The sequence below is a fragment of the Helianthus annuus genome, chromosome 17, assembly GCF_002127325.2.
Source record: "Helianthus annuus cultivar XRQ/B chromosome 17, HanXRQr2.0-SUNRISE, whole genome shotgun sequence".
NCBI lineage: Eukaryota > Viridiplantae > Streptophyta > Magnoliopsida > Asterales > Asteraceae > Helianthus > Helianthus annuus.
The window spans coordinates 16,918,709-16,990,797 of NC_035449.2; the positions used below are offsets into that span (position 1 = coordinate 16,918,709).

The 72,089-nt window shown below is 35.0% G+C and overlaps 3 protein-coding genes across 3 annotated transcripts; 1 reads left to right on the forward strand and 2 right to left on the reverse strand.

The window, feature by feature from the left end:
- The first annotated feature begins 12,737 nt into the window (after positions 1–12,737).
- On the forward strand, positions 12,738–14,495 carry LOC110926405 (chlorophyll a-b binding protein, chloroplastic). Its single transcript, XM_022170166.2, has 5 exons — positions 12,738–12,897; positions 12,978–13,154; positions 13,256–13,293; positions 13,737–14,251; positions 14,334–14,495. The coding sequence occupies exons 1-5, from the start codon at positions 12,848–12,850 to the stop codon at positions 14,346–14,348; spliced, it is 795 nt and encodes a 264-aa protein (XP_022025858.1). The 5' UTR covers positions 12,738–12,847; the 3' UTR covers positions 14,349–14,495.
- A 9,265-nt stretch (positions 14,496–23,760) lies between these two features.
- Positions 23,761–25,552, reverse strand: LOC110920841 (probable methyltransferase At1g27930). Its single transcript, XM_022165043.2, has 2 exons — positions 24,961–25,552; positions 23,761–24,230 (listed from the first exon to the last, which is right to left on the reverse strand). Exons 1-2 carry the CDS (start codon positions 25,463–25,465, stop codon positions 23,905–23,907), a joined length of 831 nt encoding a protein of 276 aa, XP_022020735.1. The 5' UTR covers positions 25,466–25,552; the 3' UTR covers positions 23,761–23,904.
- Positions 25,553–31,835: 6,283 nt separating this feature from the next.
- On the reverse strand, positions 31,836–35,461 carry LOC110921933 (squamosa promoter-binding-like protein 12). Its single transcript, XM_022166259.2, has 5 exons — positions 35,292–35,461; positions 33,633–34,161; positions 33,158–33,294; positions 32,846–33,061; positions 31,836–32,363 (listed from the first exon to the last, which is right to left on the reverse strand). The coding sequence occupies exons 1-5, from the start codon at positions 35,311–35,313 to the stop codon at positions 32,071–32,073; spliced, it is 1,197 nt and encodes a 398-aa protein (XP_022021951.1). The 5' UTR covers positions 35,314–35,461; the 3' UTR covers positions 31,836–32,070.
- Positions 35,462–72,089: the final 36,628 nt, after the last annotated feature.

A 72,089-nucleotide genomic window follows, 5' to 3' on the forward strand; every position in this document is an offset into this window, starting at 1 on the left:
ACCAGGAAAGAGGAGGAGGGTCAACAATCCAAGGGTTTACACCCCCCCATCACTCACAGCAGGAGCAACCACATGCACACCGGTCGGAATCTCGGTCGGAAGGGATGAGCAGCAACCACTGCAACACCGCCGGTACATGATCGAGCAACCGCCTCTCAAGTCAACCAGAAATGCTCGGGTTACGACATATGCCGACAGCTTGGTGACCCCCTCATTATTATCATCTGTAGAGTGAGAGAGAGCAAGATTCCTTGAAGACTCGGGAAGAAATACTTCACGAACACCTCCATTTTCGGCAACAGCTCCAGCCGACAAACTGGAAAGAAGTAGCAGAGCATCAGCAGCGTCAAAGACCTTTAGAATTTCAGAGATTCTCCGGCATCGAAACCGTCGCCTGGGCTTCATTTTCCCCAAATTTGGAAAATGTCTACACACTCAATGTGAATATATAAGCCGAAAAGACTAACGTCAGCTTTGAAAAGGGGGACTTGTGATGATTAAGTGTCAAATCACTCCCCTTAGAAAACGGCGCTGCCACTGCAGTCGTCAAATCACATTAAATGATCTCTGACAGGCCCGCACATATTCCCAAGGCTACAGTTCAGTTAGAAGACGAAGAGGCAATACAAAATACATTTTTACAATAACGTAAACAACAGTCAGCTCATGAATAAAAAAGGCCCTCACTCAAGTGAACAGTTCAGAGTAAAGAAAAAATACAAATATCTTTTTCACAAAAGATTTCCATTTTTTCCAAGGTCAAGATTTTTGAAATCGAAAATCATGAGCAAGAGTATCTTCCCCAAAAAGATTCTCCACTTCCGCGCCAAAAACTCCACAGCAAAAAGCACCTATCTCTCATAGTCCAGTGCTCTACTTAATTGCATAAGAGCAACGCTAGACTGGGGGGACTTGAAGGGGTAAGGTCTCAAAAACCTTGCTTCGAGTACTTGGGACCATACCACAATCTCATCCTTCTAACCCTCTTTAGACCTTGCGCGGCCGCGCACTGGTCCTACAAAGAGAACTTAGAAGGAAAACAATAAGCAACACCTGCGCGCCAAAAGGAAACTAACAAATCCTTGCGCCGACCTCCATAGCATAAAGGATGAAAATCCTAATTAATATCCAGACTTGGATAAAATAAACTTCTCTGATACCATACACTAAGGAGCCACACAGGATTACAACTGTATTCTTCTAGAAGGCTCCATCGTGCACCACCAGTTGGTTATAACCGAATGGCCATGTGGCATCATCCCAGGCTCTCCTGAAGTCACGATGATGGCACGGAATTGAAGAGAAATCTTCACTTGCCCACTCTCCACATGGCAAAACCCCTACCGTTGATCAAAATCGCGATCCGTGTGCATACTCAAATCGTCAGCGATTAACGGAGGGAAAATAACAGCGTACGGAATAAGCACTTTCCGTCAACTTTTCACCAACAGGTTTCCCCGCCCAAACTTCGGCGATAAATAGAAGGATAATTCAGGTACAATCTCAAGTTACATTCACTTCACTTTCACTTCTTCTTCTTCTTCTTCTTCTTCATAAAACCCTGTACTTATTCTCACGCTGGAGGGTGGTAACGGAGAGAACCCACATTCTCCCCGTGGCGAGTCTAACGGTGGTTGTTTTGCAGTTATTGTGAGAAGAAGAAGATCACTCACCCACGAATCGGACGAGAAGATTTAACCCTTTTTATGCAAATTCAAACCCCCTGGTTCAGTTGATTCCGGTCAATTAAGCTAGTGTTTCTTCAAAATGGTATTCATAAAATGGTTTTGAAAATATTTTCAAAACGTGTCGGTTAATTGTATTTACCAGTGAAAACTGACGTATTTTCAAAAGACTAAGCGCAGGTTAGTAAGAATGGAATAGGCTAGAGCTGCTCGGTAATTGCTTATTGGAATTTGCGACTCCAAGCAAAAAGCCTAGTAGTCTTTATGTAATCATTTGTTATTTCGATCCGCCTGTGGATCTTTTAGTACACGTTTGGTTTGTATATTATTTTGAACTTTCGAACTTTCGAACTTTCGAACATTTGTACTTTGTAATAATTATTTTATACTCCCAAGACTTCTGTTGTGTTAAATGTGAATATTTATATCTATCGTCACGCATAAACCCCAAGTCCGGGCCCACCGGGAAATCAGGGTGTGACAACCGTAAAAAGTGTGACAACTAGGAACGCATGCTTTTGGAAAAGGTTGTGAACTCACCTTAGTTTGCTCGGTAAGACTTAAATGCTTTATTAGTTGATGTGGTCAACCACGACCTATTTTAATATCCATAGGGTTATTAGTGTGTTTATGCAAAGCTCATAAGTTCTACAAGCATCTAGCACACATAACATGTAAACAAGTTGACATGTAGTTGTCCAATTAATGTGGTTTCGTGTATGTGTTTATAACATACCATACGGAATGTTTAGGTAACATTCATGTAAGTATTAAGCAAGTATAGGTAACCTAAGATAGCAAGATCAACACTTAAAAGTTTATGAACCATTCACTGCAGTTTTAGTTTACACCCTGAAACTGAGCTGTTTTTGAAGACTTATTTATGATAATTAATAAGCTGAAAAAATTATGAATAAATTTACGTGATGTGTCTTTTGGTCCAATAAGGCTTGTGTGGAATTTTCAAAGCTTAACTCATTACAAAATTCATGAAAAATCATTTACTAAACATTGGTCAGATTCGTCACATTTTGACTGCTGCTTACGGAAAAATTTATTTAAAACTCATCATCAACTCTTTTAACAAAATTCCAGTGGGAGAATTTCGCTAACACCTAGGACCATCAACAGTAAAATTTTCAGATGATAACACAATTCCTACATCAAGTTATGCAATTCGTAACGGGCTGAAATTTCTGCCTGAAAATACAGGCTGGACCTCTGTTACGGAATAATTCATTTAAAATATCAAATCATATCAAAAAATTATGATTCCCACGCGGTTAGAATTGTATTTCAAAGAGGTTCATTATAGACTCAAGAAACTCATGTTTTTGTTAACCCGATTACAGCTAACTTCCTGGACAGAAACTGTTTTCACATATCCTTTTTATAAACGAGTTTTCAGGTTTCTTTGTCATGTTTTTTTTTCGATTGTATGAACATAATCAATCATTCACAGTAGGTTATAGGTTAGTTATATCAGATTCATCGTACCAATTCATCAAAATCATCAAGCATCTCAAACCCTAATCAAGATATATGTGTCTATACATGCATAAAACTATTTCTAAGCATATCACTTGATTTTTATAAACCCTAGCACCATAAATTATCATCATAACCATTCAGAATCAAGAAAATACACAAAACACAGGTTGATTAGCATGAGTATGATCATAAGTAGACGTGTTACCGGGTGTAAGATGTGAGATAACTTGCTTGAACTTTGACCGAAAGGCTTGGGGATCTTGATGGTTGTTGTTCGTCAACCAAGGAGAAGCAAAGAGGAGGCAAAAACTTGTGATTTAGGGTTATGGAATAATCACACATACATGCACGTATAAAAAAGTAAAACATAAAGGGTTGGGGGCGGTTTTCATCTGGGTCGCCGAAAGGGGCTTGGGCCGCAAGTCTTGGGCCGCCTTTTAATGGGTCGCAAAGGAGGGCATGGGCGGCGGTTTGGATTTAGGCCGTGACTGGCTTGGGCCGCAAAAGGGGAAGTGGGTCGCAGGTTGGGTTAGGGTATTCGGGCTTCGTATAATTGTATAAAATTCGTAGAATAATCTTTATTTCACGTCAAGTCTTATATATAGACACACACCCGATTAAGTGCGTATGGGTAAAGTCGTACAATAGAGAAATAAAACGTATTAACGTGTTGACGTAATTATATAATTTGTTAAGGCGAGCAGTGTTTATCTCGAAAAGTTCGGGTTGTCACAGATCGATTGATGTAAAACATACCTCGAAATGGTGCTCCAAACAACGACCGAATACACTTCAATACACAACCTTCTAAGAACAATCTCAAAAGCATATCATCATATACCTAGACGCAAACTTAAAGCAATCTGGGCAACAAAATAGTCATCCTCATACAACGATTACACATTAACGCAACAAGACCCAACAAACTACATCTGAACAAAGCATCATAGAACCAACCGAACAATCTAAACAGTCTTCGTAAACTAAAGAGTAATCGTCTACGTCAAAGCAACATCAAAAACACATAGTCTAACAACATTTGAACACATGCAACTATGTGATCGCATGTTAATACACACTAAACCCAAGAAAACATCACCAAAATCAACAACGAAGACGAACCGTCACAAGCAGACGGTAAGCATCATAGAATCAGGCGAACGATCTAAATAGTCTCTGCAAACTAAACAGTAATCATCATCGATAAATCAACATCAATAAAACAAAATCTAACAACTTTTGAACGGATGCAACTATGTCATCCCATGTTAAAACACATAAAACCCAACAAAATATCAACAAACTCAACATCGGAGACGAACCGTTAGAAGCAACCAATAAACCCAAAACATCAGCCGCTTGTATAAAAACCTAAAATATGTCTACCTTACAGACAAAGTTAACACTAACCATATCGTCACGTAAAACCTCCGGTAACATCAGTAATAGAAAACCCAACAAACCAAAAGTCAGAAATATGGAAACCCAAATATCAATTTTTTGTACTCTCGTTTAACCAAAATTAAACGAACCGAACCATTCATATTTTCATATATTTCTAGGTTTTATTTTATACATTTAGTTTATATATTTCATATCTTATATCTCCATTTTATGTATTTATACATTTCAATTCATGTATTGATACATCCATTTCATGTATTTTTAAGCAAAAGGTTTCACCCAAGTTTGGTTTGACTATTAACCGAAATTAAACGAATCAAACAAAAACCATCAATTTAACCGAATAAACTAAACTGATTAACAAAAAACCAATGGTTAATAAAATATACTAACCGATGACATCGGTTGACGATAATAACCGAATCAACCGAACAATGCACACCCTAACAGTGTCTGTGTATCTCACTATATCACGCGGACACCTTTATAGTACTCTAATATATATATATATATATATATATATATATATATATGGTAAGGTTCCAGCGTGAACAACCTCCCAAGAGTGAACTGCGTGAACAAATCTTGACCGCTGATTAATATGATCTTGATTATTTAAAGGGGTGGCATGATTGTAATTAATAGGTTAGATTTTATTGTTTTATTAAAATTAAAAGGGTAGAAGTGTAATTATATTATTTTTTTGCTTATTTAAAACTAGGAAAGAAAATTATTTCCAATAATAAGAGAGTAAATCCCGTAAATATACCATGTATTATACACATGTGTAATATCGTGTTGGAATGTATAGAATAGTAGAACACAGCAGTACACATGTGTACTACGGAGCTAAGAAAACAACGTTGCGGGTCACATGTGTACTATACCATGTATTATACACATGTGTACTATCGTGTTGGAATGTATAGAACACAACAGTACACATGTGTACTACGGAGCTAAAAGTTATACACAATAAAAAAGATGACTGAAAACTCTAGTTCAACTATAATTCGAATCTTGCTACTATGACAAAAAACAATGACAATATTAAAATAAGCTAAGATTATCCTAACATATTTAAAATAAGTAATTGTTTTGTAGATGTCGAAAATGTTGGTAACTGGTGATGATTTAAATATGTTAGGATTTTGAAATTAATAAGGCAATAATTTAAATTCAATATTTATATAAAGTTACAATCTTACCCTTGTTAAATGTATATGGAATCAATGATTCAGATCAGTTCACGCGGTTCACTCTTGGAAATTTGTTCACGTTTGAACCTAATCCTATATATATATATATATATATATATATATATATATATATATATATATATGGTAGGGATCATGAGTGAACAATGATTATTTGTGAACAAAATGAACTTATCCTGACCATTGATTTTGTAGATCTAGATTTTTTCTTTAATGGCAAGATTGTAATTATCTTTTGTAACTTACAAGTGTTTTAATAGACACAAGGGTATAATTGTATATTTCTATCTTCATTTAATTAATTAATTAATTTTTTCTCTCTCCTGATTTCTCTTTCCAATTAAAAGAATATTTAATTATATTCTCTATATTTTTTTCTTTAACGTATTACCTAACTTAATATTTCAGAATTTTAAAAAAATACAAACATTATCAAATATTGTTCCAGCTAGAACACAATTAAAAATATTTAATTATATTCTCTATACATATATGTATTAGATCAATGTTTGATGAAAATATGTATAGTGGAAACAATATGTAGTAATACACAAGTGTGTAAGTCTGATATATATCGACGTGTATACACTATGTACTTGAATAATACACAAGTGTATAAATCTGGTTTATACTAACCTGTGAAAACAAGATGTAATAATACACAAGTGTATAAGTCTTGTATATACTGACCTGTATACACATATGTTAAAAATCATTATTTAATTAGGTTTAATAATTGATTTTAAAAGGAACATGACAGTTTATTTAAAAAAAAACATTAGCCCTTCAATCTCTTATAATTAAAATAATAGAGAAATAATTAAAAATGAGAGAAAGAGAGAGTTAAGAGAGGAGAAAATCAAGTGATTTTAATTAAAAGTACTTGGCTAATGTCAATCTTACCCTTTTAATCTAAAAAATGATCAAGGGCCAAGATTAGTTCACACAGTTCACTCTCAACAAGTTGTTCACTCATGATCCTAATCCTATATATATATATATAGGGGAAGGTTCAAATGAAAACCACTAGTTATTGTGAAAACTCGAAAACTAATTAAAAAAAGCCAAAAAAACATACAAAAATTTTTTTTTTTTTTTTGCAATCAAAATTTCGCAGGTTTTTTAATATAAAAAAAAATTTCAAAAAAAAAAAAAAAATTTTTTTGTGTAGTGCACATGTGTAATACTGCACATATGTATGTGTACTACACATGTGTATTATTACACATGTGCACTACACAAATTTTTTTTTTTTTTTTTTTTTTGAAAAAAAGTTTTTTTTTATATATAAAAACTAGCGATTTTTATAAAAAAAATTGAAAAAAAAAATTTGTGTGTTTTTTAGGCTTTTTTTAGTTAGTTTTCGAGTTTTCACAATAAAAGTGGTTTTCATTTGAACCATCCCCTATATATTATATATATATATATATATATATATATATATATATATATATATATATATATATATATATATATATCAAACGATTAGGATCTTACCCAACAAATATTATACCCCTATAATTTTTTAGAATAGATACCACTATAATTTCCTGCTATTTTAAACATATCTCCTTTCATACTCATCGTCTTGATTTTTGACGAGAGGCTGCTTAACACTACCAAATGATCAATGATCTACCTGATCGTGGAAAACACAATTCTTTCTTGCCCAACTCATTGATCAATACACATCATGAGAGGCATTTGTCTCACTGCTATAACTGAACCTTGATGAAAAACATATCTTTAGGACCGAAGGGATATTTCTTTATGCTTGCTTTCTAAATAATACACCCATGCCTTTCTTATCCTGTAGCTATGTCTGTCACGTAGGTGATGTTATCAAGTTTTGTGTTTGTTTTATTGTGTTATTTATTAGGTGTGCCATGTTGTTAGCGATTTTATAAAGTTACATACAAGAAAAAAAACCTTTATATAGTTAATGGAAAGGCGACCATTGTAACTAGTTTGCTTAAGCGTTTGGCTTAATTAACGATTGTTGAGAATTTATCATACATAATAACGAAAGCATGTCACATTTTATCGCAAATAAAAAAAGAGGCGAAGGGTGGATTGCAATAGCCAAACACAATGAATGATGGGAATCAGAATTGGGAATTTGACAATCTTTCCATCATGAATTGATCGTGAACTTCTTGTAAACAACCGAAAGGAATTCGAAAGCATCAATAATCTCAGGTGATTTCATTCCCACAAAGGGGTTTTTCCTAAATTTTTATTGGGTTTCATCTGATGGATATAATTAGGTGGTTCCGCTGATGGCATAATGATACTCCAATGGTCTGTCAGTAATCTAAATTTGCCGTTAAAAAAAATCTAAGTTATCTAATACAAAAATTTCTAGTAACGAGTATGTCTTCATTACATTGATTACACCCTTTATTACATCTATAACTAGTAATGTATTATCGTGAAAGAAAGCATTGAAGCTCTTGTTAATCATCATTAACCAATACTTATGTTTAAAATTAGGAGGGTAGCTTGTTTGCACCAATAATACTTGTGTTTAAAATTAGGAGAGTAGCTTGTTTGCATTTGTATAAAATAATATAGATAACATATACCTATTGCATTATTTAATAAGTGCCTATAATCATGCTTGTCATGTGTTGTATTCTTTTAAGGTATGATGTTGTAAAGAAAGTGAGAAGTGATACTTAAGGGAATAATATTAATAGGCATGCAAATAGTTAATTCTTCATTTGTTTCCGGTTAGGTTTTTGTATTATCTACATGAACCTTTTGTACATTATTTTGTAAAAAAAATATATATATAAGATTTAGAATTTCTTAAGATTAAAAAAAAAACAATTTAATCTGATAAAGCATTATGATAGTATCCAACATGTTTGGTCTCAAATAGCAAAAAGAAGGTCCTCGTAAAGATTAGGTAGTTTAGCAAGCAATATACATCCATCAGTGTAAAACATAAAATTCAGTTTATATAATTTGATACAAAACAATCATGATTATGATGATTCCAAAGCCAAAGAAACCCGAAATTTTGATCTCCATAACCCTTTGCGGTTTATTTTGTTTTTGATTAAAAATCATGTCATCATGACTCCTCCATAAGCATCACATTGTAGTTTAAACCACCGTAGAACTGCCTTTTTCCATCTTGGTGATCACCCGAACATAAGAGTGTAACTTGACCAAATATCTCATTCCAAAAAGAATAAAGATGGGATTTTGCACCATTGTTACACAAAATCCTAATTAACCATATGTGAAAATTCACATGAAACGAAAAGGTGGTCCAGCAAGGGCGGATATAGCTAATAAATAGGGGTAGCCCCCGCTACCCCTTAGTGCTCCGGCGATAAGGTCAGTTTTGGAAAAATTTGACATTTTTTCAATTTGTTACCCATTTTTTTAAAACGTTGCCTCTATAAGAATTTTATAAATCCGCCACTATGGTCCAGACCAGCACCCATTGCTAAGGTTGCCCCACAATGATTGATCTATCAGATTTACATATAAAATCACTTCGTTATTTTTTAATAACTTTTATTCATTCGGCCATGAATGCAGCCTTTAGGTACCCGACAATTTCTATTGGAGATGTTTTATGATGTAGACCATTAACTAAGATAAATGTACCAATGTAATAAATATGTGTTTATTAGTATTAAAATTTACACTTACCATTAAACGACTAATAATTTGCTTTATACACCTTCTATGAATTGAAAACTCTTTATTCACACAATCATGTAACATGTTTGCTATTACTTAGCGAACAAATTGTTTAAAACTATATTTGCTTTGGACATATATTCGCTACATGCAAGCATTCGTGTATACTAAATACATGAAATGCGAATACCTACACAAATGTGTGTAAACTTGTACGACGCAGAGCGGTAGTTAATAAAAACAAGAATAATTCTTGAAGAAAGATAGATGTATTTCTGAATAAATGAAATTGTTACAGCAGGCTTCTTTTTATAAGATTTTTCTAAATTTTCGAAATAACAATCAGACAGAAATAAAGAAATTAATAGCGTAAATATGGGTGTAAATCGCACTGATTAGAAAATTGATAAAATTGGGGGGATAAATTTTGTTGACGAAATCAGAGCCTTAAATCATGGAATTCAGAACTGATTGTTGGGCCAAACCTCCTATGGTTGTTTGCCACAAGATCCGGCTTGTCGAGACGTTTCTGTCCGCTGGTCGTGGGTCCCATAACTGCAGCCGTAGCCCAAGTTATTTCGCTTAAAGTTTGGGTTTTTTCTGCCTTGTTTTCCTATCAAGCCGGTCCATGTAAGAATCAGCTAATTCTTAGGCCCGCTCCTCGTGATTGTAGTGGTATACTGGTATATTAAAAATGACACATGATCTGCTGATCGTTTTCTGAAGTCTTATTTTATAGGTATAAAATCAATGAGTATATTATTATAACTAATTTTGCATATTTCTTCTCTCAATTAACAACAAAAAGGTTACTTATGAAGAAGGTTTACCAGTTAAAAGTGCTTGCTGTGTGTTACCAACCCGATAGTTGAGGAAAAAGTGTTTCATGGTACTCTCGGAAAGCAAAGGATGTAATGATTAGATCACACTTTTTATGTCCAAAAAAGCTACAAGAGATTCTATGTTTGCTTATTCACCACGCTATATATATATATATGAATCAAAAAATGCATTACTCCCTATCAATAGTAGTTTACTTCAAAACTCAAGAAATATATAAAAAAAAATATATGTGTTCAAATAGATAAAGTTTACAAATAATATTTTAATAAAAATACTTTCAAAAACTTGTAACAAATTTACTTTAGTGGTTGATGGTAGAATGAGAAATTAAATAAAAGTGAACATTTTTTTTAGACAACGGAGATAAAATAATTGAATATATGTTTAGACGCAAATGGTAGTAAAATGTACTTTGTGTAGTGCAATAAAATCCAGTTATAGATTTATATTTATTTCTGTAAAAATCAAAATAACTAATAGTTGAGAAGCATGTGACAAGTAATTAATTACTTTTAATGTCACAACATTTTTAAGACCAATTTTTATAACCTAAACATGATTTTTCAACGCTATAATATTGTATTTGCACATGTTAATTTTATCCAAGGATGTAGCTTGCGATGCTTTTCACTTTAGAATTATAAAAGCCATAGATTTGTAACCTCTATGATTGTAAATTATGGTGGTACCATGATAGCAAGGCACATGCCCTGATCATATTAATTCTTGAAATAGAATCGAAATGAACTTTAGTAGGGTATCTCCGTATTTGGAAATTTCCTTGCATAACCAAGCAATTTTGACTCCTTACCCATATGGCTTGAACCATTTATTGGCTGGCATCCGTAGGTTATATTATATAATATAATATAACCTACGGATGCCAGCCAATAAATGGTTCAAGCCATAAATTAAATACCGGTTGGATAAGGACTCAAAATTGCTTGGTTGAGTTAGATACTTAGATGAGTAAAATTATTCTACAAACACTTCTAAAATGAGAATTATACAAAGAAACAGTGGATCGCAAAATATAACAATTTCGATCAAAATATAACACAATACCGAAAAATATACCACAATGTCGAAGAAAAAGGACATAATGACGCAAATATAGAAAATACACAATGATGTAAACAAAAAGTCTAAAATCTACAAGTTAAACATTTAAAAACAAAAACCCAAAATCTCACGTCATAGACTTCGAGGAGACGGTTCCAATGCCTCTTGAATGAGGTCAATCAGAGTCCGTTTGATACCCTTCTTACGACTTCTTATTTTTCAGAGACTTTGTATTTGATCCTAACCCGGGTTGGATTAGTCAAAACTTCTTATTTTAATTTATTTAAAAATTGATTGATATCATTGTAAATTTTCATCGATAAATAATACAATTTTGTTTGAATACAATGATTTCACGATTATGAGGTTTTATCTGTGCCGGGCTTCTGTCCACTAAAGGCCCAAAAGGCTTGTAATGGTTACTTTACACCGCAAATTTGCAATATAAATTGCGCCAAAAGCGGCTCGTTATCTTAGGAAAACCTCTATGGTTTTGGGCCCATACGAATTGTTATGGATCCGAGACCACAAGCCCACAACTCCAGACGACGCATTGCTCCAGATAATGGGCCTTTGATTCTTTATATGGGCTACAAGCCTACAACGGATAGTTCCTTTATTGCTGCCTTGCGAGCCTACACGAACTTTCACTTACATAAATTTATATAATATATATTTATTTGCTAACTATATATCATATGTAAAATTATGATAAAAATAACTAGATAATATTATGTATACAATTTTCTTTTTCAAATAAATTAATGAGCCGAGCTTGAGTTTGGAAAACTACTCATGAACGAAGCTCGAGTTTTAGATATAGAGCTCTAAAGGAGCTAAGCTCGAGCTCGAGCCTCTTAAGCTGAAATGAACAGCGCTCGAGCCTAAACAAGCCTGTGCCCAGCTTGGTTCGTTTACTCCCTAGTTCTGGGCTCATGCGTATTGTTATGAATCCGAGGCCACAACTCTAGTCCTCTAGAGTCGATTACTCGAAGGCGTGGGTCGCATGGCTCCAGATAATGGGCCGTTGATGATTCCTTTTTTTTTTATTTTGGCTACAACAGGGTTCACTAGTTCTTATATTGCCACAATGGGCTTAGGATATTGAGCTTTAGGATACCTTTCATCTGGACATGTTTTCTCAAACTAGTTATTTGTTTTTTCTTTTATGATGAAACAAGTAACTTTAAATAATAATAATAATAAATAAATAATATAAAACACCTTGTAGGGTAAAAGTCAATATTGCCCTCAAGAATCCACAGCCACAAGTAGTTCACAAGTGTAAGATTATTTGATGCCACGTCAGCCCAATAATATTCTGCAAAGGCCCACATGACAACCCAAACAACCAATCACAACATAATTTCTTCTACTCACTCCTATCCTTTTAGATAAGCCCATTATGCCTTTAACACCATCCAACTTCTTCCTCACAATCCTACTCATTCTTCATCACCAATTCTTCTTGTAGACAAAAACACAATGGCTTGTGCTTCTTCTGCCATTGCAGCTGTTGCTTTCTCTTCTCCAAGGTAATATCTTTTATTATTAGAATAGAATGTGGGTTGTACTAACTATTTATACTAACTTTTTGTTGATTTTATTTGTATAGTTCACAGAAGAGTGTTGGATCAACAAAGGCTTCTTTTCTTGGTGGGAAGAAGTTGAGAGTTAGCAAGGTGGGTGCACCGTCCGGTTCACGATCATTCGGAACCGTGTGCGTTGCGGCTGACCCCGATAGACCCATTTGGTTCCCTGGCAGCACTCCACCAGAATGGCTCGATGGCAGGTCCGGTTCAATTATAACTTACGTTATAAAAAAAAACACCAACCCTTTATTATGTTTTGGTCATCTTAACATTTAGTTTTTTATAACTTGCTTACTTGCAGCCTTCCCGGAGACTTTGGTTTTGATCCTCTTGGCCTAGGTAAGCATAGTGTTTCAATTCATAAATTTTACCAACACAAATAGTATTAGAGATAACGTATTAGTTAGAGTGTATGTAATAATATTTACCATAGTTACGAAATATGAGCCTAGATCAAATACAAATACATCTTATCATATGGTTAAACGTAGGAAGCCAAATGTTGATACGCAAATATCAAAGTGTGACATATCAGCACTTTGTTATTTGCATATCGACACCTTACATCTCACTAGTTTTAGGTTAATAGTATTGTGTACCGGAACTTTCTATACAAGATATTATTTAATTACTTTCCTTTCTTACTACCCCAATTCTACTTTTGTCTTTTATACACAGTTGATCAATAATACACAATAACTTGCGGTGTTTTCATTATTATATAAGTAGATCGCACCATGTTAGTGTTTTTTTTATAACAAGATGGAATTTGTGAACGATAGGATCGGATCCCGAGACTTTGAGATGGAACGTACAAGCGGAACTTGTACATTGCAGATGGGCAATGTTAGGAGCAGCCGGGATTTTCATCCCGGAATTCCTAACAAAAATCGGAATCTTAAACACTCCATCATGGTACACTGCTGGTGAACAAGAATACTTCACCGACAAAACCACACTCTTCATCATTGAGCTTATTTTCATCGGTTGGGCCGAAGGAAGAAGATGGGCCGACATCATCAAACCTGGGTGTGTTAACACTGACCCCATCTTCCCTAACAACAAGCTGACCGGGACAGATGTCGGGTACCCAGGTGGGCTATGGTTCGACCCACTCGGGTGGGGAACCGGCTCGCCTGCAAAACTCAAAGAATTGAGGACAAAGGAGATCAAGAATGGAAGACTGGCTATGTTGGCTGTGATGGGTGCATGGTTCCAAGCCATCTACACTGGAACCGGACCCATTGACAACTTGTTTGCTCACCTTGCTGACCCGGGTCACGCCACCATCTTCGCTGTAAGTGAAATTCATAAATCTTTTAATAGATTATATGTTCGTGATAATCATGTGTAATTAAATATTTAAATGGTAATTTCAGGCATTCAAGGGCTAAGCATGCATATGGAGGAATTTAAAGAGTTTTTGGCAAGTGGTGTTTGTGTGTCATTAGAAATTGTATCTTCATCTTAATTTACTGTAGAGAAGTTTTAATGCAATGTACAAATACCTCTTAATTTCAACTCTTAATGTTGCATATATAGTCAAGCAAAACATAAAGCACATCACCGCAAACAAATGACAAGAATCGACAAGTGATTAAATCCAATACTAATAAAAAAGTATACATAATGTCACATGACATTCTTATACTATGACAAGAGTCTATTTAATGCCACATAGTATTTTCTATTTAATTTACTATTATTATTAATTAATTAATTAATTAATTAATTAATTAATACAAAACAATAAAAAATTCCTTAACCACTTAATACTAATAAATATTTTATTGTTTAGTTAGATATTGATTATTTACTTTTGAGTTATCTAAAATATATAGTTAGTTATTAGAAAAAATCTACTTATAATAAACAATTTCAAATAATGTCAATGTGACAATACCTTCTTATTTTTTAAAGTCATTTTTTACTAGATGTTTAAAACATCTTATTAAATAAATTATTAATTTATATTATAATAATAAAAAAGGTAAAAAATAGGTTAATCTGATATTTGAAAACCGGTTTACTTTCATACTTTGAAAACACTTTTAATATTATTAGACCCGTGTAATAAACGAGTTTAATGACATAATATCTTCATAATGGAGTTATATTTTTAGACTATCGAAATCATTGATAATTAACAAAGGTCAATGTTCCGGTGACATTATCAAGAAATATTGATTGAAAGAATGGTTTATGTAATGGAACTCGACTACATGTCCTATCTCTGGATGATCAGGTTATTGAGACACTCATATTATCCGGAAGTAATGCTAGCACTTGAACGTTTATCCATAGATTTCGTTTAATACCGCCAAATAGAAGGATTCCATTTATGTTGAAAAGAGACAATTTCCTCTCGCCTTATGTTTTGCCATGACGATAAATTGTCACACCCCTCCAAAACCTCACCCCGCCTTGGAGGCGTGACATGCCCAGGATCATAGCCACCAATCATATTGAACAACGTATTTAAGTAAATAAAACCAACCACAATACAATTGGTGTCAAAACATAGTTTGAGTTTACAGTGGAAGCAAAACATAAGTTTAATATAAGTTTTCCCACAACGACCACGCCTCCCAGTGCAAGCTCCTTAAGCTAGGGACCTAACGACCTGCAAGGCATGTAACAACGAGTCAACAACAAAGTTGAGTGAATTCACAGTTGGTTTACTGGCTTACTAGCCCGTATCGTGGTCTCCCAGACATGTGTGCGAAGGTTAGTATCCGTATCGCGTCGCATCGCGGCCCTGCAGGCATGTGTGCGAAAATTAGTGGAGTGGCATCCTACCTCTGGAGGATGGTCGTGCCTTGTAGAAAGTTTGTGAACTCACCTTTGCTTTTGCTTTGCTTGGTTTGCTTATCTTCTTTGATTGTGAGGGTATGGGATAGAGTTTAGCCTACTGATAAGCCTAATAATCTAACGCACACGAATTTAGGTAAGTAACCAATACAGCATTTACGACAATTCACGAGATTAAACCCTCACAACGATTAACAAAGTGCAATACTTAACAATTCAGTGGATTCACAAAGAATAACAGAGCATAGTCCGAAATTGGATAATACTCAAATATTCAAGTCGAAATCACGACGAATAACAAAGTATAAACTCAATTTGAGCAGCACTTAATCATACGTTGGATAGTTTCAATCGATCGGACGTTGAATCGTAATAGCGATTGAATTAATACCCTGAATCGTAGCAGCGTTTCGGGATTGGTGTGTGTTTTGGAGTAATCAGACAATAACTCAACGTACAGAGAGAATTTGTACGTCGTTCCAACTCCCAAATTCAAGTCCCAAAGCCCTCTATTTATACTGAAAAATTGACTCCCTCGCGTGTCGCGATAGGGAGATGTGCATCTGTCGCGTGGCGCGACGGGTAACAATTCTAGCCTAGGGTGGACACGTTCAGGGGTAGCTTGGCTGAGTTGATTGTACGACTGAATTCCAATTCTACAGCCAATTGTGAAGATAATCATTCACTAGGGTTTATCCCCACTGAGTTTTAGGGGTCCTGATCCTGATTCCGATTGTTATGAAAATTTTAGGGTTTATGCAGAATTACTTGGGTTTCTTAATTAGGGTTTCCTTAATAGATAATTAACATCCTAAGTATTGATTTTAGTGAGAGTTGTTACATTCTCCCCACCTTATTTAAATCTCGTCCTCGAGATTTATTGGAATAAGTTAGGATACTTTCGCTTTATTTCTGATTCGAGTTCCTAAGAATATTCCGGTCCTTTCTTCGAAACCTATTTGACTTTGACCAATACTAATCTTTTATGCTCGAGAACTTAACCTTTCTGTCTTCTATATAAAGTGGTTTCTCAACTAATCTTTAAATTTTTCATTCACTTATATGTCTTGAAGAGGTACTACCAGCTATTCGTCAGATAGATATTTCTTAAAGTTGGATACATGAAATACTTAGGGAGGACTTAACCTTAGCTGTAACACTTAAAATGAATATTACAGAATGCAGTAAAGTATTGAGTCTTGCACTTGGAGCGAAGCATCGTTGCGAATCATTGAGCACTGTACAGGTTATAGTCTGGTTTTATCAAAAAGCTTTTTCCCCTTTTTAAAACCAAGTTTACTATAACCAATGGCTCTGATACCACTCTGTCACACCTCTCCAAAACCCCACCCCGCCTTGGAGGCGTGACATGCCCAGGATCATAGCCACCAATCATATTGAACAACGTATTTAAGTAAATAAAACCAACCACAATACAATTGGTATCAAAACATAGTTTGAGTTTACAGTGGAAGCAAAACATAAGTTTAATATAAGTTTTCCCACAACGACCACGCCTCCCAGTGCAAGCTCCTTAAGCTAGGGACCTAACGACCTGCAAGGCATGTAACAACGAGTCAACAACAAAGTTGAGTGAATTCACAGTTGGTTTACTGGCTTACTAGCCCGTATCGTGGTCTCCCAGACATGTGTGCGAAGGTTAGTATCCGTATCGCGTCGCATCGCGGCCCTGCAGGCATGTGTGCGAAGATTAGTGGAGTGGCATCCTACCTCTGGATGATGGTCGTGCCTTGTAGAAAGTTTGTGAACTCACCTTTGCTTTTGCTTTGCTTGGTTTGCTTATCTTCTTTGATTGTGAGGGTATGGGATAGAGTTTAGCCTACTGATAAGCCTAATAATCTAACGCACACGAATTTAGGTAAGTAACCAATACAGCATTTACGACAATTCACGAGATTAAACCCTCACAACGATTAACAAAGTGCAATACTTAACAATTCAGTGGATTCACAACGAATAACAGAGCATAGTCCGAAATTGGATAATACTCAAATATTCAAGTCGAAATCACGACGAATAACAAAGTATAAACTCAATTTGAGCAGCACTTAATCATACGTTGGATAGTTTCAATCGATCGGACGTTGAATCGTAATAGCGATTGAATTAATACCCTGAATCGTAGCAGCGTTTCGGGATTGGTGTGTGTTTTGGAGTAATCAGACAATAACTCAACGTACAGAGAGAATTTGTACGTCGTTCCAACTCCCAAATTCAAGTCCCAAAGCCCTCTATTTATACTGAAAAATTGACTCCCTCGCGTGTCGCGACAGGGAGATGTGCATCTGTCGCGTGGCGCGACGCGTAACAATTCTAGCCTAGGGTGGACACGTTCAGGGGTAGCTTGGCTGAGTTGATTGTACGACTGAATTCCAATTCTACAGCCAATTGTGAAGATAATCATTCACTAGGGTTTATCCCCCCTGAGTTTTAGGGGTCCTGATCCTGATTCCGATTGTTATGAAAATTTTAGGGTTTATGCAGAATTACTTGGGTTTCTTAATTAGTGTTTCCTTAATAGATAATTAACGTCCTAAGTATTGATTTTAGTGAGATTTGTTACATAAATAAAAGTATAGGACAATTTTTATGTAAAGTTGGTTTGTTTCTAAAAGAATTGGTTTTTACACATGACCAACTGTTGCATCATCTATGGTAAAAAAATTCACTTATGTAAATTTATAAAGAGAATGTAAAATTAAATAATTCACAAATTTCTATCTTTAAACCCGCGTAATACACGGGTCTAATAATCTAGTGAATAATAAATATCAATCTTTTTATAGAAAAAAAATCATTAGAATATGTGTTAAATAAATTCTTGTTATAGTCATATCAAATATTATGTCTCATAAAGCGTTTATATATTTATAAAAATATTGTTTTAAAAAAAATCATATTATTACAGATATGAAATCATATTAAACAAGCATCAGAAATAGGAACGTTCAGATTGAGGATGCGTCGTGTAACCTTTGCAACTATGGCGACGAAACGGTTGATCATTTATTTACCTCTTGCCCGGTGACGGTTAGGCTTTGGCTCTTTATTAGCACTTGGTGTAAGGTCCCTAATTTTTTGGTTTTGGCATTCAAAGACCTACTGGAGTGGCATAATTTTTCGGGGCTCTCGGGTCGTGCCAAAGAGGCGCTTTCAGGTTTCATAATCATTGGATGCTAGAGTATCTGGAAAGCTAGGAATGAAGCTAGGTTCTCGAACAAAACGGTTAAAGTCGACAACATCATCAGCCAAGTTAAGGCAGTGGGTTTTCTCTAATAGATCGAGACATAAGGATGTAACGTGGGAGGATTTGTGTAAATTTGTAAATATGTAGTTTCGTTTGTTGTTTGGTCAGCCCGGTTGCTGTGTTTGTTTTGTTAATGGAAGTTACTGTTAAAAAAATATATTGAACAAGCATGAATGAAATAAACTAGAGAGTTTAACTCAAAGAACATTATGTTAAAGTAAATGATATGCATAGTAATAATGTGGGTTTTTTTAGGTTATTGGACACTTGTCACTCTATAAATCCTTCTTACACTTCTTACAATTATGATCCTTTGTATTTGATCCTAATCCGTAATAATGTTATGAACCCGAGATTTATGGATGTAGTTTTTAAAAGACTTGGTTGTGCTATTCCAAAAGTGGTAGCGGTGCTTGTCGCCTGTTTACCTTCTATTTTGATGTAATTTCCATCTCGGGAGTTAATGATATACGAGTTACGACCAAAAAAATATGAAAATATGAATAGAGAAGGCTTTAGTTTATGATTGAATTTCTTAGACTAAAGGGTACGGAGAGGATGGGCTTGGAGGGGATGAGCCGCCACGTAGGCGCCACGTAGGAGTGGCTTGGAGGGAATGGACCTAGGGGGTGGGGGATGAACCCCTTTATGTATATATATGTGTGTATGTATAGGTATATGTGAGAGGCAAGAGGAGAAAGTGGTCCGGCTACCCCGGCTGTGGGTGGCCGGTTGTGCCGAGCCGAGCCCCAGGGGGCGGTGTGGGGGTCCGGCGCCGGGCCTAGCCGGGCATCAGCCGGCCCCCATACCTTCCAGTCTTTAGTGAACAATCTAAAGAACGATCATTTGCTTCCGTACTAGTATTGAGGTATGTTCTGTTCTGTTTCATCTTTATGATACCAACATTTATGTTAACATTTATCAACAACCTCAATGATCGAACCACCTATTCTCAAGTTCCTGATTGTTGGCAGGAATTATTGTCACATTTAGGGTAACAGGTATATAGTAGGTAGTGATTTAATTCATAGGAGTTATTATGAGGAGAGAGGCTTTTCCATACCATCACAAGACTCATGTTTATTAAACCTCGAGAGTTAGTGCCTTAGCGGTTACCCATTTATGTAGTGGGGAAGTTACTACATTATAAAGAAGAGCTAATTGGTTGACCAAGCCAACATGGGCTTGACCGGTGCGGGTCTGAACCCACGAAACCGGGTTCGAAAGTGGATGAACACTGCAAGTCCCCTGGTCTAGTATGATATGATGTTTACGTTATTCTAGTCTCGCATTTCATTATCATCAATGAATAATGTTGCACAACGTGTTAACATCTTAAATATTAATGTGGTCCCTCATTGAGGTCGGATGACATTTGGTTTTCATGACCTTTGATCGGTGTATCTTTTCGGCTCATAAAATTCTTGTACTATAAGACTAAGGGGCTGTTTGACAACTTTTGAATGGTTAAGTGTTGAATTAAGTGGTCTGAACCATTGAGAGACAGTATAATGTTTAACCGTTTAGAGACAAATGTCTGACCACTTCAGATTATAGGTCTTAACCATTCAGACTTATTATAATGCTTAACCATTCAGAGGCAAATGTCTGGACCATTCAGACATCTGCTCACGAAACAAACAGTCTGAACCATTAAGTGTTGAACCTGTAAGAGGTCTGAACCATTAAGAACGAAACAAACAGCCCCTCGGGCTATAGGGTATGGGTTAGTGAAGGGTGGGACGTGGTGCCCGTGGAACCCCCCCCCCCCCCCCCGCCAATCCCACGCATGGCCTTTGTGAATATCACCACGGTCCAACTTTCAAATTTTAAGGGTTTTGAGCGTTGTCAAATGATCCGATTTAGAAATAATAATTATAATTTCCGATTTTGCATCTATTTAAACAAACAAACGCACTATTTTTTTCACAAAATCACTCTCATTCTCTCAACTCTCTACAACTCTCAATTCTCTAAAATCCTAAATTATATATCCGAACATATGGCGTCTTCATCATCCTCTTCCGACGAAATCAACGCATTCTTTTAACACTGTAATGGAAACCGGACACATTATTTTAGAGGAAGAAGAAATTACGTCGGAACGTAGAACACGGAAGACGTGCTTAAATAGGGATCGGGAAGGTAATTGTACTTTTTTATGTCTAGTGTAATTAATATTTTTTTAGTGTAATTACTATTTTTTTAGTGTAATTAATATTTTTTGTGTAACGGATATTTATTATGTCTAGTGTAATTAATATTTTTTTTGTGTAACTGATATTTATATTTATATTTATATTTGTATTTAATATAGGTGCTCATTATATGTTGGCGCCTGATTACTTTTTCGAAAACCCGGTATACGCTGATGAACTGTTTAGGTGTCGGTTTCGAATGAGCCTTCATCTTTTTCTACGTATAGCCAATGATTAGGCAAATCTTGTCATGTTTTTCACATTAAGATGGGAAGCTATAGGTAAAAGGGGATTTACTACTTTACAAAAGTGTACATCGATAATTCGTCAATTGGCTTACGGCACAAGTAGCGATGCATGGGATGAATATTTGTAGATGTCTCATAAAACGTCACGAGAGAGTTTGTACAAGTTTTGCAAAGGTGTGGCCAAGCCATACAATAAGAGGTATTTGCGAAAACCAACAAAAAATGACATGCTAAAGTTGTATGACGCGCACCAAAGTAAGCATGCTTTTCTCGAAATGCATGTTAGTATCGATTGTATGCATTGGCCCTGGCATAATTGCCCTAATGCATGGCGAGATCAGTTTACGCAACGTGAGCATGGCCACCCCACATCAGCGGCGAAGCTTGAAAATTTCCACCGGGGGATCGAAAGTCACCGGACCTAAAAATTCTATATAAGTAATTTTTTTTATAAAACCAGGGGGTCGAAAACGTATATACCTAAAAAATTCTATACGAAACGTACATTCATAACACTACTGAGCGAAAAGTTCGGGGGGTCGGGCGCCCTTCCCGGCCCCTTGAAAACTACGCCCCTGCCCCACATTAATACTAGAAGTCATGGCTTCACATGATCTATGAATTTGGCATACTTTCTTTGTTGTTCCAAGTTCAAATATACCCGTTGGAATATACCCAAGCTACGTATCAATCATTAAAGCTATACCGTATCCGAAAGATGATAAAAGAAATAAATTTGCCAAATGTCAAGAATTTGCGAGAAAGGATGTTGAACAATTATTTGAGAGTCTAAAACAAAAATGGCACATTGTGGCAAACTCGATACAAGCATTTGCATCCAAAAAAATTGAGATACTATATGTATGCTTGCTTCTTGTTACATAACATGATTATTATTATAGACGAAAGTAACACCATATGCGAATATGATGAGAACATTGATGAGAATGTTGTGTCAATTGATAAAGGACAACAAGAGTCTAATATGTGGATATTATGTAATGAGGCTACGCATAACAACCTTCGTACGAATTTGATTGAACATATTTGATAATTCAGTTAGATCAACAATGATGATTAGTTTTCTTTGTATGTTTTAAATTAAATAGTTTAAATATTTTTAATATGTCTTATTAGAATTTCCTTATTTTAATATTATGTAGCTTAATTATTCCGGTTATTAAATAAAATAATTTAGTTTTATTTGTTGTTTATCAAAATAAATTAACTTAAATCAATTTTAAATAAAAAATAGGAATTGGATGGAAAGGACCATCAGCACATCATATAGGGTGGTGACTGGTGGTGGTTGATAGAGTGATGTGGTAATAACGTGGAGGGTAGTGATGATGATTAGAATTATCATCAAATCTTATAACCTAACGGTCTATTGTACACGTTGATGTTCCTGAGCAATGTAGTTATTACCTAGGACATCATCCTGGCTATTATTTGGGACAACATCCTTAAAGTCGGAATCAACTTGTGTTGGATTTACACATGGTCAATCAAACAATTGACTTTGAATAGTAAGGTTTATACGTGTTCAACTTTTAATCACAAAAATTAGATCAAACATCAAAGGAACGCAATTAACGTTATTGATGTCCCTACTTTCTTAGTCATTAACATCTATCAACATTTCATAGGTCCAACTTCTACCCATATGTAGGTTACATTGCCAATAATTAAAAAAACAAAGTGATGAGATGATAAAATACGAGAATAGTGGATTAAAATTCATCTACTTGTCATGTAAATACAGTTCCAAAAAAAAGTGCATACTGCAAAAGTCAAGGTTGCCAATTTATAACGCATTCTTTCCTTAAGGATTTGATTATTTTTGAGTGTTAATAAAGCTACATCCTAAGATTTTATTTTCACACGTTCTATACGGGTCGTATAGGGTTATACGACCTGTTTAGAATAATCTGACATGATAAATATTGGGTCGTATAGATGGAAAAGTTATTAGGTCGTATAACAATCTATATGGATTCGTATAAAATTATGAGGTTTGGGTCATATAACATTCTATCCAGATGTTATAACATTATATTAGTCGTATAATGTTATACGTCTTGTATACATGGAGACAAAAAAAAACATTCCTGACATTCTTTTTGTGTAACATTCAGTTATACAACCCGTATAACTCTATACGAGTCGTATAGATGTACGACGTGAAAATAAGATTTTACAGGTGTAGGGACAGCGATAGCCTTATTTTTTTCTTTGTGTATATTTACCATATCAGACAGTAAAATAACTCAAAATGATCTATATAACTGTATAACCATAGTCCATAACTCCTGATTATCATCATATAACATACAAAATCTATCACCGACACTTGAATAACTTACAAAACAAAACAGCTCAGACACAAAAATATCAAACTAAACCCAACAGCGGTTTCGATCATCTAACAAAACCTATCTCCGGTAACATTCCCGGCCGGCGGTATCTCAAAATGCCACAACCTTCCAGTCCCATCTTTCAAATACTTCCGGCACAAAAACTCTTCCGCATACGCCTTCTCCACCTTCCGATCAACATCGTGCAAAAACACATGCGTCACACCGGATTTCTTCCTATTTCTCGCCATCACAGCTGCCGAATAAATCGCTCCCATCCTACCTGGCGCCTCCGCATAATACCCTTTGGGCGCATCAATCATTATCATATCCCACTCCTTATCGTACACCACATCCGGCAACCCAGTAAGTGCTAACTTGCACCGTTCGTTACCTTTATTAGACAACAAAGTAATTATAGCAAGTCAAATATTAGAGGGTAAATTCTAAATATGGGTATTATAAATACTCTTGTAACCTCATTTCTATACAACATTTAATGTAAATATAGCAAGTTAAATAGAGTAAAATGCTAAAATAGCTAATTTTCTCACTTCAGTCTAAAAATGAAATTTTCTGTATTTAGGTCTCTAAAGTTTCATTTTTATTGTCATTTCCATTCAACTTGCAAACTGGGTTAGAGTTTTTCTGTTAACTTTTCACTTTTTTTTTGGCGTTAAATATATTAAATTTTCAAAAAAAAATCAAAATATATTATGGGATAAATGACGTTTATACGCTTGATTTAAATGAGGAAAACGACAAAATAAGAAAAACTTAACAGAAAATTCTAACAAAGTTTATCAATTGAATGAAAATGACAATAAAAATAAAACCTTTGGACCCAGACAAAACATTCATTTTTGGACTGAAAAGCGGCAAAAGTCGCCTAAAAGCATTTTACTCAAGTTAAATATTAGAGAGTAAATTATGTAAATATGGGTAATTTGAATACTCTTGTAACCTCATTTCTATACAACATTTAATTTTTTTTTGAAAAGCATATACAACATTAATTTTTTTTTTTGAAAAGCATATACAACATTAATTTTTTTTTTTGAAAAGCATATACAACATTTAATTAATTAAATACCTTTAACATATACAGTTAATTAATTAACTACCTTTAACATACGATTTAGCCGGCGCACATTCCGGCTCCCGCCGGTAACTTTTCATCAACTCATCGGCTTCTTGAAGCTGGGTCCGGTACTTAACGTGAGCCGCTTTTAAATCCGGTGCATCTTTCAAAACCGTTTGGACCCATTTAGGATCTTCTTCAAGGAACAAAGTTAGCCCACCGGGGTTGAACGAGGCCCACATAAGGGAATCATGGCCCAGACCAAACACAAGGAAATTGCAAGGGGAAATGGATTTGAGAACATTGAAGGAGATCGAGATCTCGGCGAGAGATTGTTGGGGGACGGTTCTGGAGGTGGCGTAGTGGAGGATTGCACGGAGTTGGATGGGGATGATGGTGGTGGCTTGGTGGGTGTTGGGGGTTCCGGTGCAGATGAGATTGGTGGCGTCGTTGGTGAAGATGGTGAAGATGACGACGGCGCCGCCGATGAGGGCGAGGAGAGAGAAAGCGATGGAGATTTTCCGGTCGGGGAAGGGTCGTAGGTTCATTGTGGTTTGGAAGCTGGAAGAAGAGAGGAAGATGAAATATGGTTATCTGGTTTTGGTTTTTGAATGGTGTTTGATGAAGATGAGGATGATGTGGAATATGTGTATTGGGTGGACGGTGTGGGAAGTTTATTGACTAAAATACCCATGACAAAAATATCTTGAAATTGAAAATTCTAATATAAAGGAATTTACTATCTTTAGATGTGATACGTTTAGATTTTATCGTAAAAGTTATGATTTTATTAAAAGATATTATATTAGATGTGTGAATGGTTCCGTGTAGATCCGTATTGGGCAACCTTTTTAGTTTTCGAAAAATATTTAATTTTGGTTTTTACAATAGGTTTGGTTCGGTTTTGTATTCTTAGATATTGTGCCATTTGGGTTCCCGTTTTGGGGAAACGTCATAGAAATATAACCAAGTTTGCCTACTGTTTCAATTAAGTCATCCAAACTTATATTGTCTCTTTAAAATAACTAAACTTTAATTTCGTATTCTAATAGTATGTAATTATCAGGTTAACAGGTTACTATTTTTTTTCTTTTATTTTCTTTTCTTTTTGTAATATTCAAAATTGTCATATAACAATAAAATATAAGAATTAAGAGTATGATTAGTTTTAATTTCAAATCTTCCCCTCTCAATTGCCGTACAACTTTCTTTCCCATCTTTATCGGAAGAGTTATTCCGTTCAAATAAATCGGCATTTCCTTCTACTAACAGGGGAAGAACTTGGTAACGTGAAATCCAATCATCAGCCTTTAAAACACGTTATTGTCCTCTGTTTCGCTCAAACTTCGCTGTCGCACACGCGTTCGGCGCCGCCGCTATTTTCTGATTAATACAGTCCGTCATCACCACGCCCCACCTTTGCCGTTGTTACCATTACGTCCATTCGCCGCACTCAGTTCCGAGACTGTTGCGCTTAGCTTCGTCATCGCCAATATCGGTTTGGATCCACGAACAGGCATTGAACGAATCCTGATGATTGAATAACCTGTTATACAATATATTTTAGAATAAAAGTGATTTTATTTAAACTGAAAATTACATTTCATCATTTATATTTTCCATATCATATCAAAAAAAATTAAAAAAAAATAATGAAACCTGACACATCATCATTGGTAACCTGTTAACTTGTTAATTACATAGTATCAGAGCACTAAATAAAACTTTAGTAACTTTAGAGAGACATAAAAAGTTTCAGTGACTTAATTGAAACAATCATCAAACTAGGTTACATTTTTATAAAGTTACCCCTTTGGTTTTTAAGAGCGGTTTTGGATTCTTAGATGTTGCTATTTGGGTTTTTAGATTTTGTCACTTGGGTTCAGAAAACACAAAATCAAACCGTTTGTTTTTGTTTGGGTTCGGTTATTATGATCTGGTTTTTTAGCTATTTCAATTGCAGGTTGGTTATTCGATTTGATGCACACTCCTAAATGTATATGAGCTTTGACATCATTAAGAAAAATATAAAATCATTTTAGTTATTTTTAATAGATAATATAGAGTATAATCCTCCTTTAAATGTAAAAAAAGGATCGGATTGAAAAGTAATAATGATTTGATTTTTATTAGCTGATTGCTTTATAGCCTAGTGATATCTTAGGGGTGAGATAATGTTTTGTTACCAATAGATCCTTAGTTACTATATGGGGTTTTTCCCACATTTATTGGGTTTCCTCCTTAATTGGTGTATAACATTATGTCTCGTGAAGATGGATATGATCAGGTGGTTCTACTGGTGGTACGATAATACTGCAGTAGTCCGTCAGTAATTCAAATTTCCGTTCAATTTTTTTTTATTAACAACAATAATTTAGAATTTAAACAAGCACTACTTTTGTTGTGTGTGGGAAGAACCGTCTCACTAGTTTCGGTAATAATGTTATTTGATGCTAAAAACTGATACTACAAAAGACAAAGTGGTGAAGGGGGTAACGAAATCTCAAACCCGGCCCACACGGCAAACCCAACATCTTTTCCACCAACACCAAATGTCATGTTGCCATATAACCTCCCAAGACAAAGCATGTGCGTCAGGTAAGAGTTTTTCAACTTTTTTTGAGGAATCATGTCTTAAAAGGTATTAAAGAATATAATAATAATTATTATAATAATAATATTGTACTCATAAAATAAGTTATGAATTGAATACCGGGTTGAAAAATACCAAATAATCACTTGGGTGCACTCGCAGAATGATTAAAAATATTCAACATGTAAGTTAAGGGTTTTCTCAATGGTTTTTTAGCATGTTTATAGTTAAGGGTTTTCTAATATTACGACTTGCGAGCAATAGATTCTTCTCTTCTTTTCTTTTTTTTTTTTCAGTAGCTTTTTGACCTGTGGCCCCTCGCCCCCAACCTGAATCGTAATGTATTGCGAGATTATGGGACATTTGGTATTAGTGAAAACATAAGGTAAAAGTTGAAAATAAAAGTTGGAGCTGTGGGCATTAATTGGTTATGTATCTACTTTCAGTCGTGTATCATACTTTATTACATTAATACCCATGCTACGTCTTACATGAATAATATTTTGTTTAACATACGCAAATCAAATGTCGCCTACCAACTCTCAATCATGTAATTTTAACTTTCAGTCCTGAATTAAAAATGCGTAAAACATAATTGATGTGTACCATTTACAAAAATCCCAAGATAGAGAGGGAACATGAGATATTCGGACTTAGTTATTGTTCATGTTTGCTTACATTCAAATGTTCGACGTCATTTATAAGCTTACGCTACAAAGAAATAACACAACCAAAAAACATACCCACATGCAGCCACTTCCATGTACACGCATGACTTGTGCGTGATGTACCAGGATATGCAACCCCCCCCCCCCCCTTAAGAATTATTGGCCACATGAATAAAATTATGGTAGGACTTGGTGAAGCGGTGGACGCCACTCGTTGTTTATGGAAATCAATCAATTATAGTTGAAAGTTTTATATTTTTTAATGTAGAACAATGCACTTTTATATTTACGAACTCAAGTTTCCGACTGTGGTAGCCTCCTAATTTTAAAATAGAGTAAACATATTACAGACCAAAATCATGAATCAATATTCAGTCTACGGTTATATTAACGTAAAGCTCTTCATCCAATCGTCTAAATTCACCAAGAAGAAACCCATTCTCATCAACAATCATCCCTCCGTATTCTCAAACCAATCTTCATCTACCGATCCAAATTCACCACAAACATTCTCAACGACCACAGTGGACTCACGTGTCGTTTGCGATTTATTGGCGATGTATCGGTCTTGGAACATGGAGATTCAAATTCATCATCATCGGATAGATTTATTACTTCAAGAATTGGATCATATGACCTAACTGAACTCGTGCACTCTTGTTTGGGAATATGGATCTTGTTTGACCCGTTGACTGGGCCCGAAACCGGCGTTGTTAGAAGTCTTTTGTATTCTCTGTAGTTAGTAGAAGAAACCTCTGATAATGCCCTCTTCGACATTGTTTTGTTTGTTGTTGATTGTAGAAACGCATCGAATGGGAAGAATATATTGAGACTTGGGGTCAACCAAATGATGGAAGGAGATGAAGAGTTGTTCTTAAAATTCCTTTAATTCTATTATTTCGGTTATGTTATCTTTAATTATTGTAATTCTAATTTCTCCTTTAATTCAATTAATTCAGTTACTTTAATTCTATTATTTCAGTTCTGTTATCTTTAATTATTGTAATTCTAATTTCTTTTTTAATTCCATTAATTCAGTTACGTTATCTTTAATTTTATTTTAAGTCTAACAAAAGGAGATGAAGAGTTAACACACATATATTTTAAATTAAATGTTTAAAGTTTTTTATTCCTTTAATTCCTTTAAAATTCCTTTAATTCCATTAATTCAGTTACGTTATCTTTAATTTTATTTTAAGTCTAATTTGTTACAATTATAATATTAATTTTATTAATTTGAAGAAAGAATGTATTTAAGAGACTCGTGTATTTAAGAGTCTCATTAATGAAGGTTGTAAAATAGTTCATATAACTAAATTCTAAATTTTTAATTTTATTTTAAGTCTAATTTGTTACAATTATAATATTAATTTTATTAATTTGAAGAAAGAATGTATTTAAGAGACTCATGTATTTAAGAGTCTCATTAATGAAGGTTGTAAAATAGTTCATATAACTAAATTCTAAATTTTTAGGGCATACGGAGTGGATGCGGCAAAGGGGCGGTAAAGGAGTTTGCCGCGCGGCAAACACCGCCGCCAACAAACTTTGATCGCGGCAAAAGAACAAGATCGGTGATGGATTACCGATTCAAGAAGCATGAGAGAGAGGGTAGTGAGAGAGAGAGGGGGTATTGTGGGTGGGGTCCATTCCTATCTCAACCAATCACACCTTTTTCCTTTTTTTTTTTTAAATAGTTTACCACTTCACCAAGTGTTTAAACCATTGCCAACATTTTTCACCAAAGTTTAAACACTTTTGCCTAATTGACATGGCGCGCTCTGATTGGTCGGTTTTTTGTTTTGCCACTTTAAAGTGTTTAACCACTCCTTATACCCTTAATTATATATTTAAGTCTAATTTGTTACAATTATAATATTAATTTTATTAATTTGAAGAAAGAAATGTATTTAAGAGTCTCATTAATGAAGGTTGTAAATAGTTCATATAACTAAATTTTTAATTATATATAGATGATAGGCACAAAAATTATGTTTTATTGTTTTAAAGTCAAACTTGGTCCGAGTTGACCTACTAGATCCGATTCTGGCAAAAGTTGACCGCATTTCATCGATTTCGAGTAACTAGGCGGAGTAGAAAGTCGACTCGGCAATCTTCCTTATAGCGACTACTTAGGGAGTACTCGACCTTAAAGACCTTGTTTTACAACCATGGCTCGAGTAATATATAAGAACTACACTATCTAATATAATGTAAATTTGGGGATATCAAAACTATCAAACATTGCACCGCATGTTTTTTTTCCATCAAAACCCAGTATGGTTGTAATTATACCTTCATTTTAACTACCTTTTTTAGTAGACGTTAACAACAAATTACGTTGAACATCTTGTTAACGACCAAACAACATTAACTTATATTAGGTTTGACCACATATATATAAGTTGTTTTGGCCTATTTAATCCAATGCGCGATTTAACAAAATAATACAACTTTAGTAGCGCATCAAACCACGAACTTAAATTTTAAATATATCTTTTTACTTTTAAAAGACTATTTGCCAAAGTGATTAAATAGTAAAGTAACTTTTACTCTATAAGAAATATTTTATTGAGAATCAAACAAAACGGGTTAATTGACAAAAAATGATATAACTACGTGATTATCTTCACATGCTTACAAAAATATAACATTTAATATTATTTTCAGTTGTAAAAAATAACGTGTTTCTTTTTGACCAATGAATAATCGGAAAGGACAAAATGCTTTAAATCAAAACATCTTATCATGTGACTCCACTATTGGGTTTAAATTTTCTGTGTCTTGATTCAATTTGGACCATTGATTCCTATCTAGAGTCTGCACTTGGTAGTTGGTATGTTGCTTCGCCACATTTATTTTTTATTTTTGTTTATTTTATTTGTTATCGAGACATTTTCATATTGAGGCAAAAAACCTCAAATTTCATTGATGCTTATCAATTTTCATTGGGCCTTCACTGGGCTATTGTTGAGTAAGGCCAATTCCACTATAAAAAGGCTATTATGCTTTTCAACTTTGGGCTGATTCTCCTTAGCCACCACTTTGGGCTGGCCTCTTCTAACCCCTTGGGCTAAAGCCACCTTGCTAGGCTTAAACTGGATACAAATCTTTTTTTTTTTTTTTTTTGAAACATATGGATACAAATCTTGTTTTTGTTTTTTGTTTTTTCAAGCGTCTTGCTAGTTTTATTATGATATATTCACAGCCGTACAAAAAAATCAAATATAACTATTGTCCGTAAGGGACATCGAGGTTAAGAGGAGTAGTTTATGATTAGGAGTCGTTCTAAAAAAACTAAACTATTTTTATGAAATTTATAGCATGTGTTTAATATAGATAATCATTTATTTACATGCTTTCAAATTTGTAACATTTTTCTCCTCCACAAAATAAAGATTGTTGCAGCGTATCTTATAATTATATTATAAATTTGTATCTAAATAAACTAATGATATGAAATATAACTGAATATTCTTTAGTTGGTTAAATATAATATTACCTAACTTTTACTTTGTATTTTTGTAAGATACATACAACGTAACCATTCAACGAGTAAAAAGACACATTTGGTTTATATTTATCATGATTCGTAAGAAAAAAAAAACATAGAATAAAAGCATACTAACATATAGAATATGCATACACTGTTTACCATCTTGAAATTCATTTGGTTCTGTTTTACTTCAACTGAATGATAATAATCATCAATAGGTTCAGAAATTTACCAATAAATATGCCAAAATCTCAACCATAACACCATGGTAAGTGTTTACTATAAAGTCAATGGTTGACCAATACCTCTTCACCTTAAAACTATAAACAACCAACACTGAAATGAAATAAAACAGAATATAACAACAACCTAAACAACTTTGTAAAATTCTCCAGGTCACAAGGGCTTCAAGATTTCATCCATTGGATTCCCGTACTGAAATCCATACGGTCCCTTAAGATTCCGAGATTCTTGAAATTGAACGTGGGTGTCAACGCACTGCTGGTCAATCTGCCAGCCCTCGGATGGCAAACCGTGGTGAACCGCATGCATTCCCTGTTGAGCCATGGTGAGACCATTTGTATACATGGGTTGGTCAAGCCCTCCGAAATCCGACTCACATGAACCCCATGAACTGTTTGACAGAAGAGAGAGAGCACGGCGAAAATCAAGTGCTTCTGCATTCGAACCTACATAACAAACAAATCATACAATAATGTTTTATTCAGTCATGCTTGTTATCTTTTGTGGTACAAATAAATATTCTGAAGAGTTAATTGCCATTTTAGTCCCTGTGGTTTGGGTCATTTTGCCAGTTTAGTCCAAAGGTTTCATTTTTAACATCTGGATCCAAAAAGGTTTCATCGTTGCCATTTTGGTCCAACTGGCTTAACTCCATCCATATATGTTAAGTCTGCCAAGGGTATTTTAGTCATTTCATTTTTCTTTTTATTAACCCTTTATGGCTAAAATGACTAAAATGCCCTTGGCAGACTTAACAAATATGGATGGAGTTAAGTTAGTTGGACCAAAATGGCAACGATGAAACATTTTTGGATCCAGATGTTAAAAATGAAACCTTTGGACTAAACTGGCAAAATGGGCCAAACCACAGGGACTAAAATGGCAATTAACTCTATTCTGAATTTGCAGTAATTACAGGAAAAGAAACCTTGATGAAAAGCGCCGGCTGCGATGGCCTTAGGTGGCAGCGTAATCCTATTGAAAGTAAAAGCATCCGGAAACTGAAAAGCTTCAGGTTTTTCAGCTTTTACTAAGGGTGCTGTTTGTTGCGGGTTGCATGTGGTTTCCCAAACAGAATTCAAAGCAGGTTTAGTCTGAACCAGAGGAACGTTGTTAAACACGAACCCTAATTGTTGTTGCCCATCTGTAAATGCAAAAGCATGATAAATTACTAAATTATATGATTATACGTGGTAAGTGAAAATAAACTGGTTGGTTAATTTGAAGATAATTTGAGTACCGTAAAATGACGAAGACAGATTGCTCGGGTTGAAGTGGATCGTTTCCTGCTGCGGCTTACGGCGGCGGGCATTGTGGTTGGAAAGCCGCCGCCGGCAACTCCTCTTCTTCCCGTCAAACTCCGACAACCCGTGAAATCTGTACCGGTCATTAGAACGGGTCAGCTCAGGTGGCATGCAAACATTTTTTCTCATTGTATCGAGTACAAATACAAAAAAATGTGTTACTACGATACTACTACGATAAGTTGTTATGGTAATAATCTTATTCTTTTATAAATAAAAATTATTTAAGAGGCTGCAAGCAATAAAATACACTACTTTAGGTGACTTTTAATCTTAACCCGCTCGACCCATTTCACTTTTATAAATGGCAACCCATTTATTATAAGTAAGCGGGTCAAAATTACGAGGTTAGCAACATCTTGAAATTTAACAGATTCTAACATGTAGTTGCAAGTTCGATAAAAAGCATACCGGCTACATTGTTGGCAGAACCGCCGTTCAAGACCAGCGACAACAACCTTTAACGCTTTCGAATGATTTTCACAAACTCTATGCTTCTTATGATATTCTTTCGCAGACGAAAGATCAAGGTTGCACCCCTCAACTTGGCATCTCGAAACCGCCATACTCTTGTTCGATACTTTAACCTTTTTCACATTTGATACAGAGCGTGTTTTTGAATCGCTGCTAGCAAAACCGTTCTCGAAGTACGTTCTTTTACCAAGTTTTAAACCAATCGACTGATCAGAAGAGCAAACCGATGCCTCAAACGATGGAGAATTTCCATTTATCTTGTTGTTATATGTGTTGTTCTGGAAACTTCTTGAAAGATCAGACGAGAAATTCGACGATGAATTGTCGACATTAACGACCCCAGAAAGATTAAACGACCCGTCGATATCTTCTGATGATTGTACCTTCTTTGGACTTGAAACCGCAACCGCTTTTGAACCGAAAATATCATGGTTTTCCCAGTCCCACTTTGAGTTCCACTCCATATCTGGATAATGATTTCATTCAGATTTAGACATTGCAAAAAGTATGTTTTTAATGCATATTGAAAGATAAGTAAAATCTAACATTTTTTCAATAAACGGAAAGTATAAAAAGGGCCCAGTTGACCACAATATTTTTTTTTTTGAAAGGTGAACTTCTTAATGGTGACCATTGTCACATCCGCAAATCGCGGACCCTCGCCAAGAACGTGGGCCCAGATAGCAAGGCCAGCGCTGGGTTAACCAGTCTTGGGTCGAAGGCTTTCCTCCGGAAACTGTACTGCCTCTACACGAGTTGCCTCGCTAGAGTAACAGCCGGATGAAAACCGGAGTGACGCTCAGGATCAAACCCTCCTCGGTAGGTTTTTCACCATCATTGCGCACGGGTGTCCTACCCCCTTTCGCCACAAGCGGGAGTCGAACCGGTGACCTCTAGGAGGACAAACCGGCCCCCAACCACTGGGCTATGAAGGAAGGACAGTTGACCACAATATTAGCAGATGAAACATTAACATTTAACAGACTCCATTAAACAGTCTCTAATTTAGGGATCTAGTATTTAACAACAATTACACAACAAGTTAACACATAGATAATCCATTAAACCACTATTACTACCAACCCATTAATCTATAAATTAAATCCAGTGAAAATATTAATGGTCCCCAATCAGATTTACAAACTTTACACAACTGAAACAAAAAGGTGGAAATATGACACAGATTGCACTACACCAAATTGTTAATAGTTCCCCTCGTGATTTAAAAACGTCGTTTTCTGGTAAAGCAAAATGATGAAGATAACCATAAAAAAAGTTTAAAAATCATCAATTTCTTCACCCAGTAGTCAGCCACTCATCAGATCAAACGTATTACTACCAAAATCGTTAAAAAAAACTAAACTTTCTCACACAGACATAACGTCGAACACCTTATCTACACTTTCTAATTATCTTTTTCTACACCCAGACGTTAGAACTTCACAACACAAGTAAATAAACAAAATCAAAAGTGAGAAATCATCTTTGTGTTTTGCATTTCTTGATTTGTAGAATGAAATAATAAAAGGGTGATAACAGATTAACAGATTTCTTGTTTGAGAAGTTGTGAATAATAATAGAGTAATGAGAGGTTACCGATCACAGTAGTCTGCACCATTCCAGGATGAATGAAGGAAAATCTGAAGATTTTTACTTTACCAAATGAAGAAAGTTAGAGAGAGAAAGAGGAGAGAGAGAAGATAGGTTTTTTTACTACTAGGTGTGTGTATAGTGTTTTAATCATCTGCACTGAAGCTAGCTAGCTCTCAATAAAAATCTGTGGGGAAGAAGAAGACAAAATGAAAGCAATTTTTAAGAAATTGACATATTGTAATATAGTATTAGTACATAGTGTACACTAATGCTTTTAATAATGTTTTACACCATATAATATATGGATAATTGGATGTTATATATTGTATATTTTTGTAGTGTCATAATGTTTACTACTTTTAGTTGTAGCGGAAGATATAGAAGAGAAAATAAAATAGGTGATTACACATGACTGTTTTAGTTATTAGTTATTATATGGTTATCACATTGCAAAATTAATAAATAGTTAAAGTAAGGTTAGCGGTCCTTAAAAGCGTGGGTTAACGACATACTGACTCATCGTATCAGTTTTAGGAGTTTCAGTATATTATAAATATCACAAATGCACTTCAAATCAAATCTCTTTCAGTGATTATTAACTAGGGCTGGCATATCGTGTATACCCGTACACGATAAGACACGACACGATAAGATACGATACACGAAATCCCATACACGAACACGACACGATAACTTATCGTGTCCTTTTTTCAAACACGAATACGACACGATATACACGAAAATTACCTGTTAATACATGTTAATACGACTGTTCGACTGTTATACACGAAAATTACATATTAATACCTGTTAACACGAATAAAAACACGAACACAACATGCTATCTGAGAGTTACAGAGGGAGTTTAGGGTTTTATTTTTTTTTTAATTGAGTGAGGAATGAAAATAGAAAGAAATTAAGGAACCCACACGCATATGGCTGATGAGTTTTATTTAATTTAATTTCTTGTCGTGTACTAACGGATATTAACAGGTAAACAGGTATTTTACCTATTTATACACGAAAATTAACAGGTAATCTCGTGTCTACCTGTTTGGTACACGGTACATGTTAAGGCCATACACGATACCTGTTAACTTCGTATAAATTCATGTCGTGTATTCGTGTAAAATTGTCAGCCCTATCATTAACACACCAAACTACATGTTAGCATATACGTGCCACAAGAAAAATAACACCACTTAATGATTTGTGTGAGTCAAACATGTTAATGATATAAAACATACATATAAAGAACACTCGTAATTTATCAAAAGCATTTGCATGTATTTCTAACCCAAAACATTATAAAAAGCGATAGTCTTGTGAGAGACTCACCTTAGGTCACAATGGATATAATTACTACATTTAAAATCAAGCATGGCTCACTTAGCGATGCCAAAACACTAGTAAGAGATTAATCATCAAATTAACATACTAGTTACAATTTTGTGAAAGGCAATAGTAGCCTAACAAACTAGTTATGTCATATTAGTCATCAGTAGTTTTATTGGTTAAAAACGCATCAAATACACTTAAATAAACCAAGTTAAGTTTATGTGCAAAAGATCATACTCCATGACATTATCATAGTTCATGGATTAGGAGTCATAGTCCCGTTTCATATCCAAATGGTCGGTAGGCAAGGTCGGGCTTAGCTCGACTAGACTTGTTTACCCCTAAAATAATTAATTAATTGTTTGAAATATAATAACTATAAATGAGAAAAGTAAATAACTAAATCAAACAATCGAAAATAAATTAATTGAACAAATTTATATTTTTTATAAAAATAATAAGTTGATTAATTGGTTAATAAGACTTAAACAAAAGTTATAAAAAATAATGATTAAAACGGTAAAAGAAAAAAAACTGAAAATATTGTGGAAGTTCGTAAGGGCAAATTTGTCATTCTAAAAAATCTAACTAAAAATTAACAATAGTTAGTAAAAATGACAGAAAGCGTGACAATTTTATAAATAAAGAACCCTCTTAGTAAGTAATAAAGTTAAAGAACACAACTGATAAATTGACCTATAATTAAAGAACACAAACTATAATTTTCTCAATCTTATCATTGTAATATATTTGATAGTTATACTTTATATTTTACTAGGTTATGGTCCCGTGTGTTACACTGGTTGATTAATGAAAACGATATAATTTATTATTTGTAAATACTTATTATTTTTAATCTACTCTTGATAGTTTTGATTGAACATACATGATAAATTCATAAGTTGTCATTAATAACATTGAATTTCATGGGACAAACCTCTAATAACATTGAATTTCATGGGATAAACCTTCTAAAATTATAAAATAAAAAAACAAAGTCATCAAAATTCACACCAACAAAACTTGGGAAAAGTTGAATTAAAGAAAGAAATATTGGATTTTAATAATCTCAACTATTTACCGTTGGCTGTTAACAGTTCCAATTTCAAAAATAACCACTGGCTGTCCCAACTATTAACATATTGGCTTCCAATGGATCCTGACTAACAGAGCCCTAATGTTGTTAGTCTCCGATCGTCGGAAAAACGTTTTTAACCGTAAAAAGGTTCCTAAAGGTCCGATCTAAAGTTACAAAAAGGTTTGGGACGAAAATATTGAGTTTTCCGGCCAAAAACTTGAGTTTTCCGGACAAAAAGAAGTTTTCCGACGATGAACGAATTTACGGCGACCTCAATAATTGGGGCTTTTAGTAGAAAAAAGTTTCCTAAAATAAGTAATAAGGTTACAAAGAGGTTTGAGACAAAAAAAGAAGTTTTCTGGCCAAAAACGCTTTTCTGACGACCGGAGACTAACGGCGTTAGGGTTCTGTTCGTTAGGGTCCATTGGAGGCCAATATGTTAATAGTTGGGACTGCCAGTGATTATTTTTTAACAAATATATATCTATTTGTTTAGGGTAAAAGATAAAAAGATAAAATATATGGATTAAAATAACATACTTTTAACTTAAATCTTATTAACAAATATTATCTATATATCTATTTATTTAGGCGGGCAAAAATTGTTGAGATCACCTTATAGAGCGTCATATGTCCTTCATCTGATTTACTTTATTATATGTATAGATTAGAATCAAAGGTTCTCATATAATATATACTTAATAATTGTAAAGAAGTTTTTATTTAAAGATATATTTTCTTGTTATTTAGTATATAAATTATTTATATAATCCGTGTGATACATGTAGTTTTAACCTAGTATGAATTATAGATATTACATGATTATTTCAACAGTTTCCTTCAATATTATAATTATCTATTGGATGGAATTTGTCTTCATTTAAAGGATATCGTCTAACGTTAGGTTAAGTTAAATCATATTAAAATGTGATGGAAAAATATTACGCTATGCTACACACCTAACTTTTAAATGTTATTTTTTTTAACAATTTTATTTCTTGTCAATAATTTAGGGTTGATAAGATTTATATTAATTTAATTAATATTTAATAATTTAAATTAAATAATAACTATCTATAATTAAGGGTGGTCTAGAATAATGACAAGTGTCCCTCCATTAGTTTCTTTTATTATATAGTATAGATTAGAAATACTTTTATCGGTTAACTCACTCAACTTTCTAGTCATACTCCTAAATTTACACATTTATCTACCATGGACTTGAATCCTCAGAAGTCAATTTAATGATGAGATTCATATTTTCTCCACACTTTGATACCGTTAAACTATAACTCTTTTGGTATTAATTATTTCCTTTTTCAACAACAATATTTTTATATATTTATACCATACTAGTGCTAATACCCGCGAATTTCATGGTGTTGGGAAATGATATGTTTTTATTTTATTTTTATTTTTTTGAAAAAAAAATTACGTTTAAACTGATCATAAACAAACTGTACGCATGAACTTGTTTTGGAATAAATAATACGTCGTGAAATAAAAAAAAATACTTCAAATATTTTAAAAACTTTAAAATACCACTTATTATACAAAATTGATATCCACCAACTGTAAAATACCAATTTTTACCTTCAGATACCGACACCGTACCGAACTTTTTCGGTACCGGTACCAATACTCAATTTTGGCGATTTTTCAGTATAGGTATTTTCGGTACCTATATCACGCTCATCTCTACATATGGGACTTTTGAGGTTGACCTCAAAAGTGAAAAGTCAAAAAAAGTTGTATTTCTTTATACTTATTGTCCAATTTGTATCAAGAAAATGTCCAGTTTAATTTATTGTCCAATTAGTATCAAGAAACTGTACCGTTTAACTTTTGAGGTCAAATATGTTTCGACTTCTGAATAATAAGAAATCATGAACTTGTGAAGTTTTTAGAAGTGGAAGGTGGAAACTACTTTAATTTGACATTTTGAGGTCAAATATGTTTGGACCTCAGAATAATAAGAAATCAAGAACTTGTGAAGTTTTTAAGAGAAGCGAAAACTACTTTAATTTGACGGTTAGATCATGATATTAACATTCAAAGAAGCAATAAGATATAACTTTCAAAAGCCAGGTTTAGATCAACTGTTGCAAAAATGTATATGCAGTTTCACTTTTAAGGTCAACAGACCATCTTTAGAATTAAAAATAATATGAAATATGAATTTTTGATGAAAATTAAAACATAACAGTTAACATGAACTTGTAGAGTACGTAAAAGAAAAAATTGGTGCAACTTTAGTAATAAGTAGCATGTTAGACCTCAATTACAGTAGTTATAAGGTTAACCTAAAATGTCAAAAGTTCCTTTTTTTCATGTCTTTGGTCAATCCAACCCATCCAACCGTTTGTTGGTAGGTTAACTCAACCCATTCAACTGTTTGGACTCGCATTAAAAACTTACACAATTTGACCTGAACCTGTTTTGACCCGTTACCAAACTAATCCATTTTGGAAACAAAAGCAATTATGAATCTTTGATATCTAACCAAAAACAGGGCGAATAAAGTTGTTGGCTTTCTTCTACGGTCATTGTGCCCTGCTGTAACAACTGCCACTAAAATCAATAATTAGGACGATAATTAGTCAATAAGAAAACCCTAATTGAGACACCCAATTAATTCTGCACTAGCCCTAAAATTTTCAGGACAATCAGAATTAGGATCAGGACCCCTAAAACTCGAGGGGGGCAAACCCTAGTTGATAATTATCTAAAATAAAACGTAGCTATGTTCTGATTGGCTGGATTTTTGAGTCACCTAAGCTATACCCGAGCTAGGCAGCCTATGAATTAGACTGCTTAGCTTACGGACCGTAAGGGGGGTTAGGCATACGGTCCGTAAGCGAGTCTCAAAAAATCACTATAAATAGCCGACATTGGCACTTACCTGTAGAAGTTAAAACGTCGCACAAATTCTGTCTGTACGACGAGTTAGAGCAATTACAGTTCACAAAACACAGACGATCACGAGGTGCTGCCGCAATAAGGGTAATAACTCGATCGCTATTACGATTCAACGTCCGATCGATTATAACTATCCAACGATTGTCCGAGTGCTGCTCAAATTGAGCTTGTACTTTGTTATTCATTGTGATTTCAACTTGAATGTTTGAGCGCTGTTCGAATTCGGACTATGCTCTGTCATTCGTTGTGAATCCATTGAATTGTTAAGTATCGCACTTGATAATAGTTGTGAGGGTTTAATCTCGTGAATTGACATAACTGCTGAATTAGTTACTAATCCCGTTTGTGTGTGCATTGTTATTTAAATTAGGTTAGAAGGCTAATCAGTAAAATGAATGATTCACTCAGTATTTCCCCGCTGACAAAACCTTTTTCAAACCTGTTTCAGGTGATCTGGTATGAGCAAAGAAAAGTGCCGCGGAGCACTCCCAGCTTAGAAAAGTGGCTCAATGTAAATAAATAAATGAACATGTTTTGAAAATAAAGATTTCTCTGAGAAATCACATTATTGTAAATTTCGGGAATTTATCCCTAAATTATGAAACAAGCAGTTTAAATTATTGAAAGATCCTGTTTTTTTTAAAAGACTTCCGCTGTCGCTTAACTTAAATACCACGGGATTCCTGTCCCGCGGCTCCTGAAACGGGTCAAACCGGGTCGGGGGCCGTGACAGGAAAAGGTGGTATCAGAGCCACTGTTTTAAGCTTACTGATTAAGCTCACTATTTTAATTTAAGTACATAGGAAAATTTAAATTGTCATTCTGTGAATATGTGTGCATTAACTGATTAATTGTTAAAATTACAGTATGGGTAAACAAAAGATTTCTGCTATCTACCGCAAATTAGATAGTACACCTAAAGAACAGGGAACCTCTTCCTCCAAATCTCCCGTCAAGTTAGAGGAAGGAATCTTTGTCCGTAAGGCAAATTATGAAAACCCACTTACACCAGAGAAAAGGAATTTGATTATTAGGAAGGGTCAAGAGAAAAAGAAACCCCAAACCAAGAGAGTGAGGTTTAACCCGGAAATTCAGGAAATTAGCAGTAATCCACCAGGGGAAAATAACTTAGATGAAAAATGGGCAAATCTGTATCTGCTCGCTACTGTAGCAGAAAATGCAAATCTTTAAACTCTAAATCTAGAAATAAGTACTTCCCAGTAAATAAATAAATAGATCTGAGTGTGTTCTGTTTGCTGTTATGTTGTACAAATTGGTGTGCAATAAAAATGTTTATTTGTTAAACTTTGTTCCAAAGTTTTAACTTAACATTCTGTGCATTTTGCATATATACTACACAGCATGAGTGAGCTATCCGAGGTGTTTCAGAATCTCAACCCTCTATCCTGGGCCAATTGAAGTCTCCCACAACTTCACTGGTTACATTGCTGACATAGAGGAACCTATGGAATTCCAAGCTCCACCGCTGGAAAAAGCAAAACCTAAAAAGAGGAGAAGATATGTAGGGTGGTGAAAAGTGCGCAGAAGGAAACCTAGGAGACTCCCTAAAATAGAAAATCCTATGAGTGTAAGCAAAGGAAAAGAAATAGAAACCGGAGAAAGTTCCAAACCAGCAGAAATAGGGATAGACCTAAAGCAAAAGGGAATAGAAATCGGAGAAAGCTCTAAATAGCCTGAAGAAATCACATTCCAGGACGAAATAGACCGCCTACTGGATAATTGTGATGTACTAGAGCCTATCAACGATAATCTCTTTTCTTATCCTGCTACAGCCCAATTCCCAATAAACCTAGGACCAGCTATTCCAGACCCACTAGTTCACACCTGACCATTAGGCCAAATGGAGGAATGGTGGACCAATGACTGACAATTCCAAAATATAGTTAATAGTCCCTATAGTTTTCTCCCACAGTTTGATCCAGAACCTATCCCTAATCCGCCAATGAGCTATGAAAATTTAGCTGAACTACGTCAGTTTGGTGAAGAACTGATAGGCACCGGGAATAGGATCCGGGAAATGGGGGAGCAGATCTCTTGGAAGTACGACGAGAGGGAGCGTCGTTACTGAAACTGCCAGTGAACCAAAAGATAGGAGGGGTTTGGAGAAGTTTGTTTGTATTATAACTAATATAGTAAAAAACTGACTCTGTAAAATGGGCAATAAAACACTGTAAGATAAAAAAAGTGTGTATTGAAGCAGGTATAATATATAAAACAAAACAGAAGTCGAGGTATCGACAGTTTTGGCTATGCTTGCATGTTATACTAATCTATGTGTTTATCTGTGATTTTGGTATCAATAATTAGACACTAATAATTCCTATTAATGCTAATTAGCAGATGGAAAACGCTAATAGTGAACCAATTAATGAAGTAAATCAGTCCGAGCAAAATCAGGAAGATCAATATATAACTAGACAAGATATTGAGCACTTTATTGCTCAAGGGATAGCCAATGCTATTCCAGAAATTGTGGCTGCTGTTCAGAAACCTGCCGAACCACAATTAATTCCTAGTAAACGTACTCCGGAAGATAACGGCAGTAACATCATAAATGGAGGCGGCAATCATGACGATCATGATCCGCAACAGGCCCTACTCCCTAAGAGAATGAAAGCTGCAACACCTGGTTGCACTTACAAAGAATTTCTTGCCTGTAAACCCGCATAATTTGCAGGTAATGAAGGGGCAACTGCAACACTGCGTTGGTTAGAGAAAACCGAGGCAGTAATTGCAATAAGTAAATGTGCTGAGGAAGATCAAGTGATGTATGCGTCAAACTTGTTCAAAGAATGGGCGCTAGAATGGTGGAACACGGTGCTACAAGCAAAAGGAAGAAGGGTGGCCTATGCGATGAATTGGGAAGAATTTAAGAGTCTTGTCGAAAGAAAATTCTGTCCCGAATACGAGAAGGAACAAATGGCAAACAAGTTCCTGAGCCATCGTATGATAGGTGTAGACTGTCGAGGATATACTTCGACATTCTTCGAATATGCGAGAGTGGTACCTTCCCTGGCTTCGCCAGAACCGGTACTCATTTCCCGTTATATTTGGGGATTAATCGGAGAAATCCGTAACATCATTAAAGCTGCGAGACCACGCACGATTGACGATGCTGTGGAATTAGCTAATACCTTAACCGATGAACTAGTCCGCACCAGAGAAGAAGATCGCAAGAAGGAATTGGCTCAGAAGATTACCCAAGGATTTCGTGTGTGTAATAATAGCAATAAATTCAAGAAAAGAGGAACCGGGCAATACTCGTCACCTCCTTTCTGCAGAAATTGCAAAAAGAAACACTATGGACAGTGCAATATATTTTGCAACTTCTGCAAGGTAAAAGGACATCGGGAAGAAGACTGCAGAAGGAAAACTAGAATCTGTTATAACTGCGGAGAAACAGGGCATATCAAACCTGAATGTCCTAAGTTAGCCCAACCAGCAGACAATAAAACTAAAACGGCCGACGGAGTAACTAAGAAAAATGCGCGTGCATTCCAGCTGACCACTCAAGAAGCCGAACTCATTCCAGATGTGATAGCGGGTACGTTCTTAGTGCACAACGTCTATGCAAAAGTATTATTTGACTCTGGTGCAAACCAAAGTTTTATTAATACTTCATTCTGCCAAACTCTTAACCTACCTCTAACTACCCTTAGGCAGATCTTTACTGTTGAAACGGCAGATGGAAATTCTGTCAATATAGACAAGGTTTTGCAAGAAGGAAAGATAGAATTGTTAGGTCATAAGTTTTCTGCAAACCTATTACCTAAGAATTTAGCCAGATTCGATGTGGTATTAGGAATGGATTGGTTAGTCACCAACCATGCTCGAATCCTGTGTGATAAGAATTCCGTAGAAATCCGTACCCCCACAGGAGAAGTAATATTAATTTCAGGAGATAGACCTCGGAAGCCACTGAAATTCATTTCAGTAATGAAATTGGCTAGTTATTCAAGGAAACAAGAAATGGTGTATATGATTTCTGTAATCATTAACACTAAAAGTAAGGAACTCCAGGACATCCCTATAGTCTCAGAATACCCAGATGTTTTTCCAGAAGAATTACCTGGTTTACCACCTGATAGAAAAGTAGAGTTTAGAATTCATTTAATTCCAGGTACTACACCAATAGCTAAGACACCTTATCGATTAGCACCTACCGAAATGCTAGAATTGAAAAAGCAATTAGATGAATTACTAAGCAAAGGATTCATACAACCTAGTTCATCCCCTTGGGGTGCACCAGTGTTGTTTGTAAAAAAGAAAGATGGATCAATGAGAATGTGTATCGATTATAGGGAATTGAATAAAGTTACAATTAAGAACCGATACCCATTACCTAGGATTGATGATCTTTTTGATCAATTGCAAGGAGCTAGGTATTTCTCTAAGATAGACTTAAGATCAGGATATCACCAACTGAAAGTGCAAGAGGAGGACATACCTAAAATTGCTTTCAGAACTAGGTATGGTCATTATGAGTTTACAGTCATGCCCTTTGGATTAACAAATGCTCCAGCCGCATTTATGGACATGATGAATAGGATCTGTAAACCCTACTTGGATAAATTTGTAATCGTTTTCATTGACGATATACTTATTTATTCCAAAAGTCAGGAGGAACATTGTGAGCACTTGCATGCACTCTTAACCTTGTTAAGAAAGGAAAAGCTTTATGCCAAATTCTCGAAGTGTGAATTCTGGCTACAAGAAGTGCAATTTTTAGGTCATATGGTGAATCACGAAGGAATTCACGTAGATCCTGCTAAAATAGAAGCAATCACGAATTGGAAAGCTCCACGAACGGCTATGGAAATTAGAAGTTTTCTAGGCTTAGCGGGATACTATAGACGATTTATTGAGGATTTCTCTAAGATAGCTGTACCTTTGACTAAGCTAACCTGTAAGGCAGTTAAGTTCGAATGGGGAACTAAACAAGAAGAAGCCTTTAGGATTCTAAAGCACAAATTAACGAATGCTCCAATTTTAGCTTTACCCGAAGGAACCGAGGATTTTGAAGTATACCGTGATGCTTCAAAATTAGGATATGGATGTGTGTTGATGCAACACAAAAAGGTAATTGCGTATGCCTCTAGGCAATTGAAAAAGCATGAAGGGAATTACACAACTCATGACCTAGAGTTAGGAGCCATAATTTTTGCCCTTAAAATTTGGAGACATTATCTGTATGGAAGTAAGTTTACTATCTATACGGACCATAAGAGTTTAAGGTATATATTTGGGCAAAAAGAGTTAAACATGAGGCAAAGAAGGTGGATGGAAATCCTAAGTGATTACGACTGTGATATTCAATATCACGAAGGAAAAGCAAACGTAGTCGCAGACGCCTTAAGTCGTAAGTATCATGAAAAGCAAAAGCGAGTCCGTGCTCTTAGGTTAAATCTACAATTAGATTTAATGGAACAATTGAAGAAAATTCTGGGAACGGCAATCAAGGACGATGCCGAAGGAATGAAAGGTTACCTAAAGGAATTAGAACAAGGAAAAGATGGAATTTGGAGATTCCACAAGAAACGAATTTGGATACCTAAGCAAGGAGAATTAAGAAATAAGATTTTAGAAGAATCTCATAAGTCTAGGTATACTGTACATCCAGGAAATAATAAGATGTACCAAGATTTAAGAAATAATTTCTGGTGGATTGGAATGAAAAATGATATAGCCGAATACGTATCTAAGTGTCTAACCTGTTCACAAGTTAAAGCCGAACATCAGAAACCTTCAGGACTACTACAACAGTTAGAAATGCCTGTATGGAAATGGGAACTCATAACAATGGATTTTGTTACTAAGTTACCCAAAACCAGAAAAGGTAATGATGATATTTGGGTAATTGTGGATCGATTAACCAAATCAGCTCATTTTCTACCAATGAAGGAAACCTTTAGCATGGAAAAGTTAGCCAAGTTGTATGTAGATGAAGTAGTATCCTTACATGGAGTCCCACTCTCCATTGTATCAGATAGAGATAGTCGTTTTACTTCCCGTTTTTGGACAAGTTTCCAAGAGGCAATGGGAACTCGACTTAACTTAAGTACTGCATATCATCCTCAAACAGACGGACAAAGTGAAAGGACGATACAAACCCTGGAAGACATACTCCGAGCATGTGTAATTGATTTTGGTGGTAATTGGGATAGCCATTTACCATTAATTGAATTCTCCTATAACAATAGTTATCATTCGAGCATCGAATCTGCTCCATTCGAAGCACTGTATGGACGCAAGTGCAGAACTCCCGTTTGTTGGGCAGAGATAGGAGAAAGTCAGTTATCAGGTCCAGAGATTGTACAAGAGACCACAGACAAAATAACTCAAATCAAGGAAAGACTGAAGACTGCTAGAGATCGTCAGAAGAGTTATGCGGACAATCGCCGTAAGCCATTAGAATTCCAAGTCGGAGACAAAGTACTTTTGAAAGTATCTCCTTGGAAAGGAGTAGTACGATTTGGTAAGAAAGGAAAACTGAGTCCCAGATATGTTGGACCATTCCTAGTGATCCAATGAATAGGACCAGTAGCTTATCGTTTACAACTACCAGAAGAATTAGCTGGAGTACATGATGTGTTTCATGTATCCAATCTTAAGAAATGTTTATCAGACGAATCCCTGGTAGTACCTCTTCAAGATATAGAGGTAAATGAAAAGCTGAAATTCGTAGAGAAACCCTTACAAATAGAAGACCGGAAGATCAAGTTTCTCAAACACAAACGACTAGTACTAGTAAAAGTCAAATGGGAATCCAAGAGAGGACCAGAATATACTTGGGAACTGGAATCAGAGATGAAGCGAAAGTACCCTCATCTATTTCAGTAAATCTCGAGGACAAGATTCTTCTTAAGGTGGGGAGGATGTAACAACTGCCACTAAAATCAATAATTAGGACGATAATTAGTCAATAAGAAAACCCTAATTGAGACACCCAATTAATTCTGCACTAGCCCTAAAATTTTCAGGACAATCAGAATTAGGATCAGGACCCCTAAAACTCGAGGGGGGCAAACCCTAGTTGATAATTATCTAAAATAAAACGTAGCTATGTTCTGATTGGCTGGATTTTTGAGTCACCTAAGCTATACCCGAGCTAGGCAGCCTATGAATTAGACTGCTTAGCTTACGGACCGTAAGGGGGTTAGGCATACGGTCCGTAAGCGAGTCTCAAAAAATCACTATAAATAGCCGACATTGGCACTTACCTATAGAAGTTAAAACGTCGCACAAATTCTGTCTGTACGACGAGTTAGAGCAATTACAGTTCACAAAACACACACGATCACGAGGTGCTGCCGCAATCAGGGTAATAACTCGATCGCTATTACGATTCAACGTCCGATCGATTATAACTATCCAACGATTGTCCGAGTGCTGCTCAAATTGAGCTTGTACTTTGTTATTCATTGTGATTTCAACTTGAATGTTTGAGCGCTGTTCGAATTCGGACTATGCTCTGTCATTCGTTGTGAATCCATTGAATTGTTAAGTATCGCACTTGATAATAGTTGTGAGGGTTTAATCTTGTGAATTGACGTAACTGCTGAATTAGTTACTAATCCCGTTTGTGTGTGCATTGTTATTTAAATTAGGTTAGAAGGCTAATCAGTAAAGCTTATACTCTGCTCGTAAATCTACAATGTGAGACATTCTCTTTTTATCACACTGTTTTACAAAACTCCAAGTTATTTTTAAAGTTAAGTTACAGTGATTAAGTCTATGTAATCACCAAGTTACAGCCGGTATGTGGGGTTTTGTATACATTACTTATTTCCCGTCACACTTGGACAACGAGTTAGCCAAGGGGTGATCTGACCACAGTCACAGACACCATTTGGACAACGAGATAGCCAATGGGTAGTCGAGTGACAAATACTGTGGGTAGTTGGTTTGATATCAGAAACATTGTAATTCCCCTTAATACTGTAGATTATAACAAATGTGTCGTTTTCAGTAAAATGAATGATTCACTCAGTATTTCCCCGCTGACAAAACCTTTTTCAAACCTGTTTCAGGTGATCTGGTATGAGCAAAGAAAAGTGCCGCGGAGCACTCCCAGCTTAGAAAAGTGGCTCAATGTAAATAAATAAATGAACATGTTTTGAAAATAAAGATTTCCCTGAGAAATCACATTATTGTAAATTTCGGGAATTTATCCCTAAATTATGAAACAAGCAGTTAAAATTATTGAAAGATCCTGTTTTTTTTAAAAGACTTCCGCTGTCGCTTAACTTAAATACCACGGGATTCCTGTCCCGCGGCTCCTGAAACGGGTCAAACCGGGTCGGGGGCCGTGACACCTGCTAATCGTTTGAAGCGACTTCTTTATCCCTGATCAAACTCAGGTGATTAACAAACCTGTAAGGAAACAATAGATGATCTAAAAATGTAATATGAGTACTGTTTATTTGTGAGGAAGTACACACATTCACATGAATGCAAATCAGATCCATCATTTCCGATATTATAACAAAAACTTAACACTTACAATTCAAATTATATTGCAACAACTTAAAATAAAATCATGAGAACAAATGAGGTTCGTTAATCAAAATAAGACCCTACAAACAAACCGAGATTGCGCAATAACATAAATTGCTAATAGTGAATCAGCATGGAATTGAAAATGGGGATAATAAATAGGAGATTGAAACCGAACCTTATTCCATTGTGGATAGAAAGGTAGTCGAAATGGCGATGAAGATGAAGTTTAGGGTTTGTGTTCAGCCATTTGTGTAAACACAGAGTAGGTGCACCAAATAAAAACTATTCACCAAAACATTTATCCACCAAAATCAAAATCTCATCTCCAAATCGCTACCACCTGTCCCATAATTACATCAATAAAGTTTAGATTACCACTTTAAATATGGTTTTACTACATAACCATGAAGAAATTATAAACCCTAGATCAAAATTCAGGATCATAATCAACCTCAAATTATTCATATGAACTAAAATAAAGTTTACAAATAAAGAATATAGTAGTATTAGGATGTTGGTTTGATAAAATAAGTGAAATAAAAAATGACCTTTTCCTCATTTGAAATAATAGGATGTTAAAAACCATCCCCTTCCTCTTGCTAGTGTTTCTTTATAAATTGTTACCGAAAAATTGCAGCGAAGTTATTAAAAGTTGGTTAAATCTCGCAATGTTAATACTGTGAAACATATCATTATATGAGAAAAGCACATAAATTTGTTTTTGCTTACTTGAAGTCAATAATGTGACAATAAACTCATATATCCAATCCAATCGAAGACTGCATATACGTATTTAGACTTTGTAAGCTGACACACCAACTTTTTATAAAACTTGGACAAATTTTGCTCTGTTAACTCATCTGGCATACCTAATCAGGTACGGGGGTGCTGGTGCTGTAGAATATGTAAAATATTTCAGTAATCTCATTAAGGACCCAAAGTTGATACTCGACATGAAACCGATGAATGTAGTAACACGGACACCAAGTTATGATAATAATTTACATTTTAAAAATAAAGCAATTAGGAGGTTGTACCTAGGCAAGCATTAAAAGTACACTTTTGATGGCATTTAACGCACCTCGCATTATTCATTTTTTGCTAAAATAAGTTATCCGACCCATTACTAATAAAGTATAACTAAAATTGGCCCCAATATGCAAAAATTAACCCACTTAAGCTATTAGGTTCAAGCTATAATGTGACACCCCAGGAAAACCGGGAAAACCACACAACTTAACTAGCTTCCTCAGTGAGTGCCTATCAAATTTCGGGACGAAATTTCTTTCAACTTGGGGATGATGTGACAACTCGAAACTTAGAACCTTTCGTTGTACCTTGATGTAACATGCTTGAACACTATGTGACTAGTTAACTTGTCAATTTAGTAAATGTTATAAGCAAACCTCCTATGTGATTATATGTTATGTTTATATGTATGCTTGTATGTATGCGACCCGAGATACAAGAACCCGACTCGAGACCATGTGGTCTCGAGTGAACAGTAACAGTTGGGCCGGTTGGGCCGTCTAATCACACCCGAAACCCATTAGGGTGCACCATGTAGAACTAGTATATATATTACACTCCTAGTCATCTTTGCCATTTTCTTGGGCAAACCATACACACTCTCCTACGCACACACTCTCCTACTTTCTCTCTCACTAAAACCCTAGAAGCACAAACCTCCACTTCCTCATTCTCGGATCTAATCGGTTAACACTAGAGTCTTCGGTTCAAGCTTGGAATCGGCATTTGGAGTTCACCCTTCCTATCCCCTAACCGGTTAGTGATTCATGTTGTGTTTTGTGTTTGGGTTGATGATTATGATAATATGTTTGCTTGCTAAGTTTATACATGATTAAAGGTGTGGATGTGTAATGATGTAGGTTAGTGCTGCATGCTAGGTATTTATTTTGTATGATGATGTTATGTATATGATGTATTCGGCTAACATGCTTTGATTCGGATATATTGCACAATGAGCTCATGATATCTTGTGTTTAAATGAGGTTTAAACCACTTATTGTTAATGTTCATGAAACCGGCTTGCATATATACTAGATAATGTCATGTAATCGGTGTTATGTGATGATTGAAACCATTAGATGATTATGTTTAAGTGTTTTGATTGTTGTTCATGTTATGACCGTGATTAACGCTAAAAACCCTAAAATATGATGAACAAGGTTGATGATCAACATGAACATGACTTGAATATATGAAGAACTTGTTGAGTATGATATGAATGTGTTATGAACATTTGAACTCTGATTGTTTGATCCATTTTGGTTAATAATTAGACAAGAAAACATGTTTAGTGGATAGTACACAATTGTTGCATGAAATCAAAACTCTATTGGATAGTACACTGTGCAGAATCAGCAGGTGCTGGGAGTCGAGACACCTGATTTCGAACTCGAGACCATGAACATGACAACTCGAGAACATAGATTGCGACACAGGTTGCGAGTCGAGAACCCCTAGTCTCGACTCGAGACCACACATGACCATCACACAAACATCATGACCCGAGACCATGCTTGCGAGTCCGGTTGCGACTCGAGACCAATACATGCATGACCCGAAACCACCTCGGTTGCGACTTGAGATCTTGTAAGCTACACTCGAGACCGCACAGTCTCGACTAGAGACCGCACAGTCTCGACTCGAGACCATATACATGTACACACTATTTGGACTTCCACACTGCTACGGGTTTGGGTAGTTGGGCCGGACTTATGGGCTTCTTGTGTTACTGTTGAATGCGTATTTTGGGCTTGCGTGCTATTACGAGACCAACTGTTTGGGTCACACTTAGACTTTGGTTATTACATGAATGTTACTGTGGAACTCGTTGCGAACTGTTGTTGAACTGCCATGCTAGATATGTATGCCATGATTGTTACTTGTGTACAATACGTGTAGAACATACGTGCACTACTTGGATACAAACCTGACTCGAATGGTATCTATGTTAGGACGTAGTTGACCACTTACAACTTGATTGACTTTTCTGTGTATCTGCCGAGCAAACCAAGGTGAGTTCACACCCTCTACAAAGCATGGGATTCCCTGGGTTGGGAATGGGGTTAAGGAACGTAGATTCCTCGTCCTCCTTGGATAGGACAGCAATGATTCAGGAATGTAATTCCTCGTCCTCACGGACAGATAACTCGTACTAGACCAAAACTCTATCACGAAGTCCCTCCTTTTATATCGACTTAATCGCCGGGCCAATGGCGAGCGGGTCATTAGTTAGATAGCGCTATTTAGGTCTGACAAACCTCACACCGTGCCGCAGAGGACGGGCGTGAACTAATGGATCTGGGGCACGTCAATGATGATAGACATTGACAGTTTCAGGGCACATAAACATGACTACAGTCAGCAGTCGATATGGTAACGAGTCTAGTGTATACATGGGGTAGCCCCCACGGCCGAAATGCCAGATAACTAGTACGGGGTAGCCCCCACGGCTGGATTGCCAGAGTAACCGGGAATAAACAAATCACGTTTTCAACTATGGGGTAACCCCCACGGCAGGTTGCCAGATAAGGGAAACTGTTTTCGAAACAAACTAAAACGAACACCCAACTGTGAACTCACTCAACTAGTTGTTGACTCGTTACTACATGCTTTGCAGGACCATAGGTACTTAGCTGGAGCTTGCACGGAGGAGAGTCGTTGTGGGACATGGATAGCTGCATGCCATGTTAAACTTGGAAACAATTGAACTTATGTTTTTGTTTTAAATCTTATGCTTCCGCTTGCAACTTAAACTATGTTTTGTTTGAACACCAATTGTATTGGTTGGATTTTATAATTACTTATATGCCTGTTCAATATGATTGGTGGTTGGATCCTGGTCAGTCACTCCTCCAAGCGGTAGTACTCCGCAGGTGGATTTTGGGGGTGTGACATATAACCCAAATTGACCCGTCATGAAATAGAAACCCTTCTCACATGTCTCATTCTTTGTTAGTAAAAGGCTATTTAAGCCGTAAAGAGAAGTATAAACCAAAGTGGTCTTTTCTTTTTGCATTTTAGAACAATTAATTTTTTTTTCAATAATAGATTTATAATGATTGAAACTTAATGCTCAACCAATATTAATTAAAAAAAGACTTACTGTTGCAGCTTGAACTGAAGGTGATTCGTTGAGATCAAATGGATTTAATGACTTTGATGGATGTACAAAAGGTGGCACATGCTGCTACAATTAAAAAACACAATTAATTTTCACACCACTACTTCTAATCATACTAAAAACTAACAAATTATATCAACAAATGTTTGTAACAAACTTAAATTAGAAATGACAATAAAGTAATCTTAAACATGTATTTTCAAGGATGGATATAGCATTATCATTGTACATGTCCTACATCAGGTAAATAATATATAGTGATGATAACATAATTCAAAAGTTGAAAGACGTAAAGAAAACCACATTTATTTCTCAACAGATTGAAACTTATTAACACAAACAAAGTTATCAGCACACGCTTTGTATTGGCGAGATCTCAAACTTTAACACCAACGATTTCAACACCCAATTAAAGAAGCTTGCAACTTTAGGTTGTTAACAAACAAATTTAGCTAATTAGAAAATCCAGAAAACTTCGTACAAATTGTCTAACAAATTACATAATTAAAAATGACCTAATTTGGAACATATTACAATACCTGGCTTGAAAAAAAACAAAAGAACAGAACTCAAAATGTGTCATTTTAGCAACAATTATAGAGGCTATCACAACATCAAATCAAGAACAACATGGATACCAAACCATCAAAATAGCAATAAGACAACATTATTGAAACAAACATGAATGTTTAAAACCCTAATTGCGATACAATCGACCAAATATTTTCGCAATATAAAAACAAAATCTAATACACGGAGGTAAAAATCAGAATAATATATCATTCAAACGCCATAAAAATTTATTAAAATTTATTATCAAAATCAAATTTGTAACTTATTTCCAAATTTATAGATTTAAGTTCAAATTTTAAGATTTTATTAGTTCCTAGTTTGTAATACTTCCAAAAAAAATCCCAATCACATTAATTTCAAAGTTCCCACATTTTATTAGAAGTTAAATTTCTAACTTATTTCCAAATTTATAGATATAAGTTCAAATTTTTAAAAAATTAAGATTTCATTGGTTTCTAATTTATGATGCTTTCCAAAAATTTTCTTAATCACATCAATTTCAAATTTCTCATATTTTTATGATCGAAATAAACCAAATTAATTCACTACAATTTGGGAAACCTTGAATATAAAAATCCGAGCTCTAGTAAACAAACTTGGTAGTTTGAGCAAACCGCCTATTTATATATTTATTTTACTTATGTATACATGTACAGTTATTTAATACAAACAAATTTTAAGTTGACAAGTGCAATAAATCATGTAAACACATCCTATCTCTCCCATTACATATTATAAGCACGACACACATATTGAAAAAATTCGTATCTTTTATCTAATAAATGATTCTATAAAATGCATGTGTTGAAACCACATTCTCCCCCACACAACTTTTCCCGCTCAAGTATCATATCAGTTATATATTTGATTCCTATTAAATTTATTATCAAAATCAAATTTGAAACTTATTTCCAAATTTATAGATATAAGTTCAAATTTTAAAAATTTTAAAATTTCATTAGTTTCTAGTTTGTGATACTTTTTCAAAAAAAAATCTCAATCACATTAATTTCAAATTTCTGACATTTTATTGGAAATTAAATTTGAAACTCATTTCCAAATTTATAGATACAAGTTCTAATTTTAAAATTTTTAAGATTTCATTAGTTCTTAGTTTGTGATACTTTTCATAAAAAAAAATTCTTTATCATATTAATTTCAAATTTCTCAAATTTTTTAGATAGAAATTCAAAATTTTATAATCTTAAGATTTCATTGTTTCCTAATTTGTGATACTTTCCAAACATTTTATTAGAAATCAAATTTGTAACTTATTTTTCCAATTTTATAGATATATGTTTAAATTTTCAAATTTTAAAATTTCATTGGTTCCTAATTTTGCGATACTTTCCAAAAAAAATTTCTCAATCACATTAATTTCAAATTTCTCGCATTTTATTAGAAAATTATTTATTAGTTATTTCAAATTAAAAAAATTTAAGATTTTATTACTTCTTAGTTTGTGATACTTCCAGAAAAAAAAAATGTCAATCACATTAATTTTAAATTTCTCACATTTTATTTGAAATCAAATTTTGTAACTTATTTCCAAATTTATAGATATAAGTTCTAATTTTAAAAAAATTAAGATTTCATTAGTTCTTAGTTTGTGATAGTTTCTAGAAAAAAAAATTCTCAATCGCATTAATTTCAAATTTCTCACATTTTATTAGAAATAAAATTTGTAACTTGTTTCTAAATATATAAATAGATGTTCAAATTTTTAAAAATTTAAGATTTTATTGATTCCTAATTTGTGATACTTTACAAACATTTTATAGAAATCAAATTTGTAACTTATTTCCAATTTTATAGATATAAGTTCAAATTTTTAAATTTAAGATTTCATTGGTTCCTAATTTGTGATACTTTCCAAAAAAAACCCTAATCTGATAATACTGTGGATTAAATTTCAAATCAAGAATCATTTCGTACATCAAATTAAATATCATCCCTAAATTCATACATCAAATCATTACATATGCAACACACATTAAAACAAAAACAAAATAATAAAAAAACCTAAAATTCAAAATTGGGAATAAGCAAATCAAATAACATTAATCGGTTATTCAGAACCAACTAAACGATTAAAATCTCAAACAAACAAAGATTCACACTGGTGTAACAAAACAAAACAAATCCTAGATAATATTCGGACCTGCAAAACCCAAAATTGATGAACAATCGATGCTAATTGGAACAAATTACCGTAATTGAACATGAAGATTACAGTCTAGATTAAAGAAATGAATATATATTGCAAGAATTGAGGGATTAATTAAAGAAAAAAGTGGAAAACTGACCAAAAAAGGGGGTTTCTCTCTCCAAAATATTGATTGGCCTAAGAAAATGGCGCTGATGATTTGGATCGGCGACGGCGACTTTCCGATCCAGCCACCAAACAGTCTCTCTAGAATCATACATTGTTGTTGATGACATTTGAGTGTAAAAGATGTAAATAGGTCGAAGATGTCAAACCCTAGGGCATGAAGAATGAAAAACAACTTAATGAACAATCTAAACGAAGATTGACAGTTATAGAATGATGAAATCAACATGTTTAATCGAAAATATTCATGATCTAACCTTGATTTGGAGCGATGATGATAGGATCTCTAAATGTAACGCCCGGCTCTTTTGTACTTTCCATTTATAGAAAGTTTTGTTCGTATTTCTATTTTTGGAAACCTTGTATTCTTGTAATCGTTCCTTTCGTTGTAATCATTATCAAACCGAGACTTGGATCATTAATGAAACTTGTATTTTGTTACATTATTGTTGTACACACTCTATGTATGCTCGTATGTTCGACTTCGTGAATCAATCAATGTCTAATCGTTATTCTTGGAAACTATGTGCAAAACTTGTAATTAATCTAAACTTATGCATTGAACGTCTTTTGAACGAGAACGATACTTGGTTATGACATTTATACGCTTAAACATACTTGGTTACGATCATCATGCTTAACTACACCTTATACTATGCTTTTATATCAAAACAAGTCCCTAAACTATCAAAAATGCACCTAATAGACTCAAGCATAAACTTCAGGGGGGTAAAATGCAAAGTTATGGAACTTGCCGGCACTAGGGCGCCGCGTGACGCGAGGGTCCTAGACGTCACGCGAGCCCCTTGTTTCGGCAGAATGTGTGTTTCCTTGAGCTGCATGCACGAAATCCCATTAATCTTATTCACCCAATCACCTTTAATCCACCTCTAATCACCTCCAATCACCTTCTAACTCTTCCATTATAAATACCCACCTTCTCCAACCCCTTTGACACTTTCACAACTCTCTAATCTTCACAAATTCACTCTCAATCTGCAGTAAATCTGAGTTTTGGACAGATTATTGTATCTTCACAAAAGTGAGTGTAACATGCTCATTTCTTAACCAAACTACTTGGTTCTTCTTTCTAATGCTTTGTTATGTTCTTGGGTTTGAATCCTTGGTTTTTCCTTGGAAGAATCATGCTTGGATTTGCCCTAAAATGGACTAAAACTTTCTGTTTTGTTTAATATTAATCAACAACTCGTTATTTCCTATCCAACTTGTGTCTAACACATCTCACACCAATGTCCTAATGCTTACAACCTCTCTTATGGTTGGTTAAGCTTAAAAACATGGTTGAGACACTTAAATCATAGGTTAAAACCTCACAAACCTTCTGTTTTAATTAGGGTTTTACCCACAAGTGGTGTTCAAGTGTGAAACTTGATGTATGTGTGATGGTTGGTTTAGCCTAGGCTATCCCTTCATAAGAATCCACTCATTACTTGATGTTTTTCTATAGATTAGTTGTTGTTATTACCTTAATACTTGTATGTTCATGACCCTCCTTGTTGTTTATAACAACAAGTGTAGTGGTGAACAATAGAGGTGCCTAAATGGAAGCTTGTTCTTCCTACCTCATGTATGTATTCTATGACACAAAGAGGTACCTAAATGGAGACATTAATCTCCTACCTCATGCTTGAATTATAAGACTTGTAAACTATATAATATCTAAGTTATTCTATATGTATACATCTAAGTAACTAAGACTTGATGATGACTTAATAGTTATTTGTTAAGTGGACGTTACATCATCTATGACCATGCCCTTGTTACGACTCTAATGGATCTTAGAATCCATGAAATCATACCAACTCTTTTGAGTTTCAATAGTGTCAAGAACAAGAGTTATGTGTACAAGATGATTATTTTCACCTATGTTACTTTCTATATATTTTAAAAACTCCGAATCTATAATCTTCCGTTATACGCCAAACTCACACACCTACGTTTCCTTGTGTAGAAGGACAAGGTGCTCCGAACTAATTCATCTACAAACTTGCTCTCGGAACTTCAAGTCACCACTTGTAAACCGTGAGTATACTCGAACCCATTTTTACTTTTAACACTTTGGGTGCAACATGTATTCTATATTAAACGCACATGACACTTGAAACTTACTCTATCCATTTAAACATGAAACATGAAACTTGTGAATCTTGAGACTATTTTGTGCTATGTGAACGTTTAATTCTTGTGTGTAGTTCCGCCTTAACAATAGTAGCGCTATAGGAGTAATGCACCTCCCCGTTAGTCTTTGGGGTATTGTTAGGAGGAGACATATCAACCTCCCGTGAAACTTTGGGTTAGGTACTTTAACGCATTGGGAAACTTGGGCTATCACTTGGACTACGTAAACTAGCATGATTGAAACTATTTTATTATGTTCATGTTGGATATGAGTTTTATTCTAATATGCTATGTAAACAAACTTGTATACTCGCTCTTTGCTTTTGCATTGAACTCTATTTTAATACATGTTGCAGGTTGATTATTGAAGTATGGATGAATGATGAAACAAGTTAGGGTGGACTAGATACACACCTAGATTAATCTATCATTTTGTTTGTTATGTTATGTTATGAAACAAAGTTGTTATTTCCTTTTGAATTATGTATGACATTTAGTTTTGAAATGAAATTTTAATTTAATTAAATATTGTCACATAGTGTTATGACGTCTCTAGCAATCTATACACACTTCGTCTCATCCCGATGTTTCCGCCATCGGTTGGGATGTGACACTAAAGATCTGAAGGAGAATGGAAGTTTAGAAAACCCTGATTTCTAAACGAAAATGTGAGGGAAGTGAGGATTTGAGACGGGTTATATGTATTTATATGGAAACATTTTTATGACCCATTAGGAAAACGGGTCCACCTAACCCGTGCACCAAAGGTAATTTTTGTGTTTTTAGGCGGGAAAACAGAAAATAGAGGCCCTAGATGGATGCCATGTGTCCCTAGGTATGGCTTTTATTAGGTTGTATAGATAAAGTTGCACTTGTAAAAGTTTCAATTCACACTATTTTTAAGACACAAACACTAGTACATGATCAAAAGTTAACTTAGTATTTAATTTTTTAACACTAGTAATTGATTATATAGTTAAAGAATATAAAACCATCTATATTTAATTTTTTTTTTAACGGCAAAACTTCTATTTAAAAAATAGAAACCGGGCCAGCTAGTAACCACAAATGTTAAATTCTAACCATCTAGACCAAACAATATTACAAAATTTTGTTCTACTCGTAATCCACAGAAAAGCGTTTTCTTTTATAAGTTCCGCCGTTCTAATAAAATGCACCTGGTTATTGTTGAAAACCTTCACGTTTTGCGCCCTCAGTATCTCCCAAATGGTAATCATAAGTATGGCTTCGACGAGCTTCTCCAGTCTTTCGAACCTCTTTGATTTGCCATCAAATCCAATAGCTCTTAAACTGATAAAACCGTTATGAGGAAAGGGATTCTGAGCCACACAAAAATTGCCCACCAAACCGCCTTTGCAGGCCAACACTCCCACCGAATATGCTGTGACGACTCATATCTAAACCCGCACCGATCACACTTAATACTAGCAATATATTTAATTGATTATATAGTAAAGATAATATACAATCCACCAAAAATTGAGTATTGATATATGGTCCCCTGCCCCCTCAAAGGCATCAAGGTGTAATTATGTACATGCGACTTTGAAAACACAAAAGAATCGCAGGATTTTGAAGTTAAACACATGTAATGATTTTTCTTTTCTCAAGTGAATATTGACTTTTCTTTTCTTTTTCGACCTTTTCCTTTCTTTTTCTAAAAAGTAATTGATATCAATAATCATAAAATATTAAAAAGTAATTAATATCAATAATCATAAAATATTGAGGTTCGAAGATTCGCACGCCAAATTATTTAATCAACAACTTGCATACAGTTGACAGTTACCAAGTAATTATATTATAATATTGATGAAATTTATTTAACCAGTAACGCACCCAAGAATTCTTTTCATGGGAGGCGGAAAATTTTGGGGTCAGTCATCTATCGCTATATAATAAATTTTTTGGTCCAGTCTGGTTCAGTTTGGGTCAGAGCGAGTCGGGTCATACAAAAAAAGGATAACCAAACTAAAATTTATATAATCAACAACAGTATGTCAAACATTACTACAAATGCATAATGAAAATCTAATTTATCTAAAGTAGTTCTATACGTGTTTTAACGTTTTAAAATCTAGCCATAACCAATGTTCTAAACTAGGTTGTCGTCTTCCTCTAGGCTCTATCTTCTTTCTTTCTATCTATCTTTAACTATGCTAAACCATCATCGCCGAAAAACAAACCATCATGTATTGTATATCTCATCTCTTCTCTTCCACACAAATATAAAACAACACACTACACTATTAGTACCCTCTAATATCTATTATATTATCAAAAAAAAAAAATTAATTTGTAAATCCACACACGTAGATCGTAAACATCTGTAGGAAATACTAACATTATCCAAATGTTTATAACTAACAAAATATATTCTAATAAAATAATTATAATCAATCAATCAATCTTGATCTTTACAAAATTTAAAACAAAGATTTAGTATTACTTTACTTCTATACTAATAATTATAAAAAAATGTTCAAGAAAAAAAGTTTAACCTAATGCATTGTGAATTAAAATGCGATACTTTGTGTCAGATTTTTTTCGTAAGTTGTATTGATTTATTGATATTTTTAGATATTATAATAACAATATCTAGTACAAAAAATAGGACTCGTTGAGGACATGATGAAAATGTATGTTAGCAAGAATCATATCGAATTAAAATAACGTATTATATTAAATAGCTAGGTTTGTAAAACAAACATTCTTAATTTCTTATAAGCTTTAAAGGCAAAAGAAAGGGTTATATAAAATATATATGTATCACATACGAGTTACATATGTATATATGGCTTACGAGCTACATATATCATATATGTATCTCGCGACCTAAAAGTAGGTTTATTTAGTGTTAGAAAAGATTAGTAACATATAGAAAGAATGAAAAAAAAAACATCGAAGAGGAGCGACGTGGGTGATTAAGGAGGAGGCAAAGTTTTTTGAATTTTTTAGATTTTTTTAGAATTGTTTTGATTTTTTTTTATTTGAGTTAAATGTCATTTTAGTCCCTGTGGTTTGGGTCATTTCGCCAGTTACATTCTTAATTTCTTATAAGCTTTAAAGGCAAAAGAAAGGGTTATATAAAATATATATGTATCACATACGAGTTACATACGTATATATGGCTTACAAGCTACATATATCATATATGTATCTCGCGACCTAAAAGTAGGTTTATTTAGTGTTAGAAAAGATTAGTAACATATAGAAAGAATGAAAAAAAACATCGAAGAGGAGCGACGTGGGTGATTAAGGAGGAGGCAAAGTTTTTTGAATTTTTTAGAATTGTTTTGATTTTTTTATTTGAGTTAAATGCCATTTTAGTCCATGTGGTTTGGGTCATTTCGCCAGTTTAGTCCAAAGGTTTGAAACGTTGCCATTTTAGTCCAAATAGTTTCAAACGTTGCCGTCTTAGTCCACTGAGTTAACTTTATCCACTTTTTCTATTAACAAGAAAGGCGATTCGTTCATTTTATATGTAATTATGTTAACTAGAAGGGCAATTCGACCATATAAAATGACCGAATTGTCATTCTTGTTAACAGAAAAAATGGATGAAGTTAACCCTAGTCGACTAAAATGGCAACCTTTGAAATTATTTGGACTAAAATGACAATGTTTCAAACCTTTGGACTAAACTACCAAAATAACCAAACCACAGGGACTAAAATGGCATTTAACTCTTTTTATTTTTATGATTTTTTTTAATTTTTTAGAGTTTTTGTATTATATTAGAGTAAATTGCTAAAATCGTAGCTGAGGTTTGGACATGTTTGCTAGTTTCATCCAAAACAATTTTTTGTACCATATCATCCTTCACTTTTGAGATTTTTTTTCATTTTCATCCGAACGTCTAATTTTTTTATCATCCTTGAGGTTCGGGAATTTTTGTTATTTTCATCCAAATGTTTGACAGAAAAAAAAATAAAGCAACTTAGACGTTTGGATGAAAAAGACAAAAAATCACAAAAGTGAAGGCTTATTTGGTACAAAAAAGTTGTTTTGGATGAAACTGACAAACATGTTCAAACCCCATGGACGATTTTGGCAATTTACTCTATATTTTTTAATATGGATCGATCCGGATAGTGATTCGTCCATTTAAAATTATTTGGATATGGATCGGATCACGATCCATTATATCGGATAATGGATCAGATTATGATCCATTTAAGTTGGATCATTAATGGATCGGATTATGATCCAATCCATATCCATCTATTAAGAGGCCTACCTCCTAGCACTTTTGTCTAAGGAGATAATATTTAAGGAGAGCGATCTTCCTTATATATCACTTTAAGATTTTAAGGTTTGTTTCTCTTACGAGGACAAGTTCTCACTCTTTCTACCTTTTTCCCTTCTAATTTCCGTAGCTTTCACAATTTCAAACACACAACTTTAAGTATTGATATTATATTCATCTTAGCTTCGTTTTGGACATGCTTAGATTTGTTACAAACCTATCACATAGTAAAACACAAAACCAATAAATCACATTTATACTAATCGCATTTACATATAACTATTTGTGTCCAAAGATAAATAAAAAACACATATACAAATATACATTCACCATTTTTTTCCAATAATCCAAGTCACGTTTACTAGTCATTAACTATATCTTCGTCTATTTATATTCTTGTTAAAAAGTTTTGACCGAGAGTTTTGAGGATCGACATGGCTTGGCTTAAACATGGATTTGTTCCCAAAATATACGCCAGTGTTTTATGGGAGGGAGATAAGCAGGCATGCATGCTTTGTTTGGTCAATTAATTATACTTAATGATGTGGATTAACATTAAACAATTATTTTTTCAAGCAATTTGACACGCTCAACTACCTATGTTGTGCAGATTAAGGTTAATCAGGACCACCGACCATGAGTTAACTTAAAAATAACATGGTTCCAGTCTAGGAGATAGATCTAAGAGTAAATATAAAAAATGTCTACTTATTGATTCGACTTGTCCATTAATGTTAACTTTTACTAATAAACTAGCAATAACACTCGTGCTCGTTGTACCGCAGGCACATCGCAAATATTGAATGGATCAATTCAAATGCTATGTGATGCGTTAACCATATGAAAACGCACGTTTGGAAGTATCCGACCGAACTTAATGTGACCTATATAAGCATTGCGATTGGATTAAAACGTAAAGTAAATCTAGTTTATATCGTACAATCATAACGTATTATATGTGTCCCAACTCATACAAGAAAACATCAATGGGTATAAAGGAAAAAACCGACATGTGTAATCAAAAGCGATTAATTGCAGCTTTTGAAAAAAAAGGGGAAAAGCACAATTTGACTCTGTTAGATTGGAAACAAAATTTACGAAACATACATAAAAAGACGAAAACATATTATATTTGACCTGACTCGTTTTCCAAAAAAGTTTACGTTGAAATGTAGAACAACTCGAATTTATACCAAAACGTACATATAACATGAACTTAAAAATTGTTTTTTTAAACAAAAACATATTATATCTGAGTTGACTCGTTTCCAGAAAAAGTTTACGTCGAAATGTAGAGCAAATCGAATTTTTACCGACACGTACATAAAAACATGCACGCAAAATTTAGTTTTTTGATTAAGGATACATAGAATTAAACTCGAAAATATTATTAGTAAAAAACTTAATAGATTAAAAATGTTCGTAAAACCGTGCCAAGTAGTACCAATGTCACGTCACTGCTACCGACCACCAACATCGGAAAAACTCGTAAAACTAAAATAAATATAAAAGGACAAAATAACACCGGACGAAAAGCAGACGTAAAATAGAAAAGAATAAATAATTCGATCTAGGACTTGCGCATTGCGACAAATTTGTCAAACAGGGAGAGACAGACGTTTTGCGACGGGCCTGTCAAAAGGGAAAAATATACAAAAAAACGTTGAACCCCACACGCACGTTGTTGTGTGTTAACTCGTAAAATTTAGAACGAAACGTAAACGAAAAAACTTGCGAAAGATGAAAAGTACGGGGGATCAAAGTTGAAAATAAAAAAATGTTGGGGTTAAATTGCAAAAAGATGAAAAACTTTAGGTTAAAAGTTAAAAAATCATAGGGGTTAAAATGCAAATAGTGAAATTCTTTGTGTTAGAAGTAAAATATTACAATTTTTTTTTGAAAACTCTCAATGCATGAGATACAACATCATTAAGCAACAACTTGTTGCTAATTTATAATATCGAAATATATCTATACTATATAATAAAAGAAACCACTTTCGGGACACTTGTCATCATATTAGGCCATCTCTTATAGATAATTAGAGAAAAATGCCTGGATAGTCCCTGTGGTTTCGTCTTTTTTCACCTATAGTCCCCAACTTTCTAAAATTACCTGAATAGTCCCCAAGTTTTTATTTTTTGTTCCCGAATAGTCCCTGGGTCTAACTTCAGTTTGTTTTCTCTGTTAAGAGGTTGTGAAATGACAAAAATACTCTTTTCTTAAAAAGGCCAAACCATAGGGACTATCCGGGCATCTTCTTCATTTTTATTTATAAAACCCACCACCACACTTCATCTTCAACCTCCACCCACCATCACCTTCCTTCGCCGTAAAAATAAGTCACTGCCGCCCCGCAGACGGCGGCGCCTCTGTCATCGTTGTTCCTCTTTCCCGATGCGCCGGAAAAACCCTAGGCCCCATCACTCATTTCCCTCTCAAAACTTCATCTCTGCAATCTCAGAACACAAACCATATGAACCAGAATCTTGTCTTCCCCTTCTCACTTTGAGCTCTTCCAAATCACACCTGCACATTATCTGCCTCATTCACTCCAAATCACACCTCCATAACCATGGCCGGCGTCGGTTAACTGGCCGACGAAACACCCACACTCGACACCAGACTCCACTACCCCGTTCCTCACTCAAGTGTAGCCGACAGCCCCCCTCCCCCCCACACCCACTGTACAGATCGGAGAAAGATAGGAAGAGAGGAGAGACAGAGACGTCGGAGGGGGGAGGATAATGGCGGACGACGATAGAGCTCCACCGCTGATTTGATGACGGTTAAACATTTTTTTTTCTTTTACAAACACCTCCAACTGCTGACGTCGAGAGAGAGAAAGAACCGAGAAGGAGAGGTGGTGCATACCTTTCAGAAACAGATGAAGATCTTCTCACCGACAAAACCCTCTTCACTGCTGTCGCAGTGTTCTTCCTGTGTTGTGTTGTTTCTCAATCTTGAATCTGCTGCTTGCATCAGTTGTTGTACCTTGAGATGTTGCTGACTGGTTTATTTTCAGGTTTTCCATGGACAAGTGTTCATCTTGTTCTTGGTTGCCTGAATAGTGATTGTAATCATAATCATCATCATTATATAGTATTGGGGTGTTGGAGTTTTTATTGTTTGATCTAAGAAATATGGAGATTTTGAGTTGTTGTTGGTGTTCATAAGGTTTATCTTTAAATTCCTCTTCATTTTCATAGATGTGGAAGCAGAGACAATGGTGGTGTGTCCCTATGGTTTGGCTTTTTTAAGAAAAGGGTATTTTTGTCATTTCACACTCTCTGAACAGAGAAAACAAACTGAAGTTAAACTCAGGGACTATCCGGGAACAAAAAATGAAAACTTGGGGACTATTCAGGTAATTTTAGAAAGTTGAGGACTATCGGTGAAAAAAGGCGAAACCACAGGGACTATCCGGGCATTTTTCTCAGATAATTATTATTTTAATTTAACCTCTTCTAATTAATTATAGATAACCCTCCTACTAAATATTATTTAATTTAATATCTTATATTATAGATAACCCTCCTATTAAATATTATTAGTTTAATATCTTATGGATAATTATTATTTAGTTTAATCTCCTTCTCATTTATAATAGAGTAAATTATGATTTTGACCCCTATGGTTATATCACTTTTACCCTTTTAGCCCAAAAAGAAATTTTTTAACATCTGAGCACCCAACGTCTTTTTTTCTAACCCTTTTGGCCCCTAACACTAACCTCATCCATTTACTTTTAGGGGCCAAAAAGGTTAGAAAAAAAAACGTTGGGGGCTCAGATGTTAAAAGATTCTTTTTTGGACCAAAAGGGTAAAAGTGATATAACCACATGGGCCAAAATCGTAATTTACTCTTTATAATATTATTTATTTGAATTAATTATATTTGAACGTTTTGTTTAGTTTGGTATCAAATAGATTTTACGAAACTTAAAATAAAATTAACTAATATTATTTATCATTTATACATTTACGTAGTTTTAAATAAAGAGTCAAATTTATTGAGACTTCGTCAACAAATTTTGCAACAACAGAATAATCTATTTTTATCACAAAAACCAAACTTTGTATTAATATGTTAACTATTTTTATTTTCACTATACAAAATTGCATTTACTCGACCCATGTAATACATGAGGATTTTTGAGATATAACTTTTTTATTATTTGATATATAAAATTAGATTTATTCAATTCGTACAATACATGAGGTTTTTTAAGAATGTATATTTTTTTATTATTTAGTACAGAAAATTACATTTATTCAAACCGTGTAATGCGCATATTTTTAAAGATGTATTTTTTTTATTATTTGGTATATAAAATTACATTTATTCAACCCGTGTAATACATGGGTTTTTTAAAGATATATATTTTTTTATTATTTGGTATATATAATTACATTTATTCAACTCCGTGTAATACACGGGGTTATAACCTAGTTAGATAATATTAGAAAGATTTTCTTTATGTTTTTCTTATAAAGCTATATTCGCTGTGCAATTTTTTTCGTGATTTGTTAGCTTTCGAACACTAGCACACCTTTTATTTGTTTTTTAGTACACCAAATCTTTCTAGATTTTGGAATTTTAAGAGCATAGAGTTCCTTAACATTGTATTTATAAAAACAACTTTTATGAATCCAGAAAATAAACTGGATTCATAATGTTATGGTTGTAGGGGCAATATTTTATTGTAACATATGTATAATCTTAATTAGGGCCATCTTTAAACATGTTAAAAAAAAATTAAGCCGTCGGCATGTTATAAAACTAGGACCTATCTACCCTATTATACTAAGTTTCATTCAATACTATACCAAGTTTCATTAAGTTAAACTTGATTCATAATATTATGGTTGTAGGGGTAATATTTTATTGTAACATATGTATAATGCTAATTATGGCCGTATCTTAGAACGTTAAAAAAAACTTAGGCCATCGGCAAGTTAAAAAAAAACTGGGCCTTATCAACCCTATTGTTATGGGTCATTTTCTAAGCGTACGTATCCTGACCAATATTCTACCTTTGTTTGTTTATTTGTGACCAGGATACTGGAAGAGGATATCGCTAACTTCTTGGGTGATATCCTGAGATTCATTAATTAACCACGTGCAGGTTAAAGGCTGAGACTTACTAACGGCCAAGAGGAGTTCTTCTCCTCAGGACTCGGACGAGTTTGTTGAAGAAGAGACGTTGAGCCCGAAAGACCAGGTCTACAACGTTCGATGAAGGAATATTCGGTGGATCCCGCAAGTTTAGGATAGTTTGTTGATTTATCTTTACTATAAATGGATGTGGCGGATCAGTTTAAGGCACACAATCTTTTCACTAACACTCTCGTACACTCTTGCTCTCTAGATTACTGCAGTCACCACACTTGTATCCAACTCACGTTGTAACACTTAGTTGATCCGCACCACATCCTGCACTGTATCCTGATATTTGAAGTAATAGAAGAACAAGGCAGCTGCGATTGTCAGCTCCCGAGGTTTTATGCCGGCGATCTAGATTGATCAAGGGCTTTCCTCGTACATCTCGTGTCATTTACTTTACTTTTTTGCTCATTGTTTGATCACAGATACGACTCTATATCCTGAGCCGTATCCTGAAACTGTTTTTACAAATAACTCAATTGACATATTTTTGAACACATTCTCTTAGCACACTACCTCACTTAACTAATTTGATCACTTAATTGCTTCGGTAATTTTTGACCAAAACAATTTGGCGCCCACCGTGGGGCAAGTGGTGCTCTCTTTACTAAAAATTTTTGTCAAATCGCTAATCAGTTTTCTGTTTTCAAAACTTTTTGCCACATTGTCCATAATGGCCTCAAGATCACACATGAGTTCCTCTACTGTGTCTGCTATGACTTCTGCTACTACTGGTCCGGTGCTTCCACCACCTCCTCCAAGGATGCAATCTTCTTCGCAACCTCAGGACATTATCCCTACTCGGAGTGTTCAGGGATCTGCTTCGATTTTGGTTTCTAATGATGAAATTCTAACCTTATTTGGGAGTGTGCAGGAACAAATGAGGCAGCAACAGGAAACGAACCAGATGCTGTTGAGGGAGATACTGTTAGGGCTGGATTTTTATGACTTATGATCCTTACATGTGATCCTAACCAGTGATCCTTGTTTCTTTGGCAGATAGTGATCCTCAGAAGAGTTCCAGGATCAGGATCACGGAGCATCCTAGGGATCCTCATACTAACGATTGTTCTCTTTGAATTTAATGTTGTCTTGCAGGAATTTCGAGTAGGATCCGCTCTTAACAACGTAAACAAGGAACCTATCACGCTACTTTGGTATATGCATAATCAAAGATGGACGTTGTGGACGATATGGAAACTCAGCACAATTTAAGGGCGATTATTTAGGCTAAATTTACTTCTATTTCTAAAGGGGTAACGAGCTAGTAGTTAGGTGATTTGCCTAAAATAGAACCACACACAATTGTATAAAGGGCACTCTTGAACATTCGGAAGACACAACACATTTCTCACACGCTTTGACACACGATACTATAGTGATCCCTGTACTTAGCTCGTTACCATCCGAAGTTGTAAAAATATTGTTTGTTATATTGAAGCTTGGTGATCGGTAGTTGCCATCACCCGAGGTTTTTTATGCCGGAGATCATTCATTGATCAAGGGCTTTTTCCTCGTATAAATCCTTGTGTCATTTGCGTATTTTACTTCAAAGTGATCCTTTACTTTGTTCATCATACAACCTTCTGGCGTAGCCCAGTTGGCCAGCCTCACCCACCCTCTCCCTAGAGGTCCTGGGTTCGAATCTTGGTGTCCGCAACCCACGGCCAAGCTCTTCGCTCTCGGTTGGGTATTCACCCCCAGGCAGCTATGGGGCTAAGCTAGCTTGTGGAGTGTGATCACTCCAGCGGTTGGGAGGACCGTGGAATATCCCCCCTACTTTGTTCATCATACCAAGCATCATTCCCCGTTTACATAAAGGTTGGTTGCATTATCCTTGTGTGATTTTTGACCAAAACAGTTTGGCGCCCACCGTGGGGCAATTGGTGCTTCACTCATAAAATTTTTTTTTCTGTTGGTGATCATTCCGGAAGTGTTGCATGGCTTCCTCGTTGAAGAATGCTTCCACAGCAATGTCTGCAGTCAATTCATCTAATGGCATTCCACCTTTGCCTCCACCACCCGTTGGATCTCAGAAAAATGCTGAGAAGAGACCAACTCCTATCTCCTCTAAACCATCATCTTCTGCTCTAACTTCTTCTGTTCCCAGTACTAGTGATATATTTACTTTGATTTTGCAGATGAGGGATCGTATGCAGCAGCAGGATGAAACTAATGACAGGATCCTCAAGGAAATCGGAGATCTCAAAAGGCAAAAGAAAACGGCAGAGGATCATTCCCCACTAATGCCCAAATCTTTGAATTTTGATACCCTGATGATTACTTCTCAGCCATCAGAGGTCCCAGACGTTCAACACATGTGTGGATCAAGAGGAGTGCATTTCGGCCCAGCAGTAGTAACTCAGGCATCAGGATCATATTTCCAACCAGCAGGATCCTATACTCAGCATATGGGATCCTTCATGAACTCGGGATCCTCCTTCGTTCCAGGATTATCCCAGGTTCAAGGATCCTCCTTAGTTCCAGGATTATCCCAGGTTCAAGGATCCTCCTTAGTTTCAGGATTATCCCAGGTTCAAGGATCCTCCTTCGTTCCAGGATCACCCCATATTCAGGGATCCCTTCAGATACCAGGATCCTTGAAGAATTTGCAAACAGGAAGTCCAGATGTCCATCAAGGAGATTTTATTCCAATGCAGACCATTGCTTCCACTGGTCCATCCATCATCCCAGAATCCCAGCAATATGGATTCACATCCAATGTTCCTAACTTGAATCCGATGGGAGGTAACACTTTTAATAATTCTCTTACCACTAACCATGGATTCAAGCAGGATACAGGTATCAATCATGCTATCGCCAGAGAACTACAAAAACTGAAGGATATGATATCAAGTGTTCCAGGGGTAGTCAAACCTATCCCGGAGATTGCAGATGGAAGCCATAAGGTATCTCGTTTTGCACCATCGATTTGTGACGCTGAGATACCCAAAAGGTTCCATATCCCTACTATGAAGCTGTATGATGGTACAACGGATCCTGAGGAACACATAGCACAATACAGGGAGAGGATGGAGATTAATCCAATTCCAGAAAAATTAAAGGAAGCGTGCCTATGCAAAGGATTTGGATCCACTCTTACTGGATCGGCTCTTAAATGGCTGCTAAGTCTTCCCCCTTACTCTATTACCTCATTTGCTAATCTAGTTAACTTATTCAATAATCAATTTTCTTGTAGCAGAAAATTTGAACGGTTGACTAGTGATTTATATAGGATAACTCAGGGTCATAATGAATCATTAAGGGATTATATAACCAAATTTAGTAAAGAATCCTTGGACATTCCTAACTTGGATGTGGCCACAGCTGTCGAGGCCTTCAAAATGGGATTGCTTAGGGATTCATTGTTCTATGATGATCTTGTTATGACATCATGCAGGAACCTAGATGAAGTAAGAACTCGTGCACTCAGGTTCATCCGGCTAGAGGATGACAAAAGGATCCAGGAAAGACAAGTAGGACCCTCAAAACAAGAAAAGCAAGGATCCTCTTTCAAGAGCAATAAATTCAAATCCTATAACAGAACTGACAATCAGAATGTGCATGCTGTAGACTGTTTTGGTCAAAAATCACACAAGGATAATGCAACCAAACTTTATGTAAATGGGGTATGATGCTTGGTTTATCGAAAAAGTAAAGGATCACTTCAGTGTGAAATATGCAAAGACACAATGATTTATACGAGGAAAAAGCCCTTGATCAATGTATGATCTCCGGCATAAAAAACCTCGGGTGATGGCAACTACCGATCACCAAACTTCAATATATCAAAATATGGTTACAACTTCGGATGATAATGAGCTGAGTACAAGGATCACTATCGTAATGTGTGTCTAAGCGTGTGAGAATTGTGTTGTGTGTTCTTCCGAATGGGGAAGAGTGTTATATATACAAGTGTAGGTGACCTATTTTAGGTAAAAAGACTAATAATCAGCTCATTACCCCTTTAGAAATAAAAGTAAATCTAGCCTAAATTGTCGCCCTTAAATCATGCCAAGTTTCCATATCCTTTGCAACGTCTATCTCCGATTAAGCACATGCTATAATTGTAAAGACGCGTCCTTTGATCGTGATGCTAAGAGCGGATCCTGCTAGACATTCCTGCAAAACGACATTAAGTTCAATGAAAGCAACTGTTAGCATGAGGATCCTATGATGGTCCGTGATCCTGATCCTGGAACTCTGCTGAGGATCACTATCTGCCAAAGAAGTAAGGATCACTGGTTAGGATCACATGTAAGGATCAAGTATTATAAAAATCCAGCCCTAACAATTGCCCCCAAAATATAAGGAGT

Excerpts from the sequence above, each read along its gene's own strand:
- LOC110926405 (XM_022170166.2), top strand. The coding sequence starts at position 12,848 with ATGGCTTGTGCTTCTTCTGCCATTGCAGCTGTTGCTTTCTCTTCTCCA. Across the intron at positions 13,155-13,255 it reads CCAGAATGGCTCGATGGCAG|CCTTCCCGGAGACTTTGGTT; the intron begins GTCCGGTTCAAT and ends GCTTACTTGCAG. Across the intron at positions 13,294-13,736 it reads TTTTGATCCTCTTGGCCTAG|GATCGGATCCCGAGACTTTG; the intron begins GTAAGCATAGTG and ends TGTGAACGATAG.
- LOC110920841 (XM_022165043.2), bottom strand. The coding sequence starts at position 25,465 with ATGAACCTACGACCCTTCCCCGACCGGAAAATCTCCATCGCTTTCTCT. Across the intron at positions 24,231-24,960 it reads GGCTAAATCGTATGTTAAAG|GTAACGAACGGTGCAAGTTA; the intron begins GTAGTTAATTAA and ends TGTCTAATAAAG.
- LOC110921933 (XM_022166259.2), bottom strand. The coding sequence starts at position 35,313 with ATGGTGCAGACTACTGTGATCG. Across the intron at positions 34,162-35,291 it reads GGTGCAGACTACTGTGATCG|ATATGGAGTGGAACTCAAAG; the intron begins GTAACCTCTCAT and ends ATCATTATCCAG. Across the intron at positions 33,062-33,157 it reads TCTGTCTTCGTCATTTTACG|ATGGGCAACAACAATTAGGG; the intron begins GTACTCAAATTA and ends TTGCATTTACAG.